This window comes from Polyergus mexicanus, unplaced genomic scaffold (assembly GCF_030449975.1).
Source record: "Polyergus mexicanus isolate NDT 795.1 unplaced genomic scaffold, iyPolMexi1.0 SCAF_20, whole genome shotgun sequence".
In the NCBI taxonomy this organism is placed as follows: Eukaryota; Metazoa; Arthropoda; class Insecta; order Hymenoptera; family Formicidae; genus Polyergus; species Polyergus mexicanus.
The window spans coordinates 3307307-3366362 of NW_027223340.1; the positions used below are offsets into that span (position 1 = coordinate 3307307).

The window sequence follows — 59056 nt, forward strand, 5'->3', positions numbered from 1 at the left end:
TTAGAGATATTGCTCGCGTAAAGGAATAAAGATTGCCCGCGTAATATTAATTAATGATCAAGACTGTCCGCCGTTCGTTAGCGGTGGGCCTTTTTATTAACTCCCTTTGTATACCCGGGAGGGGGTCGTTTAGCGACAAGGCTGTGTGTCGTGTCGCTTGATTTTGGCAATATCCGGATGCAAGTTAAGAAGTTCTAAGTAGAACTTCTTTGCTTGCACTTTCGCAATTTCTTTATTCCTTTTTATTTCGCTTTTAAGTAGGACTTCTACGTTGCATTTTCGCAATGTCCTTCTTCCGCTTGCCCTGATTTCCGCGTTTTCGCAATGAAATGATTGCACCGTCGCTCGGGCTTAGCGCGTGGCTCGCGTTATCAGCGCTTTGTTCGGTCAACGCTCGTAACGTGATCTGTATTCGCGTTACACGTTGGGCAATCATATAAAATAATATGTATTTAGAATAATATATTTAATAATTCGTGTATAGCCTGTTCGGGCTATAACAGTATATGCATTAATGATTTATTTATAATAAATAAATACTATGGATGTGATGTGTACAAAATAATGCAAAGTGATTACCTGATTGAATTATCCAGAAGTATTATCCAGAAGAAAAGTATATAATCAAACTTCTTAATATAAGCAAACTTCCTGCAATTTAAATTACATTAATAATTTTGAACACTATCTACATACGTTTATTAACAAACAATATATATACAGTTCTTGCTGTTTCAATGGACCAAGTTATTTCGTAAAACTACATATATTATATGAGTTATGAGTTATCTTGCATACGTAAGTCTTGCATACGTAAGAGCATAAATTAAAACGTTTATTAAAACTAAGTAAACAATATGTTCCATAAATATATTCTACATATAGTTCTTCCTGTTTCTCAATGAATCAAATTATTTTGTAAAACTGCATATATTACACAAATTATTTTGCAGTGCATGCGTAAGATCATATGCAATAATGATTTATTTATAATAAATAAATACTATGGATGTGATAATATATATGAACATACCTGAAACAATATAACGATTATATTATTACCCTCTTTTTCTTTTTCTCGTTTATACTTTATTTTCTTCTTGCTGTATCTTATCTTATATTTCTTATCTTATTTTTTTATCTTCTTATCTTCTTCTTTTCCTTTCCCTTCCTTCTATCTCGTTATTTTCTCTTGTCTTTTTTTAAATAATCGTAGCTGAAAAAAGTAAATAATTTAACAAATACAATATTATTAATTTTTGCCCTAAGAATATGCATATTATCCAAGAACATTTTTTTACTTTTAAAAAGTTGTACATAGAAAGAATAGTATATTTTCATAGCAATTTATATAATGATATATTAATATAATATTTAAAAAGAAAAGTATGTACAAATATAATTATAATAAAACCGTGTATATAATCTAAGAAGAGTAATCTTTCACAAGCAATATCTTCGCAAAGCATGCCTGAAATTCTAATAATATATATACATTTTTTAAAGTTTTCTTTTTATCCTTTTTCTTTTCTTTTCTTCTTCACTTTAAATAATTTCACTTTATTTTTTATTCACTTTATTTATCACATACATTATACTCTACGTATATAGGTTAATTAAAATAGCGCGAAACTACTGTATCTTAATACAATTGTAACGCGGTCACCTCGCTCGACGCTCGGATCGGCTCGTTGGTGTCCGGGTTCGAGAGGAGGGGAGACTCAAGCTTACGAAAACACAGTGTAGGTAGAAAAGATAGTTTATTTTAGTTAGAAGCAGATATACATAAAGCAGCGTGCAGGGCCAGGCGATGTCGGTCAGCGTGCGGTAGGCAGAAAGCTGGTGTCAGGCGCGGGGCGACGTGCAGAGGACATGCAAAACGGCGGGCGCGAAGCGGTACGCGGCAAGAAACACAAGGCGGCAGCGCAAAGTGAGTAGTGTATCTAGGCCGGTTCTAAGCCATGGTCCTCTGAGGGGGGGTGAGGGGCGAGGGGAAACCGGTGCGGGGGGGTATGACGTCACGGGGGAGGGGGGTGACGTCACGGGGGAGGGGGTGACGTCACGGGGGTGGGGTGACGTCACGGGGGAGGGGGTGACGTCGGGGGGGGTGACGTCGGGGGGGGTGACGTCACGGGGGTGAGTATGACGTCAGGGGGGTATGACGTCAGGGGGGTGCGAATGACGTCATGGGGGTGGGAATGACGTCACGCGGGGGTGACCGCGGCGGAACGGTAGGCGCGGGGTCCGCGGAGAGGGGAAGGGGGACCGCGGCGGAACGGTAGGTGCGGGGTCCGCGGAGAGGGGGAGGGGACCGCGGCGGAACAGTAGGTGCGGGGTCCGCGGAGAGGGGAAGGGGGACCGCGGCGGAACGGTAGGTGCGGGATCCGCGGAGAGGGGAAGGGGGACCGCGGCGGAACGGTTGGTGCGGGGTCCGCGGAGAGGGGGAGGGGACCGCGGCGGAACGGTAGGCGCGGGGTCCGCGATGAGGGGGAGGGGACCGCGGCGGAACGGTAAGTGCGGGGGCCGCGGGGAAGAGGGAACGCGAAGGTACGTTGCCGCGAGTAGGTGTGACAGAGATAGCGCGAGGCATGCATGTAGGAAAAGGCATTGTCTCAAACATTTTAGAGTAGGAGATGTATCACTTACGAAGAACGCTTACTCTCAGCTCTTGATAACAAAACAAATGTTAGCATGTTTCCACGAGCAAATATCTAAAGTCTTTTAAATATGAATAATATATTATTATAATATGTAAACCACTATCGAACGGCAATCGAATGGCTATGAACGGCTATTGAACGGCTATCGAACAGCTTTGAACGACTATCGAACGGCTATTGAACAGCTTTTGAACGGCTTTGAACGGCTATTGAACAGCTTTGAACGACTATCGAACGGCTTTTAACGACTATCGAACAGCTTTTGAACGGCTATCGAACAGCTATTGAACGGCTTTTGAACGACTATCGAGCGGTTTTGAACGACTATCGAACGGCTTTGAACGACTATCGAACAGCTTTTGAACGGCTATCAAACAGCTATCGAACAGCTTTGAACGGTTATCGAACGACAATCGAACAGCTATTGAACGACTATTGAACGGCTAACGAACGACAATTAAACAACAAAACAATTATTTATACACCATTCAAATATTTAAAGTCTATGTGCATGTACTGAAATGTAACATTCATAGCCTGATAAGGTGGCTGACGCTGCTATCTAACGTCACGTACTGAAATTTAATACTCGCATACTGGGATATGAAAGAGGAAAAGGGAAGAATAAAAGAGAATAAAATATATTTTAACAATAGTTTATTCTAAATAATGTTTGGGCGAATCTTTATGATGATTCGTCCACCAATTGAATATTTTAAAGATATTTTGTAAAGCGCAATTTTTCAAATGTTTTTCACAGCGCATAGTATTAGTAACATCTAGCTTATTTAACGAAGTGATATCTTCATAGTCCGCATCCAAGGTCTCAATAATAACGTCGTTTCTCGCATCATCGTCAAGTATATCGACCAGCCATTCTCGTTTTTCGCATCCTTTAACGTACACCATAGGAGATGCTCCATCTTCCTCTTCCGTCGCGCCCATCACAGCTCTCGTAATCAAACGCCTAGCGAAGCTGTATGGAACGTTTCCATCCTCCCATTGAAGTCCATGGTGATGTCCGATTAACCATGAAGCTTGGCTCAGCTTTTGTAAGCGCACGCCATGGTACGGGATTTGCAAAAAAGTAATGAGAGAGAACAGATCCATTTCTCAATATCGCTACTTCCTTCACGACAATGCTTCTCCCGATAATGAATCCCTGCAGATCCACTAACGTTGGCGCGATCATGCTGATAATATTACCGTACAATTGCAAGAACGATGTACGACTGTTGCCGATCGTCAAAATCTCAATCTTTTTATATTTTGACATTGGAGAAGATATTTGCTGATTTAGGTAATTTTACGAACTACGTTGGTCAATGGGCAATATTCGACAACGCGATCGTGCAAGATGAGACAATAGGCGGTAGTATTTGTCGGTATTTCCTCCTTGCACTCAAACTCTAATCTCACGTCCACGGTGGAATTTTTGACAGACTCGTTTTGTCGCGAGCAATCGATAACAGCGAGAGGACCGCAATGCAGAAATTTTGAAATGTTTAATAGCACATCATCATTATCACACCCGTAATAAGATTTACGAAAACGAGAGTACATATCGAACAAGAAGGCGAATCTATTTTTATCGAAATCTAAATTCAAATCATCGTAAGGATAAAATTCCGAGTTTAGATAGAGTTTAACGTTGGTCAATTTGCAGTCGTCTTTGCGGGCTTCCTTCCCCCACGTTTCGCAGGCAGGGAGTGGTCGTGGATAGTTAGTCTTCAATGAGCACGTTCTGTTTACTATGTACAGAAATATATTTTCACGTAATTACAGATGCTAGTATATACAAGTGTTTAATTTTATATTGGTTTGTGTGTGGCCCTGAAAAGGGCCGATTGAACGCGGGTGTAGGCGTTATTGCAGACGTTCTCGCCACTGGATATGTGGCGCCGTCACGGTAGTCCGTGGTGGTCCCCACTTCCGCAGAGCGGGAGGAGTCCCGGGAGGAGTGTAGCTCTTTTTCGGCGAAGTCGGAACGTCTGTCTGCGTGGCCTGGTGTTGCGTCACTTCCTCCCAGTCTGAGAGGTCCGACTGCGTGGCTCTCTCGCAGGTGTTGTTGGAGGCCTGCGTGGCCTTCTCGTCTGTGGAGGAGTGAACCTGCGTGCCGCGATGCACTCTGCTCTCGGGGTGAGTTTGCGTCCCTCGGTCTGTCCGCTCCGAAGGTGATGGTGGTAGCAGAGAGAGTTTGACCGGGTACTTCCACCCGTAGGTCGGCGAGGTATAGCGCCGAACCCGTACATTCCACGTCGAGAGAAATTCTCGTCCAGGGCGTGTGCGATGTACCGGCGACAGCTCGAGTGGCTGCAGCTTCCACTCCCTCAGCGTCCAGCAGACGCGACGTGGGGAGGGTGCTTTCGGTGTCCGTTCCGCTCCTGTCCGCTCGAAGGGCCCCGGTGATGCGGGCGGCGGTAACGGAGGTGGACGTCTCCTTACTCCTCGCTTGTGGTCTCTATCCAAGACTCGAAAGAATATACTGACGGACCCGAGCTACGACAGCCGTCGCTAACTCAGCCTTGCTTCACGAGAGAAGTCCTCTCCAGCAGTGCTGAGCCGCGACTGATTATCTCGCTCCGCTGGCGTTCTTATATACTGCCACTCAACGGATTTCACTTGCTGGTAGCGGCTCTTGGTTCGCGCTGCGTCTCGGTGGGCTCCCGAAGTTCCTGCGGGCTTGCTCGTGCTCGGCGCGTGATAGCAGCCGCACGCTTTCACGTGTTGTGCGCGTGCCGCGCGTGATCGCTGCCGCGCGCTTTCACGTGTCGTGCGCGTGATCGCGACAGGTTGTTCTCAGGAGCGCGTATATCCTTCGCGCGCCTGAGCTTTTGTGGTGGCTATCCGCCACAGTTTAGTCTAAATAATGTTTGGGCGAATCTTTATGATGATTCGTCCACCAATTGAATATTTTAAAGACATTTTGTAAAGCGCAATTTTTCAAATGTTTTTCACAGCGCATAGTATTAGTAACATCTAGCTTATTTAACGAAGTGATATCTTCATAGTCCGCATCCAAGGTCTCAATAATAACGTCGTTTCTCGCATCATCGTCAAGTATATCGACCAGCCATTCTCGTTTTTCGCATCCTTTAACGTACACCATAGGAGATGCTCCATCTTCCTCTTCCGTCGCGCCCATCACAGCTCTCGTAATCAAACGCCTAGCGAAGCTGTATGGAACGTTTCCATCCTCCCATTGAAGTCCATGGTGATGTCCGATTAACCATGAAGCTTGGCATCTCTCAGATTTTGTAAGCGCACGCCATGGTACGGGATTTGCAAAAAAGTAATGAGAGAGAACAGATCCATTTCTCAATATCGCTACTTCCTTCACGACAATGCTTCTCCCGATAATGAATCCCTGCAGATCCACTAACGTTGGCGCGATCATGCTGATAATATTACCGTACAATTGCAAGAACGATGTACGACTGTTGCCGATCGTCAAAATCTCAATCTTTTTATATTTTGACATTGGAGAAGATATTTGCTGATTTAGGTAATTTTACGAACTACGTTGGTCAATGGGCAATATTCGACAACGCGATCGTGCAAGATGAGACAATAGGCGGTAGTATTTGTCGGTATTTCCTCCTTGCACTCAAACTCTAATCTCACGTCCACGGTGGAATTTTTGACAGACTCGTTTTGTCGCGAGCAATCGATAACAGCGAGAGGACCGCAATGCAGAAATTTTGAAATGTTTAATAGCACATCATCATTATCACACCCGTAATAAGATTTACGAAAACGAGAGTACATATCGAACAAGAAGGCGAATCTATTTTTATCGAAATCTAAATTCAAATCATCGTAAGGATAAAATTCCGAGTTTAGATAGAGTTTAACGTTGGTCAATTTGCAGTCGTCGAATGTAGTAATATCTTTTGACACAGCATTTTTTCTGCCAGTCTGCAGCGCAAAGATCAGGTATCGCGGCTTCTCCAGCTGAGAGGCGGCTTTCACGGTCCACGAATGCTTGATCATATTATGCAATAGAGGAAATTCGTATAGATCCCAAGAGCGAAAACTGATATTCAAATATCGCCCGCTTTCCAACCCGCGCAGGAAGGATAGTTTATTGACCTCGCTCAATATTACATGTGGCATACGCCATTGTATCTTGAATAATTCGATATCAGCTTCAGCCGAAGCATGTCCAAATATGCAATTGTTATCGTTGCGCGAACGTATCAGAATTAATTCGTGACGAGCGTTGATCACAATTCGCTTATAATCTTCGCAAAAACCCAATAGTATGTTTAGCGGAACGCAAAAATTGAAGTAAGATTCAACAGCATTATGTGACATATTCACGCAGCATTCCCCAAGATTTTACCTTTCTCGGTTGTTAGAGAGATATAGTTTTTAATCGTGGAAGTTATTCCAACGTTTCTGTTGCGGTCAATCTCCACACCGTCGAGTTCATATCGAAGTTCATCAAACATAAACGCGACACAATTGTTTCCCAATACCACTCTTCCCTCTTCAGCTACTTTACGCACCATCAACTTTCCTTCGACGTATAGAAAACTTTCACATGGTAATGTGTACAAATCTTGATGCTGTATCGGTATACGTACCTCGTCGCTATATCCAAGCGTTGTGTTGGCGTATGGATTGTACGTATGAGTCTCAATCTTGATGATACGGTTGTCAAAGATCGGCTCATCTCCGATATTCAAGATGTCAATCATATTGTTATGTATTTCGTACGACGAATCCCAATGATTTTAAAAACTCGCGATTCAACGCGCTGAGCTTCTTTTTAGCGTAACCAGATATCTGATTATTGTCAAACGATACAGCAGCCACTCGCCTTCTCGCAAAAATATTGTCCCTCGCAAAGATATTGTCTCTCGCGTGCTCCGTGCTTCCGTTCAACACAAGCATTTCATTTGTCAAAGGCTTTATTTTTGCCGCCGCAGTATATGCAATCTTAATTTCCTCTCCTCGAAAATCGAGCAAATGTCCTTCTTGATCAACAATGCGTATCGTTAAATCAGTAATGCTCCGTGCGACGATCGGTAGATAAATGATCTGTGCTAGCGTTTCCGATATTTTATATCCTGGCGGCACGCTCGGTGAAAATTCATGTATCGTGTGTACGCGCTTGTCATTGCTGTACGCGCCAGTGGTTACGCTGCATTCTATACGAATAATATTTACGCTAATAATATTTATTGGTACATCCGATTCATGCCATTTCCGAGGTTGTAATATACGATTCGACGAGAATCCCAACAACGATCCAACGTTGCCCGGTTTACTAAAATTTATTCTATAGACATTTGATTTCACTTTTTAGCGTATTATGATTAGCGCGAAGTGTTATTGGATATTCATCGTGTTCTTCGTCATCAACAATATCGTTGGAAGCAACTACGCGTCGATGTCGTAAAATTGCATGTCGGAGATATTCGTTTATAGCGTGTAATTCGTACGATCCCTCGGGAATCGTAATTTCCTTATCGTCGTTATCAAAATAAAATTTATTATTCCAAGAATTCACGTTCGATATCGTATGATACGTTTCAAAGTCCGTTAAACCAAGCTCGTAATCGCCATCGTCTAAATCTATAGCCGGAAAATAACTTACAGCAAGCGCGCTACTCTTGCCGGTCAACGTAAGTGTAAGTGACATGCTGGAAAACTGTCAAACGAATACTGAGTCGCGATGGTGAATTGTCAGGCTTTAAATTTATATCGATCATCGACCGTTTGAAGAAATCCAAGACACAATTGTCCACAAATACTTTGATTATAATTTTGATAGGCTGTGTGATTGTATTCTATATTTGCAACATTCTGTCCAAAATATCGCACTAATTCCTTGGGCGGTCGCAGATTTCCAAAACTATCGAAATATACTACACGATCTCCCCTCTTTGCATACGCAACCCAATGAGTACCGGAACCATCGACCTCATCCAAATTGACGATACCGCTCTCATTTCGTCGTACACCGTTTATCGGTAAATTATTGCGCATGAAAACACCTCTAAAAAATTGTATACGCATACGTCTTGCAAGCTGTTCCAATTGTACATTGGTTGTTACACCGGCAGGCATTTTTATTTTGACATTTTTTTTTTCTTGGTTGCTGTTGAGAACCCTCGTCCACGCTTGTATGGAGCGAGATAAAGTCCGTGACCTTCCATGGCGCGATTATGACGCTGCATTTCTTCGAGCTGACGTTGCGTCGCCTTGCTATCGTTCACCGCCTTCGCGATTCCCGCTGCTCCGCCAGCCAACGAACCGAGAACTCCCAATAATGGTAAAATTGGTAAGATACCACCGCGCTTCGCTATAGGAAGTATTCGTTTTTTCGCAGTCTTTTTCTTCATCGATGATTTTTTTGTTTTCAGCCCCATACCGAATTTTATCTTTGCCTTCATAGCCGCCCAAACAGCTGTAGCGGCTGCTCTTTCGCCAAGAGTCGAATCTCTCGCGGTAATACGCGTTCGCGCTTTCGTGGCGAGTATATTATCCGCAACGTGTCGTTGACCAAGATCGTTGCTTCGGGAATAAGCTATGTCGTGCTCGCGACACGCGGCATCCAATGGATTGATACCTCGATCGCCTCTAGCCAATCGTGTTTCTAAATGAGTTCCTGGTCCACAAAACTGATAGCCTGGAATATGTAATTCGATAGGAAGTGCGTTTATCGCACGATTTAACAAACCGCTACCTCTTATAATTTTTGCTGACATTTGTCACAATTTTTTATTAACGGTGTTGGACCGTCGAAATGTGTTTGTTGCAACGACAAATTATAATGTCGCATGCATCGACGATACTGTTGAACCTCTGAGTCAGCTTTTATATGTTCGGGAAGCTTGTCCCACAATTGTTCCACGTAGCTACCAAAGTCTCGCAGTAAAACAATCTTGGAGATAATCTGTAACTGCTCGGTGGTAAGCTCGAGAATATCGCTGTCAACCGATAGAAGAAGAAACATTTTTGAGACTGAGCGGTTTCGATTCGGTGCGCCTCTATAAATAGGGCCCCGATGACTCATTTTCCAAAATCTGATTTGAGATTTGCGAGAGCAGACATGCGGTTCGCGCGACAAGCGACGATAATCAAAGTGATAAATTTTGACGATAAAACACGAGTAATGTCCGAGAAAGAAATACGCAAGCATGGAAACATGCTGCCGACTACTATACGCGGTATCATTTGCGGTCCTTCGAATTGCGGTAAGACTAACGTGTTGATAAGTTTGATAGAAAGTCCACACGGTGTACATTTCGAGAATGTGTACGTATATTCGAAATCGCTTCAACAACCAAAATATCGATACTTGGAAAATTTGCTATTATCGATCGATGAAATTGGCTATTTTACATTCTCTAATAATAGTGACGTTATTCCACCGAGCGAGGCGCTTCCGAATTCCATTTTTATCTTTGACGACGTGGCGTGCGATAAGCAAGATACGATAAGAGAGTACTTTGCAATGGGTCGACATTCGAGCGTCGACTGTTTCTATCTTTGTCAAACGTATGCCAAGATACCCAAGCATCTTATACGGGACAATGCAAATTTACTGATTTTATTTAAACAAGATGGTACAAACTTGAAACATGTATACAACGATCATGTAAATACTGACATGTCTTACAGCGATTTTCGCGCATTCTGTCAGAAATGTTGGCAACACAAGTATGGATTTGTAGTGATTGATAAAGACAGTTTACAGACTAATGGAAGATATCGAAAAGGATTTAACGATTTTGCAATACCCTAAAGTGGTTAGTCGCTATCGATACATCGATCGAGCAACGTCTAAAAATTTTCGTCCGAGCGCAACATGACGATGACGATTGACAGTGACGATCGTGAGAAAATTGCGAGAGAGATTGTAAAAACGAGCGAAAAAATCCGCAAAAAATATCGTTCTTTAAAAACCGGTCAAATGGAGGAAGACGTCGCATTGGAGAGGCACTTTAAACCAATTATCGAACCTCTAAAACAACTTGTCGAAAATACAATCAATGTGGAATCTAATGAAGCGAAAATCGAACCATCGAGTATGCTCGAAGACAAGCATCTGAAAAAAGAGTCTGGAACAAAGCGAACAAGGTCAAATATATCATTGAACGATTCGCTAATAACTTCTACTCCAAATCAATCGAAACGTAAGCGAATGAAACAATTATCGAATGTGATTACTTCTACTCCGATAAAAGATGTACAATCGAGTCAAATATTGCACGAAAGATCGTCTCCGTATGTGGAAGAAGTTTTCGAAACCACGCCTGAAACGCTTGTGACATCGGTTCAACATCTGCTACAAACGTCCGAGGGTCAAAATACATTGCGCACACATCTGGGTCCACTAGGGCAAAAATATGTTGGAGCTATTTTGAATCAAGATAAAAATAACAGTATGGATTATGTTTACGGTGTTAAATTTTGCAACGAAGGAATGATGCTTGGTGATCAAATTTTTGATGTGGATAAAGATGACAATATAATTATCGGTGGAATAAGATATGTGGGAACACCAGGTCTCTATGAGTTGATTTTCAAGAGAATACCCGACGGTGACGTATACAATGATGATGATAAAATTAAATACAAAAATATATTACTGGCGACAAATGCACATAGACGTGGCAATGATATGCGTAATCCAGTGTTAAGTAACAAGGGATACAAGTATAAAAATATAATAGCACCATTAATCTCTATTAAAAATATAATAGCGCCTGGAAAAAAAGCTGGAAGAGGTATAAACATACCGCGCGCTATGACGTTAAACGATAATAAGATCGATTACGTGCATTGGAATGATCCCAACGAGTTGGTAGATCGCTTGCGATTGCTGGAAGCTTCGCGTCAAGCCGGCAACAATGCCCACGACAATGAAATATTATCAATTATCGAGGAACTTTGCGAAGCTGGCCTTATTATAAATTAATCTATGCGTCGGCGAAACGAGTCAGTCTGTCATTATTGTTTGTATCGAAATGTCGATTAATAAATTTGGATTATCGTTGGGAACACCCAGCAACTCATACTATCAATGGAATGGATTACTAAGAAATTACGTGCGCGATAACGCTCTGTGTCAGACAGCCTCTGGCTTTGACGCAAGGTCGCGCAAGATACGACGCGTAGCGCAACCGGAAGATGATACTGATGCAGCAAACAAACAGTACGTGGAAATACGTATCAAGCTTTTGGAAGACAGACAGGAAGAACTTGAGAAAAAAATAGTCACGCTCGAGACGAATGTGCAAACGCTGCAAATAATGATGGATGAGATGAAGAAAATGCTTCGGTATGCAACTCACACGCAGATTACATCTAATTCAGCGCAGGAGAAGAAAGATATATAAAGAATATATGTGGAGGAATTATCTCATTATTGCAAATTATGCCTCGATCAAATATGTCGCAAAAGACCTCTGAAAAACAGCTGCTCGTGGAAGAATTGCATGCTCCAGCGAGAAAAAATTTCCCACGTAGACGTGTCATAGTGCGCGGATACGACGATCTGTGGCAGGCGGACGTGGTCGAGATGCGTCCATATGCACGATTCACCAAAGGCTACAACTATATACTCACAGTTATCGATGTGTTGAGCAAGTATGCGTGGGCTGTACCGCTCAAGAGTAAGAGTGGAAACGAGACGGCTGATGCTATCGCAAAGATAATTCGAGACGATGGAAGATGTCCGAAAAATTTTCAAACCGACAGAGGAAAAGAATTTTACAACACAAATGTACAGAAACTCGTGAAGAAACACAGCATTAATCATTATTCGACGTACTCTATCATGAAAGCCTCGGTTGTGGAACGATTTAACCGAACGTTAAAGAGCAATATGTGGAAAATGTTTACGTTTAATGGAAATTACAAGTGGATCGACGCGTTGTCCCGGCTCGTTAGAGAGTACAATGCGCGAAAACATCGCACTATCGGCATGAGACCTATCGATGTTACCCCCGCGATCGCCGATAAACTTTTAAATACGGTATACAACAACGTAAAGATTGCAGCACCGGCAAGATTCAAAGTAAGCGATCCGGTACGCGTGAGTAAATTCAAGACCATTTTTGACAAAGGTTATACGCCAAATTGGTCGACCGAAGTGTTTAAGATCGTTAAAGTGCAGAAAACTAATCCCGTGACCTATGTACTCAAAGATTCGCGCGGAAATTCCGTCGCCGGCGGATTTTACGAATATGAGTTACAACGCGTTGCCAATCCCGACATACATCTCGTGGAAAAGGTAATACGCAAAAAGGGCGATGAGATTTATGTGAAATGGCTGGGATTTGATGCAACGCACAATTCTTGGATACATAAAAATAATATATTATAAATATGTTAACAATAATACATAATATTAAAGATATTTTACAAATATATAAACAAAATTGTACACTTTATAAAATATACATATAATTTACAATAAATATACATATAATTTTAATTTACAATAAATATACAATTTTTATTTACAATAAATATACATGATTTTTATTTACAACGGTATTTTGTAATGTCCCCACGGTAGCGTGTCGGTGGTTTCGGGTACGATATACCGCTTGTCATCGTACGGACTTAGAGCAATTTTTGTCTCGCGAATAGTGTATACTTCGTGTAATTTAGATCTTATACAAGACTGCTGACGCGTCATTTCAATCTCTTCGTTCAAACACCGCGTGTAATCGTTGAACGTTATCGTTCTCGCGACGACGTTACTCTTGACACCTTTTACCTTTTTTGTGTCTTTCTTACCATCTACTCGCAACGCGTACATTTTTGCCCTAAGCCCGACGAATTCGGTCATGATGGCGCCATTATTTTCATCCTTCATTAAACCCGGTATCTTTTTATTCGCGAGCGGTATACCGTACACATTGTCCACCGCATAATCGCTGGCATCGAATCTGTCAACGTTGCACTTTATATTCTCATATACATCTTCACACTCGATGTGATATATGAGACTGTCGGTGTCGGTGTACATGACTTTACATTTCTCTCGATACATAGGTATCATATAATCGTGATGAAACTCGTACAAACATATCTTGGATATGTCGAGTATACACATACCCACGTAGATTGGTTTATTAAATTTCACCTCGAGATTGCGCAATTCAACGGCGATCAGATTCTCCGAAAACACGCTTCTACTATGAAAATTTGGTTTTGCGATCATTGCCTCTGCGCCATATCTTCCACCCCAATGTGTCACGAGCTTAATATTAACGTGATTGCGCACATTTTCCATCGTTTTGCCAAATACCGCATTATTCATTAATTTATATAAATTTTTTTCAAAATCATTTTTCGCGAGTGTTCGGAATTGTGTATTAAGTTCGATATAACTGCGAAGCCATGGAGATTGCGAAAACTGTAATATTCGATGTATTTTTGTAACGCGAAGTCCGTGTCGCGTGCATTGCTGCAGGTTGCGGTAATGTATTACGTAACGTTTCTTATCGTATAAGGTTGCGAGCAGCTTATCCTGCCGCTTACCAGGTGGTTTGTCGCGTGTCGGGCAAAACGGTAGATCAGTGTGCGCATCGTGAACAGGTTGCGGATACTCGAGATCGACTTCAAGGATGTAGCCTATAGGCGAATCGAGCGCGATCGATGATGTATCAAAATCGGATACGTCGTCGACCCATCGAAAATCTGCATAGGGCAAGGGTTGGCACATTGCCCATCCGTACAAATTATTTACATCAAAGTACGTAAGATATGTTGAAGGTTTCGATGGGTCGTACGACTGCATATACTTGTTATTAGCATGTGCGTATCTGTTGGAACATTGACTCAAACCACCGCGTATTCCGCGTTCGATAAATAAAACCATGTCGATATCCGTAAGCAATTCGAATGTAATATTTGTATGCTTCAACATGGCGTCCCACGTATATCCGGGAAGAGTGTAGTAATACGCGGGGTCGAGCCCATAACTTTTAATACAACTCTCGCGGAAATTTTCAAAAATGTCTGCTAATAACAAGACATCAATTTTGAGATACAAGTCGCTATATTCGCCCAGCGTTCGAATGGAGAACCGCTTCCACACGTTCTCGGCGTGCGCGTAATCGCTCTCGGATATCGTGTCACCGGTCAAGGAACTGTAAAATGATTCGCGCGGCGGTAAACACGTATCTTGCAACCTGTCGACGCAGTCAATATATTCGTACGGAAAGACGCCCTTCCGTGTTAATAAATTGAAATTGTCATTCGATAAATTTTGAAATTCAGATTTTAAAATTTTGAGTTTGTCTTTATTCAAGAATGATGCCAATTTATCGAGACTAGCTGTGAGAAATTTATACGAATCGATAAAACGCAATTTAATATGATGTTTTGATTTCTCTTCGGTAAGATTAACATTTTTCGTAAATGATATATATTTTTCCTTTGTTATTGGAAGTAACTCGATTCCCCCTTCGAACGCTGTAGCTATTTCCTTGATAATGAAGTGCGCGTCGTAGCCGGATAAATTATGAAAAACTATTGGAATGCAAAAAGAATCTTTATAATTTAGATTACAATTTGAATGCGTGGGACCTCTGTATCGCCCGGTCAGATGGCAATGATCGCGTACGCGTGTATCGTCTTGTATAAATGGTTTCTCGCAAATGTGGCATTGTGTCGCGCTATGAAAATTTTCCCATTCATCAGATGTTAAATTTACCATGGGGACATTAGCTGATAAAATACTTTTTACACGCAGTGCTAAATTTTTAAGTTCTTCGACGAACCATGATATGCAATCGATATCGCGACGAGAATGATACGCGGATAACGAATCATCGTACAAACAATGTACATAATATGCTAAGCTAAATACTTTGTGATGTTGGTAGTTTCTCTCTTCCTCCGTCTTCTCTAAAACGCACTCCAGATCGGCGTACACGACGAAAGGAAGCCGCTCCTTCCGATTATAGTTGGTGAACGTGAGCCACTTGTCCTTATCGCTCGGTAATCGGATAGCGCACTCGTTCATCTCGCGACAGTCCACCGTATGTGATTGTAACTTGTTGTTCGAGCCAAAGTAGTGCAAACATCTGTAAAAGAAATAATTTTTAATTTTTGTTCAAAGATTTCTTTAATATAATTTATTAAATATATACGTACCGGTCGCAGATATATTTCTTGTGTTCTTTTTTGCTCAATTGCGAGCTCACGAGGCGGGATAGATTCTTGATCCACGCGAAATGTCCAACGTTGTTGTCTTCCACGTACAACAGGTTGACGTGTTTGTCTTTTTTCAGCTCACTCAGACGTATCGGGACAATGTTCTTTTCCTCGATACTATATACATTGATTGAGATATTGTTGGCATGTTCGAATTTTTTAATTTGATTCACATTCACTGGAAACTCAATGTCCTGGAGATTCAGCACTGTCGTGTAATGCGGGTACGAAGATTCCCGATAAACATGATCTTCAGCTGGGTATAGAGCGGCGACCACAGACCACGCGAAACACGCATTGTCATTAGATTGCACGTTGATTACTGCTCTCTTCATCGTTATTTCTCGCGGTAATTTTATGTGACATCCCGCGCGCAATGGATTATATTTATTTATATTTACATTTAAATCGAGTATTCGCGATAATGCCCACCCGCTATCGCGTTCTTGAAATTCTTCGAGCGATGCTAGAGTGGGCTCGACAACGCGCCGCTCGTACCATTCGCGTAAATCGGATGTGCGAAAGAGTTCATAGTTTCTCGTATTGATACTTTTATTTGCGCGTTTATCACCCGTCACAAATTCACCATTGAACACTGTATTAATTTTCACACTAAAGTGTTTTTTCAGCATGGTTTGCACGTGTTCGAGCACAATGTCTTTAGCATCCCCGAAAAATTGACGAGGCTCGATGTGATTATGATTTATAACCGCACCAGTCAATATGCGGCTCTCGAACGCCGTATCGATCTCTCGCCAAATTAATCCGTGTTGCCGCGTGCTGCATCCTGCACCCGCGTGTACAAAACGTGTGCGTAACGAGTTCTTCAATCCCTCGAGTCGCGCAATTCGGGCAATCAGCGATTGTCGAATCCCAATCGATAATCGTGGACGTTTGATTCGACTTTGTCCTTCTAATGATTCGATATATTCGTCGCATCGTTGCTCCCACGCAACGTACTCCTCTATCGAATTCATCCTTGCAGATTGCTCGCGTAGATTTCGTTCGGCATTGTTTTCCGCCATATTTCCAAATTTATACAAAAAATTTTTTGCTTACAAGATGTGCTTATTAACAGCTCTTGTCTCGGAACTCTTGGCGAAAATACTGACAGGGTGTGCCTCTTTACCATGATTTTATATTCTATCTTGATGTTTCTTTCCATCATGTGTGTCTAAATCTTTATTTCGCGATTTGTCACGTACATTTTGGCTAATGTCGATTATTGCATTTTGTCGTCTAGAGCTGATGTCAAATCCCAGATGTATCGCAAAAGTTTCAAATTACATGCAGCTGTCCAATGTTAGTGCAATTTAATCATGAGGATTATCCTTATATTATAGGATTTTGTCATGTTTTGACACGCGCGTTTGAAATCTGATATCTATAGGCGATGTCATCGCGAAGCAGCCGCACATCGGCGCTTGCAAATTTTATATTACGTTGCATTTTTGTGCATTCGGCTAAATCTCACACCTGGTGATGATGTCATCGCGAAGCAGCCGTATATCGGCGCTTGAATGGAAAAATTGAAAAAAATATCGCGTCATCAATAATCCCCCACCACATTGCAATTTTGAAACGCTAGTACATATTTTAAATATGTTCAATACGTTCAGTATTGCATCGACCACTTATGTGAAAGGTTCATATAAAAATGTATCCCATTGAAGGAAGCCGCATGAATTATTACGTTCCGATTCAAGATGCTGATGAAACTTCACCGTGTAAGAAGAAATGTAACAAGTAAGTTTTAATTAACTTGAATATTTTTTATACTTTTTAAATATTTATATAAATAATATTGTTTTTACTCCCTAGCATTTCATCCGAGTCTCGTCGCGCGGTTCGTATACTCGGAAGACGATACGCCTTAACTCCGACGTCGTACAAATATTTGGACATTGGAATAAACGTTGGAGCTGTATCTTGCGTGGAATTGGTTCTCGGCGATAATCGGGGCAATTAAATAATATTGCCCTTTGAAACGTGGAAATCGCTAATGCTGAAACGTGCGGACATTGAACGACTTCTACAAACGACTGAAATCCCATTGCGGATTCGAGATTTGACATTCGAAGTGGTTAAAATATCTGATTCGAATATTATAAAAATTGGATTATCAAATAATTCTTTATATATAAAGCCACCAACTCTATTCTATTTATTCGATTTTGAAAAATGTATAGATCATATGTATTACTGGTTATGCGAAAATACGCATATTGTAAATGAAAAATTCAAACAATTTGTAACTGTTTTACAACAGAATAATATCGTTAATGTATGCGACGCTACAAAAACTATACATGAAAGTGATATGTTTAACAGCGAATCGCTCATAGATTGCGAGTTATTGACATGTGCTGTAAATGATATTCTTCACGAGGCTTGTAATAAATAAGTGATTTTACTAATTATCTGTGAATTTAATTATTTATCCCATCCTTTATGTATGAATAAAACTGTGTAATAGATATGCGCAGTCTGCAAAACTTAAATCTTTCTCTCGACACACTCTGCTAAAGATGTAGAAAAAATGATGAGGTAGATGAGACGTGATACTCCAGTTAGAAGGAGACAAAAGATATGAAACTACAATATATAATTGAGAGGAGTGTGTAACGTTATAATACGCAACCGTCTTCATCCTTACGACGATCTTAACAATATGTGTTATGGCCCCGCGGCCCCCGCACTTACCGTTCCGCCGCGGTCCCCTCCCCCTCATCGCAGACCCCGCGCCAACCGTTCCGCCGCGGTCCCCTCCCCCTCTCCGCGGACCCCGCACCTACCGTTCCGCCGCGGTCCCCCTTCCCCTCTCCGCGGATCCCGCATCTACCGTTCCGCCGCGGTCCCCCTTCCCCTCTCCGCGGACCCCGCACCTACCGTTCCGCCGCGGTCCCCTCCCCCTCTCCGCGGACCCCGCACCTACCGTTCCGCCGCAGTCCCCCTTCCCCTCTCCGCGGACCCCGCGTCTACCGTTCCGCCGCGGTCACCCCCGCGTGACGTCATTCCCACCCCCATGATGTCATTCGCACCCCCCTGACGTCATACCCCCCTGACGTCATACTCACCCCCGTGACATCCCCCCCCCGTGACGTCACCTCCCTCCCCCGTGACGTCACCCCTCCCCCGTGACGTCACCCCCCTCCCCCGTGACGTCATACCCCCCCGTGACGTCACCCCCTCCCCGTGACGTCACCCCCTCCCCGTGACGTCACCCCCCTCCCCCGCCGGTTTCCCCTCGCCCCTCACCCCCCCCTCAGAGGACCATGGCTTAGAACCGGCCTAGATACACTACTAAAGTGGACGCGGCTTAATCTCTACGGCGTTTTTATTTACAGGCGAGCTTAATATTACGGCGCGGTTATAACTAGCAGGCTCTTAGGACTAGCAGGCTTATTTCTAGCGGACTTATCATTAACAGGCTTAACGGGCTTAAGACTACGGCGCGATATCTACAGGCGGCTTATTGACTATCGCGTTTATAGCTATCGGACTTATATCTATCATGCGGCAAATATCTACAGCGCGGTCTGTACATGCACTTATAAGCTACTGTCAGGTTAGGCGGCTAGATATTGCCGGCAGGCTCGAGTGTCACGTCGAGCACTGCCTGAGCAACGAAAGTCGGTTCAGCCCGACAGAGCCAAGTACAGCCTTGGCCGCAGGTAGAGGCAGGAGCCGGTGCAACCCGGCGGGGTCGAGGGCAACCTCGACTCCAGGTACGGTGTAGGCAGGAGCCGGTCCAACCCGACGGGGTCGAGGGCAGTCTCGACTCCAGGTAGAGCGTGTCGGTACAACCCGACGGAACTGAGTTCAGCCTCAGCCCCAAGAGGTAGTCGGTAGAACATTCTGGATAATACTAATGCTGGCGGCACCGTAAATTTTAAACCTCATAACTCAGACAATTCTCAACGAAAATAGGTCATCAAGTAGTGTTTTGGAAACGTCTCGCTGTCATCTTTAATACTGTGTCATAAAAAATGGGATGTTCTATTTAAAAAAATCATGTTGACCTTCACCTCGCCTTGACGCCTCCATTTAAGGTCAAACGGATATGATCATTAAATAGAACTTCTAAAATCCTACAACTTTGGTTTGAAACATTTTTTTCAGAAAGGTTTTGTTTTCGAGATATTTGACCGTTTCCAGACTTTTCTAACATCCTGTATATTATTCATTATTCTTCAATCATATCGATTATACCGATATACTGTCAATGATAAAGATTTATCATCATATTCAAAATTATATGTACTCCACAAAAAAACCTCACAAAGGTAAAAAAAAATACGTCAAGTATATAAAAAAATCCCAACTTGTAAAAAAATTAATATTTAATATTTAATAATTTAATAATTTAATATTTACCCTTAAAAAATAACTTTAAAAAAATTTTTCCTTGAAAAATAATTTTCATAAAAAAGAAAAAAAGAAAAAAATGATTTTCCTTTAAAAAATAAATCTAAAAGATAAAAACCTTTAAAAAATCAAAAATCAAAACTAAATATGAAATCAAGTTAACTAGCCAAGTACATAGAAACAGTTCAGTTTGTAATTTGAAATAATATTTGTTTGATAAAATCAGTTTTGCATTTATAGAAATATAGATTTTCTCGAGAAAATTCAAATACACTTTATTTTTATAGAATTACGTTGTTCTGTCTCCCCCCCCCCCCCAAATAAATATTATGTATAATATATAAAATGGCACAATTATATTGCGGATTTTATTACAAATGGTACATCATAAAACTACTTAACTCTTAATGCAATAACGTCGATCACATCGATCACCAATTTCGAGTTTAAAAGTGCCCCGTGCCAAACTGATCGAGTTGTTTTGAAATTAATCATAAGCTTTACCAGCTAGGCCTGTAACAAAAAAGATTAAAATTAAAGTGACATACAAATGTTTGGCGTGCCCGATCTGAAATAAAGATTTCCAAAAGATTATCAGAAATCATTATCAATATGTTAATTATCAGAAATCATTATCAATATATTAATAAAAATAAATGACTTGTAATGCGACTCGGGCACGCTAAGTTTTTTTATGTCACTTTAATTTTAAACTTTTTCGTTACAGACTTATCTGGTAAAGCTTATGATTAATTTCAAAATAACTCGGTCAGTTTGGCACGGGGCACTTTTAAACTCGAAATTGGTGATCGATGTGATCGACATTATTGCATTAAGACTTAAGTAGTTTTGTAATATACCATTTGTATGTACCATTTGTAATAAAATCCGCAATATAATTGTGCTATTTTATATATTATATATAATATTTATTTGAGGGGGGGGGGCATAACAACGTAATTCTGTAAAAATAAAGTGTATTTTAATTTTCTCGAGAAAATCTATAATATTTCTATAAATGCAAGACTGATTTTTATCAAACAAATATTATTTCAAATTACAAACTGAACTGTTTCTATGTACTTAACTAGTTAACTTGATTTCATATTTAATTTTGATTTTTGATTTTCTAAGGGTTTTTATCTTTTAGAGCTATTTTTTAGAGGAAAATCATTTTTTATTTTTTTATTTTTTATGAAAATTATTTTTCAAGGAAAAATTTTTTTTAAAGTTATTTTTTAAGGGTAAATATTAAACTTTTTTTACGTACAAGTTGACTTTTTTATATACTTGGCGAATTTTTTTTTACCTTTGTGAGGTTTTCTTATGGGATTTAATCTTTTTTAAAATAAGTTTTATATATTCTTGATTTATATTTTATATGTAGAAAATTCAAATATGTATATATTGTGCATATCGAAGGAACAATATTGAGACACAAAGGGGAATATGTAAAAGCTTATGCAATTTCTCTCTGTTTCTCTCTCTTTCCACTGAATCAAAAAATTACATCCAGAAATGAAGATAGAATTAATGACTTTAAAAGATAAAATTGCTAAAGATGCAGGAAAAGAAAATCATCTATTTTTACTTAATTACTTATTTTTATCATTTGCTTTTATTAACATCTATGGTTACTTAATTACTTACTTTTATCATTTATTTTTATATCTTTTGATGGATTTCTAGTATCTTCAACTATACCTAACATTTTGCGATATAGATGCTTATCTTTTTCCACATATTTAGCAATTTTATCGTTTAAGGTCATTAGTTCTGTAGTAAATATCTTCATTTCTGGATGCAATTTTTGAATTCAGTGGAGAGAGGGGAAGAGATTGTATAAGCTTTTGCATATTCCCCTTTGTGTCTCAATATTGTTCCTACGATACGTACAATATATATACACACCTATTTGTATTGTTCCTATGATACGCATAATATATATACACACATATTTGAATTTTCTACATATAAAATATAAATCAAGAATATATAAAACTTATTTAAAAAGATTAAAGATAGTAAATAAAAAGAGGGGCGATGAGTGGCTTAGAGCGTTGAGTCGCGGGCTGACAAGTGCCACGTCCCAGGTTCGATTCCGCTCGGATCTCATCTCTCATCCCACCATATACCTCTTTATAGAAGAGAAGGAGGAATGACAGAGAAGGAAAGAAGGATAAAAAGGAGAGGAATAGGAAGGAGACAAAAAGAGGGTTAGGAATAAGGATGAAGGAGGAAAGGAAGTATGAGGAGCAAAGGGGGGAAGAGCAAGAGAGAGGGAAAAGGAAAGCGGTGTAGTAAAGCGTTGTGTAAAGCGTTAGGTTAGGTGTAGGAGTGTTAGTTGTAAGAGCGGAAATGTAAGAAAATGAAATATATTTGGAAATTTGTAAAGTGTAAGAGTATAAAATTGCAACCCCATTGGGGAGTCAATAAAGACATACATACATACATAGTAAATAAAAAAAAGATTAGGATTTTTGCAATACCTTTTCTAAGTAGTGCTTTAACATTTTGTAGTTGGTACCTTCATGTTTCACATTTTCTAAAACTGCATCGTAAGCTTCTGTTTTAATCAACGCAGCTGCCAAATTATTATAAACTTTTATACGTTCCTATAACAAAATCTGCAATTTAGTATCTTTAATCAATTCTTCCTCCTCATTTTGATTCAAATTTCAATTACTTTTTGTTGATGACAGATATTCTAATGTTCTCTGATAATATTATATTGCAAAAGGCAGCTCTATCCAAATAATCAATTTCCACGTTTTTCATTGTTTTAAAAAATATAAGTTCAACCATTATATCAAAAAAAGTTAAATAGATTAACAATAAGTCTTGTCCCTAGAGAATTTAGTCTAAGAAAATAAATAACCTTTATTATATAATTTATAAACAAAATTATTATCTCATTTCTCTTTGGTTATGCTTAATGACTTATGCTTAACATTTCTATTTCAAGCTCTATGACGCTATAACTGTGACGCTTTCAATTCAACTGTATATAATGTAATATTTTTGATAGAATTCTCAAGATTTGTTTTGTTATATTAACGTAGATATGCAACTCTTTGTTTAGCCATTTGTAAGTAACCTAAAAATATTAATTACGCAATAAATACATTTATATATTGTATAAAATATAAATAAACATTTACATTTTCAGAATCAAAGGTAGCGTAGAAGTAATTCCAGATCCGCAAAATGTTTGTATACACTATAGAAGTGCTTCGATATGATTTTACTATTTTATTATTCTAAAGCTAAATAATAAAAATGTATATTTAATGCTGTGGTTTTTATGATATTTTTGATAGACTTCTCAAGAGTTATATTGCTATATTAATATATTGCTATATTAATATGAACTCATTGCTTTTAGCCATAAGTTAACCTAAAAATTAATTATGCATTAATTACATTTATATATAAAGTATAAATAAACATTATATACATGAATGCGCATTCGCGCGTATAATTACCAGCTTATCGTTATCGAAAACATGGCCAACCAAAATCTCCAAATATTCCTTCTATTCATTCATAATCATTTTCCAATAATGTATTTATTATAAATATGTTATAATTGATAATGCACAGATTCACTCCATTGTAACTATTCGCTCAGTTTTATTAATGTAAAAAAAAAAACTTTTCTCGATATGACATCGATTAAAAAAAATCACTTCTCTTCCTTACATTATTAGTAGTGTATAAATTTAATAATTTCTTTTCACTTTATCACTTATCTTTGTTGTTGCAGTATTCTGCGATACTCTTATCACTTTTCGTTCCATTATTCCGCGATATATACTACAACTCATTTTTTATGTTTTCCGCGCGATATATACTCTCATAACTTTATATTATTATCTTATACATATACACGTACATACACAACATTGTCTCTCAAAGCATATTTGCACACTCAAGCGAATAATCGTACATGAGTGTTGCAAATGCGCCTTGAGGGACAAAATCGCTTTGCGTGTGTGCATATGTACGTGCGAGCATATGTACGTGAGAGTCTGAATTGGAAAAATAAATTCTGATATTTCGCTCGATACGATTATCATACCTTAGGATTGACTGCATCAATCTTATTCAAACTGGTCGCAATCAAAAGCTTGCATCCACATTGTATAAGAAAAGTGCAGTTAGATTTTTGATTACAGTTTTAGTGTTATTGAAGTATTTTAATCGAAAGTTTCTTAAGAGTAAAAACTCCGGATAAGCTACTTGGTAGCGTCGCGGCCCCTGTACATAGGCAAACCGTTGACAAATTAGAACGAATTTTTTAATATACTTGACGCTACCGCGTCGCTTGATTGTAAAATGTTATCTTACATACAAAAAAGAATTTTTAAGAGATTTTTTAGATATTTATTTATAATATTTTTCTAACAGTAATAAATTTAGTTGCGATAAGTTTAAATTATGTAATATTTTACTTGTTTTCTGTTTGTTTTTCAATCATAACACGTAAGGCGGATAAGTAGGATACTGCGGTCTTCAGGATATCTGTAAATGTGGCACGTGTGACATAGAAAAATTTCCCGGCGGTTAGACGTATAGGTATATTCGTTTTTATCATAATAAATGTTAGATCTCTTATGTCGTTAGTCGAAAAATCGCACCAATTGCTGTCGTAAACCGCGAAAGACAGGCCCTCACTTTGATCTCTCAAATTATCGCCTGCATACGAGTATAGAAAGGATTGCAGCAACATGACAATCATTATCACAATGCTCTTCGTCGTCATGATTGTGTCGTGAATATGCAAAGATTCGATGAGTCCAAAACCTTAAAAATCAATAAGTTTTATTTCTGTAATGATTTTTCCCGGACTATAATTTTATTGTAAAATGCTATTCCGGCTAATATATACTACAATCTATAATACATAAATATAAAATTAAGAAGATGAAGAAAAAATTCTGTTTTTTGTAAATTTTCAATAATAATTGGATCAATCTCGTCTAAATTTATTTCTCTTACTAACTAATATATTTGTAGATGGAGTTTATTGCATTTTGTTTTTTCTTTGTATTCGCTTGTATCGCTTAGTAAAGCGATGGAAAGGAAGAAGTGTTTTACTTACAAACATAAAAACTTGGACAAATTTGATTTATACTGCAAATGACTCACTGCAGTATCTTAGTAATATATATGAAATGTTCTTATATAATAAAAAATTTTATAATAAGAAAATGTTATATACAAAAATCTAATTAGTTAACTTAGTTAATTAGGCAACTAAGTAAATTATTTTTAATTAATTTTTTTTTGCAAAATACAATTATATAAATATACACATTGACATAAATTCCAATTATGTATTATCAGTGGCACAATTTTTTTACACAAATTTCTCTTTTTATAATAAAGTAATTATTTATGTAACATCTAATTAGAGATGATTAGATGTAAAATTTCTCAAACATCTTATATATATTTTGCTTTTACATTTTTTATGCATAAAATAATAATTAAAAAAGTCAATTAGAGAATTTTATTATAAAATTTTATATCTTTATGAAAATATATTACAAATTTATTGTCAGATATCAATATATCTTGATATATTAATAAATCTAAATCTAAATCTTCCTCTGTACATGAAATAATCATGGAAATGCCTCACAGACTTACATACCTGTTATGCATATCAAAATAGCGCTGGTGAAGATCTGAGTTAAAATTATAATATTATAAGTATCTTCAATAGTCTCGATGAGCCGTATCAATTGCCGATGTCTGACTACGAGTTCTTCAACAACGCTGCCTCCTTTGCGCTTATGGTTGCACCGACCGATCTGCCGAAAGTCGATCATCAGGAGTTCGAGTTGGCCGCAGAGATGCAGCGTGATACCGATGAACATTCCCTCCGTACAACAGTTTCCGGTATATGTAATGAATAACTGAACTATCTGATAAAACGTAATGAGGACATACTGGATACTGGTGACAGATTCAAAGAGACAGGATGTCGGAAGATAAAATGTTCTCTTATTAGCATTCACAACGGGTAAGAGTCGCAACATGTACAGCATAAAAGCAAAAAATCCGGAATAAAACAGGGACAATGATATTATTTTCGCCATGCGTGCGTGCTGGATCATAATTTCGCGCGATCTCGCATCCTCAACACTGCACCAGTCCTGAATAGCGGAGAATAGATTGATCGACAGCGTGGATCGCTGCAGCCGCAGCAGGATAAGTTTGACAATTACCAGCATCGCACTTGCGGTCACCACATACGTGTCAATCGGATCCCCGGAAGAATTCTCGCAGGCGAAGTAGACGTCCATTAGCAGTGTTATCACTAGCAAGATCTAGAATAACGGATTATTACGGCTAATAAAAGCGTTATGTAAGATCTCTTGTTTTTATTCTTATGTTCGCAAATAAAAAAAAATAATTCTTTTGTTTTAACTAAATTATCATGTTTTTCTAAATTAATTATGTGTTTTACAAAATATTAAAGAGATTATCATATTTGCACAAATTCAGGTGTGTATTGTATTTATGCGGCATAAATATTTTTAAATATTGTATTACTTTAAATTATATTAATTAATATCATATATTTGATTACCTTATTAATTTTAAAACAATACATAAAATAAAAATAAATGTTTTCCTCCCATTACCTCGCTTACGATCGCAAATAACCAACGCAGCTTTGAATAGAGAGTGTCATCCTCAATCGGCCATGCTCCTACGGGCCATGCCAAAGTCTTGTAACTCGATAATGCGTAAACAGCATCTTTGTTCCAATATACCATTCTCGAAACATATGACGAGACGATTCCGGATTGATCTCGTGTATGTACGTGTATGTATGCTTTTATTAGTGCATAGCAATGTAATTAAGCATTAATAAAGAAAGAAAGAGAGAGAGTCCCTTCATTAATCCATTTGCCACGCCGATAGCGCTTATAATACTTGCGCCCATCTCTTCCTCATCCATTCTAGCTGTTCCGTATCCTAAAACTATCGACCTTCGCGAGAACATAGCAGCGTTGAACCACTCGTGCATGTAAAGTATATGCATGTTTTAAGCTGTCGAGCGAGTAGATCGGCAAATTGCTCGATTATTGTATTATTGTCTATATGTCGCTTGAATTGTACGATATGCATAAAAAATACTGACAAGGCAAAATTTGCAATTCATTCAATTTATCAATTTTCCGAGAAACCCATTGCATCGCGTATAGGATATATATATTATATGTACATTCACAATTTCAAAATAATGCGTACTTATATACAAAGAGAGACCGAATTGCAGACTGAGCTGCAGACTACTGAAAGTTTATGTTATAATGAAAAGCTCATACGATAAATGTACTTTAGCTTTCAGTAGAAAGTTTTGATATGTCTATATGAATAGCAATACAACTTAAACACAATTTATATTTCTTTTTATAGACGATAAAGCAATGTGCATCCGTTCTGCATTTTTTTGCAACCTAGTGACATATCTTCGTGAGATCAAAACTAATTTAAGGTGGAAAATGTAAGTATCTTTAAAATAATATTTTATATTCCCTGATTATATGTATAAACTATACAAATAAAGGAATAAATAAATAGGTGTATAATAATTTTAAAATAAAATATATATAAATTTTTTATGTTCTAATATTTACATATACATTATACCAATACATTGAATTCAACAGATACTAATCCATCGCGATGTGTTGCTTTCACCGACAAATAAATAATATAAAAAAAGAACATAAATTAGTATTTTACTTTCTATTATTTTTTTTCTTCTTTATTATTTTTTTGTATATATAATAAATTTTGATATTTTATTATAATAATTATTAATAATAAAATAATAACAAAGTAAAATGATAACAAAAGTGTGTGTGAGTGAAATATAAAATATATAAATAATGTGCGTTACATGTGCTATTATTTAATAAAATATACAATAAAAAATTTTGTCTATAAAAAGACTTAATTTAGTATTTGATAAACCTTCAGTTAAGTATATATATATATATATATATATATATATATATATATATATATATATATATATATTCTGACGTAACGTTTTTGAAACGTCCGTCGCAAAGGCCGAATGGCACGATCAGAAGCGGTTTTTCGGGGGCCTGCGTCTTTCTAATTTAGGGAGAGAGCGGCCCGATCATCAGATCAACGAGATCTGACTTTTGTTTGTAATAATTATCGTAAATGTAAGCTCGATATGAGCCCGCGAGTTAGTTGTCAGTACAAGATAGAGCAGCCGGATCCCAACCGGCGAAAGCAGAGAAAGAGAGAAGAAGGATAGCCGAGAGCGGAAATCCCAGAAAAAAGGAGACGTCAGGTCGTAGTTTTCTAAAATTAAAAACATCTTTGGTGGCTAGTACACATCGTTGCCAGTAATTTTATATTATTATTATTATTTATTTGAGCTTAGTCCTTGCCTTTCGGCTTAGGACGAACTTCCGGTTACACAATTTTCCTCATCCACTCTGCGCTTATATATAAATTTCAATTTAAATTTAAACTTAAATTTAAACTTAAATTTGCCTTCAATAGGGACTCGATTAAATCTAAAATTAAAATTAAAACTAAAATTAAAATTAAAATCAAAATTAAAACCAAAATTAAATTCAAAATTCAAATTCCAATTGACGCTGGAGCTATATAAATAGAATTGGATAAACTTTACAACAAGATAAAATAAAATCAAGAATCAAAAATCAAAAACACAATCAAAATCAAAATAATAAATATACAAATAAAAATAAACGCATCTCTATCCTTCCTCTGCCGCCTTCTTCCTTTCTTCTTCTATTCTCCTTAGTACTATCAGCCCTTGTCCATCCTCCCCCAACACTTTTTCTATCTCCTCTTTCTGTCCCGTCTTTTCACATTCCTTGAGTACATGCCACATGCTTTCTACCTCTTTCTTACATAGCCTGCATACTTTTTCCTCTTCTGCTTTCCAGTATTCTTTTTCTCTTGCTTCATTGCCACACCTGAACCTTGCTATCGTTTTTCTATCTTTTTGCTTCATTCTCTTACTTAGATATTCTGCTCTCTCTTCTTTTATTATCTTCTTGTATTCTCTGTTGTACGTAGACTCTTCTATCTTTTTTCTTCTTTCCGCCTTTTCTTTCTCTCTTATCTTCCCTATTATTTTTTGTACTGTGTTTTCCTCCTCTTCTCTGCTTCCTTCTCTTCTCTCAGTACCATCTCCCTCCTCCTCTAATATTTTCCTCCTTATTCTCGCCCACTTTCCTTCTCTTCCTGCCCCCCACTCTTTCTTCCTCTCTTTCCAGCATTCTTCCACCAGTTTCTTCCTCGTTGTTCCTATTTTCTCTTCGTACTTCAGTGCTCTTTTCAACGCCTTCTCTTTAATTTTCACTAACTTTCCTTCCTCTACTACTATGTAATTCGGCGTTGTCCTTTCCAAACCTAGTATCCATTTTACGTATTTTCTCTGAATTCCGTCCAGTCTTTCCTCTTTTCTCCATCCCCATATTTCTGCTCCAAACAAACTCACACTCTCCACCAATGCTTCAAGCATCTTCATTCTTCTTATGTAGTCCTCCCTAAATAATCTCTCTCCTATGCTCCACGTTTTCTTCATTGCAATCATTGCTTTTCTTCTTCTTTCTAAGATATGTTTCTCCGCTCCTCCATTTTTTTGCATAATGTATCCTAAGTAGCTAAACTCTTTTACTTCCTCCAATTCTTCCTCTCCCCATTTCCATCTCCTCTTCTTTGTTCTTCCTTTCCCCTTTTCGAATACCATCACTTTTGTCTTCTCCGAGCTTAATGTTAGACTTTTTTTTCTCTAAATATTTCTTAAATCTCCTCAGCATTTCCTTCATCTCGCCTTCTCTCTCCGCCAGTAAAACTATGTCGTCCGCATACATTAGCGTCCATATCTTTCTTCTTCCTACCATTACTCCCCCCGTCTGTCCTCTTTCCATTTCTTCTTTCAGATCTGCTACGTAGATGTTGAATAGCGTCGGGCTCATTGGGCAACCTTGTCTAACTCCTTTCCTAGTCCAAAACTCTTCTGTATATTTCTCTCCCACCTTAATTACGTTCTTCGTTTCCTTATACGTCTCCATTATTCTCTTTTTCAGCTTATTCGATACCCCAATTTCCTCCATCCTTTCTCTCAGTATTTTTCTGTCTATTCTATCAAATGCCGCCTTCAAATCAGCGAAACATGCAAAGACCTTGCCTTTCTTTTTTCCTACCTCTCTATCCACTGCGTGATTTAATACATATACAGCATCCATAACCCCTCTTCCTCTTCTGAACCCGAATTGACCTTCTTCTAATTTGCCATCGATCTCTCCCATTAATCTCTCATTTAGAATGCTAGCGTAAATCTTATATGCTGTGTCCATCAGTGTTACACCTCTGTAATTCTTTACCTCCTTCTTTTCTCCTTTTTTGAATATGGGGCATATTACTCCTTTCTTCCAGTCCTCCGGTATTCCTCCTTCCTTCCATATTTTCTTTATCATTTTCCACATTGCTTCTCCTATACTTCTTGGCATGTATCTCCACACTTCATTTTCCAAACCATCCTCTCCTGGCGCTTTTCCTTTCCTCAATCTTTTCAGCTGCTTTATCAATTCCTCTCTTGTTATTTCATCCTCTTCCTCTTCCTCTCCCCTTTCCGCTTCCTTTTCCTCTAATACTGCCAATTGCTCTTCTCCCTCCAGTATCCCCATAAAATGCCTTTTCCATTCTTCCTCGCCTATTTCTTCGTTTATCTCTTCTCTTCTTTTTCTGAATCTGTTTATATATTTCCATGCCTCTTGTTCTGACTTGATCTTCCCTATTTTTTCCTCTTCCTGTTTCTCATATTCTTTTTTCTTTTCTTTGCACCATTCTTTGTACTCTTTTCTCATCTTTATATATTCCTCCGTTTCGCATTCTCCCTTCCTCCATTTTCTCATTCTCCTTCTTAATTCTCTCTTTTTGTTTTTCCATTCCCTGTCATGCCATACTCTATCTCCTATCTTCCATTTATGTCTCCTCTTCTTCTTCTTTGGTATTGCTTCCTCTACTTTCTCTTTTATTTCCTTCCATAATTCTTCAATCCCCTCTTCTTTACTGGTCCACTCCTCACAGCTCCTCAAGTATTCTTCCTTTGTTTCTTCTTTCCATTCTCTTCTTTCTATTTCTTTCTCCTCTTCTATTTCTTTTTCTTCTTCCCTTGTTCCATATAATGTCGCTTCCAACGGTACGTGATCCGAGTCCGTTCTTTCTCCTATTTTCAGACTCTCTACTTCCTCTGTAGCCTCTTGGTTTCCTATTATATAATCGATAACTGATGTTCCGTTTTCTCCTATATATGTCCATTCTCCTTCTTCTCCTTTGCTTCCATTTAAAATCACCCATCCTCTTTCTTCAATTTCACTTATTAGTCTTCTTCCTTCTCCGTTTATTACCTTGTCCTTCGATTTCCTTTCTCTCTCCTTTTTTACCGCTTCGTTTATCCTACCCCCTTCCTCCCCTGTTCTGGCGTTCCAGTCTCCTCCTATTAACAATACGCCTTCCTCGTTCTCTTCCATTCCTTCTGAAATTGTGTGCATTGTTTCTTTTACATTCTGACTGTACACTGTCATCACTCTCCACTCTCTCCCGTCATATCTTATTCTCCTTTCCACTATGTTGTCGCTCCATTCTTTGTATTCCAAGGTCGTTATCCTTTTGCTTATTCCTGTTATAATGCCTCCTTTTGCTCTCCCTTTTTTGTTTTCTCTCTTTGCTGGTCTACACCTCCATTCCAGATTTTTCGGCAGTTTGTCCTTTATTTTATTCCATCCCTCTTCCTCTATCCACGTTTCCATCAACCCTACCATCTCAAATCCGCTTAAGTATTCCCACACCTCTTTATCTTTATTTGTAACTCCTGCTATATTCCAAAAACACATTCTTGCCCCTTTTTCTCCTCTTCTCTCTTTTTTCTCTTTTTCCTATTGCCTTCCTCTTCTTTCTTTCTCTTCCTCTTTCTCTTCATTTAAACAATCTTCCTTTTCGTTCCATTTAAACCATTTTCCATTTACACTTATTTTCTTGTACCCTATTTTCACTTCCTTTCCTTTTTCTTTCTCCTCTCTGGCCCTCCTTCTTAATCTTCCTTGAATCTCTCTTTCCCTCCTGGTTAGGTCATCGTCTATATATATTCCTCTATCCAGGTTCTTTTTCCTCACCATTATGTTTCTTTTCATCTCCCATTCCTCTACTGTCACTACTATCCCTTTCTTTCCTTCTCTCTCCTTTATCTCATATGCTTTCTCTACCTTTATTTCTACTCCCAATTTTTCCTTTACAAATTCTTCTATTCTTTTCTCTATATTTGTTTTTTCAATATTTATTCCTCTTATAACTATGTTCTTCTTCCTTTCTTCTCTTTCCTTCTTTTCTTGTACCATCTCTAAATTTTGTATTCTTTCTAGCATCTCTTTCCTTTCTTCTTTCCACTTCCTTCTTTCCTCTTCTCTCGTCTCTCTTTCTTCTTGCATTTCCTTTAATATATTTCCCATTAGTTTCTCCATTAGTTTCTCACAGTGTTCTCTCATTTCTGACACTGTTTCCTCTTTAAAAATTCTCATTATTCCTTCTATCCTCCTTTCCATTTCCTTCTCCGGATCTCTGCTCATTCCGAAATTTTCTAGTGTTTTTTCTTTTTGTTTATTTTTACTTCCCGTGGGCCTACCTACCTTAGCTGCCATCTATTTCTTCCTCTACGCACTCCGACCTTTTTTTACTGCTCCCGCTTCTCGCACTCACTCCACCTTAATGGTTGCTGTCCTAACCTAAAACCGCCTTCTCTACTTTCCTCTTTTCTTCTCTGCTCTTCTTTCACCTCCTCTTTTCCCTCCACTTCCTTGCTTTCCTTTTGTCACCCTCTCTCTCACTTCACCCTATTCTCCGTTTTTCTCCTCTTCCTTCCACAATTATCACCTCACTTTCCTTCCTTCTATAACTACTCTAACTTTCCTTCGTCACTCTCCAACCGGAAGTCGCCAGTAATTTTATATTTCTTATAGCAAGAAAGAGACGCGGAGGGCCGGAATAATCTGGCCGAAGGGGCGGCCACTCCACCCGCATGAAGCGAGAGAGTCCCAAGGACGGAGCGGCGAGAGGAAGGACCCATGGACTTATTCGATAAAATAGAAAAAGAGCCGATCGGGAAATTCCAGGGCGATGAACCCACCAACACGGCCGTGATGACAACAAGGACTGCGAGGACCGCAGGACGGCCCTGCGTAACACGAAATGCGTCACAGGTAGCACGATAGCGATTTATCGCGCCGGCATGTGTGCTGCAGGACTCTCGCTCGGCAATGTTCGGTGAGCTATCCGGTATGACGCTGGTCTCCTGAAGCGAGCGATATCCAGAGCGAAACTGCGATCGAAAATCCGAGATCTTCCAGCCGGTAGAACGAGTGTCGCCGATTTATCGTGGATAATTAATTCAGATGAGTCGCGCCCTTAATAGTTGTCAAGCTACGCGTTTGGTGAATTAACTTTTGTGGAATTTTTGGTAGATTGCATCGCATGGCTGACGGGCATCCGTCACTCATCCGACAATATGAAATAGCTCTCTCCACTTATTTTGCCGCCGCCGACAGTCATTAGTGTTAGTTTCGTGTTGATAATCATTGTATGTCGTAAATTATCGGGATTTTCACGCTCGCGCGATCGATATTTGGGATCGCGCAAAGTATTGCGTCACGCAACTCGTACATCACAGTCATTCCTCATAGTTTTTGTATTCTTTCTCTGTTTTGTATTCTATAAAACAGATTATTTTAATATTTATCAATTTTAAATAATAGTTTCATCTCTCGCACCATAAGAATCATATTTCAAAGCGTATACAATTTTTACCTGTTTGAGTTGTTCATTAGAATATAAATGATTTATAAGAACTGTCCATGTTACAACCCTATTGATTTTCCTATGAAAAAACGTAATAGTAGATATATATACATATATAACATACACATAAATTTATGAATAATATATTTATGAGAAAATTGTCAAATTACTTTGGTTTTATTTTCTTCAATTTGTTTAATATAAAGTTAAGTACTTTATTTTTCCTCGCATATTTCGCAATAGTAAAAAGAAAACCGTTAATATAATCTTGATCGCGAAAATCTTTTAGCAACATAATCGATGTTTCACTATTATTTCCTATCATATTTAGATAGTCTATTATAATATCTGGATGCTCAGGGCAAATCACAAATTCTAAAACTTTAGTTTTAAATTTTTCCTTTCCCATACGATGTACTGCCCGCCAAGTAGAGTTTTCATAACTCATAATATGAGGATCGGGCATTAATTTTAAACCATTACAATATGTCCATTCTTTCCACCACGGCGATAGTCTACGAGATTAAACAAATAGTAAAATTTTGTTATACATGCTTATCTTGCTTTTATATTTTGGTCAAGTAATGTATTAAACATAGCATAAAATATTTACAAACAAATCGAATTAAAAAAGTCTAAATGTATGAGAAAAAGTACTTGTTTTCTTCGGGATTTGCGAGATGTTGTCTTAAATTATAGTTGGCTACTTCTATGCATATCTGATCATCAAAAAAACACGCCCATTTTGCAGCTTCTTGTCTTAAACGTTTTGTAAAATCGTCTTCACCAAGAATTTCTTCGTATTCGAGTTCTTGAAGCACCTTATATAAAATACTCCGCATTCTTCTCTAAAAAAAGGAACCATAAATGATATAAACTTTATATTTTATAATTAATAAAATATATATTTAAAACGAAATAAAATTAAATAAAATATAAAACATATTTTTGTCACTATAAAAAAAAAATGTATATATTTTGTGTAGGGGTAAAATGATAAAATAGAGATAGCAAATTGCTAATTTTTTATCTAAATGGTGATTATGAGCCAATATGAAACTTATTATTTATCTTTTTCTCTCCTCATAAATTAACAAAAAGTCTATTAATATCTACCGTGATTTTATCAGTTTTTTCTTTTGGAAGTGGAAAGACACTCGACATGTATTCCAGAGCTTTAAACATAGGATACCATGCTACAAAATTTGTTTCTTGTTCTAGATATTCTGTAATATTCCAGAATATAGAAGAATCGAGTTGTTTCGTTATCATAAAGTGAAAAGCGTCATCGATAATTTGAGCACGATTAAGAACGTGTATTTTTATGTAATTCTTAGAGGCTAAGTATCTTGCAATTCTTTTCCAATTCTCTAAATCGTAATTGACTCGATAATACCCTGTAAATAACATATAAATTAAAAATATAATCAGAATTCTCTGTCAATTTTTATTGTATATAGTGTTTTGTGTGTGAAACATAAATATTACTGTAATAACACAAATATTATTGTAGTTTCATTGTAATATAATTAATCGTCATATTGTCGTTAGGTATAATGCATAGAAATGCTGATTTAATTCATATATATGTATATGTGTAGTATAAATTTTCAATTTTACTCTAAGGAATTATATTTTATTTAAAAAAATATTATTTTTTATGTAAAATATCAAGTATAATAGGAAATTGCCTACAATTTAATTTTTTTAAACAAGGTAAATTATCTAGAAAATACAATTTTATTAAGAAATATGAGCGAATATATATGTATATTGATATAAACTTTTTTTCATTTTTGATGTGGAGAGCTCGTCCCCGAAGTTTGTCCCATTATTACTGAGATATAGTTCAACAAATGTTTAATTACAACCCATACATATATATATATATATATATATATATATATATATATATATATATATATATAAAATATATTTTATTATTTATTATTATTTAAATAAGTATTAAAATATATATTTAAACATTTATATTTTATATCAAAATATGTCAGATTAAGATACAAAAAACTCGAAAAACATTTTATTATAATATTTTGAAAAGGTCTCAAAAAGGGCTATAAAAATATGCAATAAAAAATAGGTAGTTTCATTAAAAAAAAAAAAAAAAAAAAAAAAAACGGTGATCTTCATAATTTAAAAAGATTACGAGAAAAAGAAACTTTTATATGCGCTTTATTGCGGACTAAAAACTAATTTCTCTTAATAAACTTTTTTGTAACTTCAATCAGTTGTGAAATATTTGCTCGGACATTTATGGACGAACTGTGCAGAATACACAAAAAATAATAAAAAATAAATCGGTCAATATTTACCAATTTGTTGTATGTTGAATATCACCCAACCAACTTCTTTGAAATTAATATCAATTAAGTGTGGCTCCGTTTTGTTTAGCCAATAACAAGGTAAGGTATCGCGAAAATTGAGATCTCTCTGTATAGTATATGTCAGAGGTATTCAATAATGATGTGATGAATTATAATTTTCTATTGACACATTTATCTTGCTATAAGGATGATTATAATCTTGCTTGACACTTATAGTAGGATTATGCTTTTGCTTTGTCCATGGATCCATTATATGAATTATGTTTAATAATTCTGATTTATTTACTCTTAATACATTAAGATATGTGTCATCCATACTTTTATTCAAAGATTTCATCAAATTTGTGTAATCTAAATTGCTAAATTTACAAAGTTTTTAAATTTTAACATTAATTAATGTGTTTTAAAAAAATTATAATGAGATATTATCAAAATATATAAAATTGCTTTATATCAATTTAAATATACATTTTACATTTCTTGTTTTTATTAATTATTATCATATATCATATAATTATAATATAATTTTAATAAAAATTTAATAATTTCAAAGTAAAATTTGTTTAGAAATAACAAAATCAAATAAACATTGTGGAAGCTAAATGGACGTGTAAGTGATAAATAAAACACAATTATATTCGAAGTAAGCGAAATTGCGTAAGATTTAGATAATATAATATAAAATGAACAGCATAAGTTATAATAACAATAATTGTCCATTGATCAAGCTCTCTAAACAAAGCGAAAAATAAAACAGATATTATCTACAGAATTGTGATAAAATTTGGAATAATAAAAATAAAGGCAATAAGTAAAAAAAAAAAAAATTACATAAAATCATTTCCTTTTGTATGTAAGCGCGAAGATTATCAATTGTCGGAAAAATAGAGAAAGCACAATAAGCACTATAAAACACAATATTTTATGAAACTTATATTTATTATACTTAACATATTTAGTTTTCTATTGCATAGTAACTATTATAATAGAGTATATTACTTACTTGGAAATTATATATCTGTTAATCATACTCTCCACAAATATGGTTTCAGAAAGAATGTTTTGTAACATCCGCAATATAATAGATACTACAATAATTTATATCAAAAAAGTCAGATTAATTATTATATTTATTACATATATATATATTTAATTTATTATATATATTTATAAATTAATTATTGCATTTATTTGTGAACATATCTGATTTGCTAGGAAATTAATTTCATGTATAAAGGGGAATACATATTTGAATACATCCATAATATACATATTTTATAATAAGAATAATGTACGTATGATTAACATTTAATTAGGTTTCTTCGTCAGTAGTTTTTCTTATTTTTTTATAACATTTATGTTCACAAAACGAGCAATTTTCAATTGTTGTCATATACCTTTAATGCAACGGAGAAATTCAAAAGAAGTGTTGAACGAAGACGTATTATAAGAAGTATCAAAATCAAGAAATTCGCGTGATGATATTGTACCACAAACAAATCCATTATGCCGGACTCTGGGAAAACCTATAGAGAATAGTTTTGCAGTAATTATGAAATGCTCACATTAGCACTAGCGCTGCTATTTTCTAAACATTTAAAAAGAGACTATTGCTCTCATATTTATGTTTTTAAAATATATAATAATTATTCATCTTTTTAGAGTAACGTGTAGTAAAATTTTTTCATTAAAGATACTTTTGCAATTATTTTAAAATTATATTACACACATAAATATTAGTATCTACTATAAGGATATATATTAAACATATCATTTTTTTTTTAGTAATAATTTAAATTTGAATTTTATAATAATATTTAAAACTCTCTAATAAGATTTAGCATAAAGTGATTTTAACAAAATAAATAATAATAATATAAGAATTTATTTGATATTTTCTCGACATATATGTCGCATATTTACTTGTAAAATTAATTTTTCTACAAAAAGATTTTTTTTTAAATAAACGTCAAACTTTTATAGGAAAAATTATATATAAAAGTTTGTTTTATATGAAAAGATTAAAGTTATATACTGATTTGCTTGCGAATGAGGGAGAAACAATTAGCGCTAGAAATACTTAAAAATTTAAAATAACCTTGTGAACGGCAAATGTTCCCAAAAATTTAATAAGACATTTGTTAAACCAAAATGATCCCCGTGATGCCCAAACTAAATCATAAACGTTATAAAACCATTCCTGTGATATTTTATATCCTACTACGCGAGCTACATCGATTTTACGCGCAGCGGGATCTAAATTGTCATCGTAGATAATATCTTCCTCTCTGAAAGTGACAAAAAATAATTTTTAGAAATGTTTTTTTATGTTAAAACATTTGTTGTTTAATGATTATATATATTAATATACTAGGTATTAAGTATAAATTCATATACAGATTATTTTATCCAAGATATTAAATTTGTACATCATCAAATTTTGTACAAAGATATTAAAATTTATATTTATAATTAATAATATAATATTAATTATAATTAATAATATTAAACTTTAATTTTGCTCATATAATGACACACTTATTGTTAGTTGCTTAATTGCTTAAATTGTAGAGACGGGAATGTCGTTTTATTATATGACATAAATAAATGATATAATATAAACTAGAATACATAATATAAATATATGTTGTCCTTACAATTCAAAAATATAATGTGTCTTATATATATATATATATATATATATATATATATATCTAATTTCTTATTTGACGAAATTAAATTTCCAAACTTCGCTTCTTGTAATATTCCTCTATTATCAGTTAAAGTGCCTATAAATCTTATATTTAGAATATAATCCTTCTGTAACACTTCCGTGGAATAAAGGTGGACAATATGCGTTTCATTATTATATGAATATTTTGATTTAATAATTTTAATTTTTTCATCATCTTTATCAAATGCTTCTAAAGGATTATCATAAATTGAATCAAATATAAATCATGCAAGATCATTCTGTTTATATTTATTATGTTACTTTAACTAAAGTTATATTAACGTATACACAATGTACACATATTATTGTGATATGCGTTTAAAATCGTCTCTCTGTTAAAATCGTTAAAGTTAACTTGGAAAAAATAAAACTTTGCTTGTGTCGTACTTGTATATTAGAATTATTTAAATTTTTTATTTTATTTTTTTTCATATTTCGTTAATTTAACGACAAACATACATGTATATATGTATGCGTTTTATTTCTATTAACTCACCCTATTAAGATTGTATGCCACAAGTTTTATTACTCAAGTATGCAACTCTTATAAATAAAAATTAACTGTAGTAAATTTGACGATCTATTGTCGCTATTTATGTAATATTCAAAGTATATATAATTACAACACTTTCGAGATCTTATCATTTCGAGAGACCATCAAAGACTAACGATACTCGGTACATGACATTACATTAAGTACGTAATGTTATATCAACACCCTCTCGATCATCGAGAAATATTTCACTTAGTCGATAAATATTAATAAACAATGTTTAATTCATCACTTTTTCTATTTTCGTCATTTTTACCAAATTTATTAAACAATTTGTGTATACTTAAGATAGAATGTGTTCAAGCAAATGATTTTCCTTAATAACAGACATTTCTCCATTAAAATTCTGTATATTTTTATATTAGTATTAACATATAATTAAACATATTTAATGTATAAAATATTAAATAAAAAAGTTTATAGATATGATAGCAGATTTTGACTGTATTATGTTATGTATTCACACTGCTTAAAAAAAGTAATAAAAGAAAGAAAATGTATTATTAAGAAATATATTTTTAGACATCTTAAGAGTAATACATATTTAAGGATGTATTGGAGATGTAATCGTATGGACAAAGATATCTGAAATTCTAAATTTTTAAATATCTATAATAATTTTTTTATCATAAATAAATACTATTTGGATGTAATGAATAAAAAGTAATGTAAACTGATTACCTGATTGAATTATCCAGAAATGCTGTTCAGAAGAAAAGTGTATAATCACATTTCTTTATTAAATATAAGAATAAGACTTTTAATATAAAAATCTATTAAGAATGGGATATAATAGCAATAAGAGCGCAAAATTAAGGGTGCATAAAAGTTTATTGTAAAAACAACTTAATGAAATATAAATTAGGGTAGAGCGGACGTTTCGGCTAATCTTTTAATCATCATCAGCGCAATTAAAATTAAAATTAAACGGAAAATAGATATCGTAAATTTTTACAAGGAAATCTCGCAAACTCAAAAATTCTGTTTTTGATGAAACTTTACAGACATGTAGGGGGTCAATAGATGAATTTAAAAATTTCCAGTTGTTGCCTAAAAACGGTTCTAAGGGGTAAAAGTAAAGCGGCTTTTTGCTTTTCTCGATATATTTCGAAAACTATTTGAGATATCAAAAAATGTTTTACACGAAAGTTTTATGGTAAAAACAATTTTATTTAACCACATCAACAAAAATTTGAAAAAATAATTTAAAACAAAAATTTTTTTAGAAATTTAAAAAAAAAATAATTTTTTCAAATGTTTATTAATGGAGTTAAATAGAGCTGTTTTTACTATACAACTTTTGTATAGAACACTTTTTAATATCTTAAATAGTTTTTGAGATATATGGAGAAAAGCTAAAAGCCGCTCTATATATGAGGGATGCTTTCACCTATTACAATAGCTTTTGGATAGCAACCACAAATTTCTAAATTTATCTATTGACCCCCCTACATGTCTGTAAAGTTTCAGCAAAATCAGAATTTCCGAGTTTGCGAGGTTTCCTTGTTAATCGATTAACCGCAAAAACCGTACAACCAAGATCTCTCAATCGTCATGTGTGATATATTCAACCGCATCACTGCTGTTGATAGAATGGCCAACTCCTACATTACTGGGACGAAAGTTAATGAATATTGATTGGATTTTTTAACGATTTATCTTCCGATTAATATTAATTTTAATCCGTACGCCGATGATAGCTAAAACTTAGCGTACTTATACTCGCACTGATTAGTCAATTTTTTAGAATTAATTTCTCATTAATTATGGCAAAATGATAAAAAACTTCCCTACTCATCCTCAAACCCGCTGTACAGTGGTACCCCTAGTACAGTTATTATTGGACAAACAGCATACTCATATAAACAAATATATATAGATCTAACTTTTATTTTGTCAAATACTTTTACACGTATTCACATTTTTACAAATATTATATATTTTTTTAATAGAAATATATTTGATTATATAATTCTTCCAATAATATTCTTTAAGTGATAATTTAATATTGATACAAAGCTATTTATTTTAGAATTCTTCGTTAATAAATGGTGCCACTTTGTCCATCATTGTAATATGAGAACCTTCTACGTAATGTATTTTTACTGCACCTTCAGTAACCTAAAAATAATTTCTCTTGTAAAAAATATCTTAAAAATGATGGAATGTGTTTGTGTACTCTTTAATCAAAAGTTTACCTTATGTAAACCATAATCCTGTTCAGGAAAAGTGATAGGCGTAAGTGTAGGTTTTAACAATATTATAGATGATTTTAAAGGTGGCAACAAAGATATATCATAATCTTGTGTAGCCAATAGATGATCGTAAACTGTTGTACATAAGAATTTTTGATTTTCAACACTTAATACATTGATCTTCTCCGAAAAAAGAGCAGTAAATAGTTCTAATTTTTCCTCCCATATACTGCACTTATTCAACTCTAACGCAGACTGTAAATAATATAAATATTGTATTTTATATAAATACTAATAAAATGATAATCTACACTTAAAATTGAGACTATATTTTCACATTTCGGACAAAGTACATGTTCATATTCTTATTACTTAATTACTTTTTCTGTATTTTTGAACAACGTAAGTCAAATTATTTTATCTTTTAATTATTAGCCATAATTTGTAGTCAAGGATTATTGTTTCAATTCGATATCCATTTTACACATGTGCTCAAAAAATAAACATTATATTTCAATCACTATAAATATTATATAATTCTTATATACTATCATTATTATCATTCTTTCTTACTCATTGAAAACCATTTAAACGAGTCCTTCAAAGCTTCTATAATTTGTATTATATGTAAATAAGATATTACCTTATATAAGGTAAAAGATATTTTATCATATAAAAGTGCATAAGGCATTCAGAATATTTAAATATTTTAATAAATAATTTTCTATACATTTTCATATATACAGTATTAATCGTATATAAACACGATTACGTAAACCGCTTTTGTAGTAAAAAATCATAATTTGGTCTCAATAATTGACTTACCATTTCATTGTCAGATTCGAGATACATTTTCATGAAATTAAGTAGAATGGCATTTTGTAGTTCTTGTTGTGAAGTATAATTATGCAATTCAATCAAAAATTTTAACCAATCAGGAGCTCCATCTATAAGTAATAACCGTCCAACGAAATTCTTAGCTTCTAATAATCTTGCTAACTCAATAGCAATTAAGGATCCAAATGAATAACCCACTATTAAAAATTCTTTTCGGTCTTCCATTTTCTCCATTATGTACTAAAAAGATAAACATAAGCATATATAAAATAGCATATAAAGAAAGAGAGAGAGCGTGTGTATAATCAAATATTATCATTTAAATACACAGCAATTTAAGTAATGATTTCAAATAGATTATCTTATAATTACATACAGGCAGAAGATATGCTGCTGATTTCATTATTGAAAAAGTAACGTCCGGCATATTAAGTGCACCGTGTTGCAAACATATCGCCAAAGATTTAATTTCCGATTCTATCAATTTATATACGCTTGCAGATCCGTCGAGTCCTGGTATAAGAAATATTATGTTTTCAGCAACTTCCCTTTTTGTATCAAGTTCTACATAAATATCTGGACTGAAATCAGAATCCTTAAGTTTTCGTGTTAATAATTCGAAACTCTCCAAATTATTTGTAGCAGCTTCAGTAGCATCGTACGTCTTGTCTTGCTCGGTTGCATTTGTCATTTTTCTAAGTCCAGCAAAAGTGAGATTTCGAATATCTTGTTCTGTCAATAAAATATCAAATTCTCTCGCCAATGTCTGTTTAATTTCTACCGCCATCATTGAATCCATGCCTAGCTCAGCCAGTATCACGTTTGGCGCAACTATGTTTATATTTGTTAATCCTATTTTAAAAATTATATATTTTGATATAATTTTAATCAAACATTATTTTATCTTAACAACTATTGAAGCCTACATTTCTTGTATATTCTTTAATGCACTTTGTTATATCAATATAATATATTTTTAATAACATTATTGAATAAAAATTTTTTTTCTATACATGTTTCGTCACAAATTTTTTATATTACAGTTGTTTACAAACTCACCCATAATATTTGCAACCGCTTCAAGTGGATTCATTGCTTGGTTAGAATTTTTTTTCTCAGCAATAACTATGCTGCTTACGATTGGCCGATCTTGTAGTAAAAATATTTCTAATGTGTCCAAACATGAGGATATTGTTTGTTGCAATGTACCTCCAATAACAAGTTCTTCGTCATTTTCTTGCATATCTGCGACAAGCCCAACTTCACCAATTGCACCCCACTGTATAGCCAAACTATGTAAACCTTCTTTCATTCTTCTTTCACAAATTCTTTCCATTACGGAATTTGCCATTCCGTAATTTGTTTGGCCTGCGTTGCCTCTTCCGCATGAAACGGAAGAAAAAACGACAAAATGTTGAAGCTGAGTGCATATTGTTCTCGATAATTCGTCCATCTTTTTCGTCGTCCATGCCTTTGACACGAAAGACTCTTCGAATGTTTGCGGGGACTGATTCTTGAATATGCCATCTTTCAACACTACTGCGAGATTGAATATAGCATCCACAGGACCTTGTTCTTCGGCAAATTTTAATATAGATTCGCAGTCTTTATATCTCGAAGTATCAATAGCTGTAACGATTTGTACATTTATACCGTAAGATTGCCATAATGTTACTCTTGATCGCTGATACCCGTTCTTTATTCCAGTTCGCGATGTCACTACAAGATTTTTTGCACCACGTGAAATCAACCAATCAATTAATTCTAGACCAAAACCACCTAGACCACCTAAAACGATATAGCATTTATGTTCCAGGCAGTAGTACCGGGGATGTGCGAGTATAGGTGCATCTAAGAGTTCATCTTCTTTATGAATTTTTATCATTATCTGCAAATAATACTAATTTATTAGGATATTTATCCTTAAATGTATGTTCGTTTTTTTTTGTAAATTCTCAAAAAAGGGTAGACAGTTTTTGTTCTCTGTATGTTGTTTTTCATATTAAATATTAATAAAAACTGTCTTTATTATTTGTTTATGGAATATGTATATATATATATATATATATATATATATATATATATATATATATATATATATATATCATATTTTTTAAGAATTTAATATTTCAATTCTAGTTACTCCTAGATCATACCTTGCCAATATGCTTTCCAGCAGCCATATATCTAAACGCAACTTCTATTTCATCTCTTTCAAAGACTTTTCTGCACAATGGTTTGATAGCTCCTTGCTTTAAACCTTCTACTAGTTTATTCGACAATATCATCTTACTTTCTGGTCCGGCACAAAAAAAATTGTCCAATATTATACTGTGGAAACTAATGCCTTTTGAGAATGCAAATATTTCTAAAGGATTATTGGAAACCATATCAAACTTTCCAATTTCGAGGAAACGACCACCTTTTGCTAAGCAACGGATGGATGCTTGTAGTTTTTCTTCAGCTAAAGAATTCAATACGATATCTACTCCGCGACCCTCCGTCTTCTGGATAATCATTTGTTCAAAACTCGTGTCTCGAGAGTTTCCGATACGATCCTCGGAAATAGAGGGAAATGTTTCTCTTATAAAGTGTCGTTTCTCCATATTCCCAACCGTTGTAAACACTTCGCAACCTTCGTAAAGTGCAAGGTGAATTGCTGCTTGACCAACGCCTCCCGTACCAGAATGAATTAACACTTTGTCGCCTTTCTTCATTTTACCTCTCAAATACAAAGCATAATAGCATGTGCTATATACGCAAGGAACCGTGGCGGCGTCTTCCATCGTCCACTCATCAGGTATGATCCAACTGAGATATTTATCAGCTATACAAATATTTGCCAATCCACTAAAAATAGTCATTTCTATTATTCATTATATTAAAATTACATTTAAAAAATCTTTTTTATCTTAAACATTCTGTATGTATTGTAGTAAAGTAATACAAAGAAACTTGCAAGATATAACAATTTTTTCAATTTTTTTTTACTTCATCAATAGTTTCTTTAATTTAAATAAACAAAAATATGTTAAACAGTTTATTTATAAAAAATATATTAATTGACATCTATGCGTATGACTAACTTACCCATTTGAACACAATCCCATTATTCTTTGTCCATTTTTATTAAAACCAACAAATTCCATTCCGATTAAAATGCTATTATTTCGTTCGAAAGAGGCGACAGAAGTCGAAACGAGCCTACCACTAGCTATCATGATATCTCTAAAATTGATAGACGCATAGACTATTTTTATCAGATTTTCTTCGTCATTGTTGACCAAAGATATTCTGTTTTGCACCCAACAAAAAGTGCTGAGATTACCTCGCACCTAAAATAAATAAATATAACCATTATTTTAATCCTATTAAAATTACATTAAATCATTACTCAATCATTATAAATAAAAATATCACAAAGCATTATTGCAATTTTTCTTATGTACTGAATCTTTCTGACGTACCATTTGAGAAACATAAGCACTCTGTACGAGTTTTGGTTGTAGTAATGGTAATGGAAAATGCCTGTAAGAACCCCAAATGCTACCAAAACGTATAACATTGATGGGTAAATCCAGCTGTAGTTGCCTTATGTACAACGATTCTCGCAATGAAAAAGTAGGCGCATCTCTATCTTGAATGAATACACCTCTAATCATTTTACCGCCCGGTTCTTTTCGCAAACAATTTACAAGACCGATTAGTCCGCATTCGAAGTCCCCTTCTGCGACGACTATAATTCTCGTAGTTTCATTTTCCCTGTCCATGAATGATTTAAGTCTGTCTATCCATGAGAATTCATAATTGTTTACATGCACAATCTGTAGATTCCTCTTATTAATATCGCGTATTTTCCTTAATAATATAATTGTCTTATCGTTGGTGCGTTTCTCCAAAATTACTTTTAACCCATACTTATCAAGACATGAGTAGTCGTAGATAGCATTCAATTCTTCGAATGTTAGAAGAAATCCCCTTGGCATCATGACAGATAATAATTGTTCATATAATATGTTTTTATTTTGTGTTAAAATTCCGAAACCTAGAATCATCAAACAATTTTCATTTTTCGTCAGTTTATCGAATTCTATTGTGGAAATATTATCAGGCAAAGCGATATCTTTGAACCGCTCGTGTGTTGCTACCAGTTTGATATCGGATTGAATTTGCGGTAAATCATCTAGAACTTTATTCACAAATAAACAATTTAAATCCTCCGGCATCACTTGATCGCTGTTCTCCACAAATTCGATGATTTTTACATTTATCATATTGTAACACTCGAGTGCAATATGCACCGACATTCTTGTTATATCCTCTAAAGACATTACATCTAGATCCCGATAAGCAACAAACTTGTATTCTTCAAGAATAGGATGACTCGCTCTTTGTTGGCGAGATATAGCTGTAGCCACGAGGCCGCTTACTTCAATTCCTCCGGATATCAAAGCATCTAAATGCTTATAATTTTGTACAAGGATTTCTGCAATATGACACAATAGCGCGAATTTATACATATATTTTTCGAAAAAATGATATTGGGCTAAATATTGTGCTCATTTATATTACTGTAAACATACGATTTTTTTCATTTGGAAGCTTTTCAATTTTTTTCATATGAGATTCTGGGTCGATTACTACTTTACGAATTCTTGTTGGTACGAAGAGACTTCTCGAATCCAGTCCTAAAATCATCATCTGTAACATGTTGTCAATAAATGTTACCCAGTTGTCAGTCCAGACAATATGACCATTCTTTCCCCTAATTGACGCGCTTTTTAATCCACGAAATTCGCCAGTATATTGATAACCGCGAAGCTTCAATTCTTTATAGATATCTTTCGTACTCATCTTCTCTTCATCATTATCATTTCGATCAATAAATGTAGTACATATTTTCTCGTCTTCGATATTAATTGGAATTCGTACTGTTCCAGTAACGACACCATTGCTTCCTTCGATTATCTCGAATTTGCCACTACCTGTAAAAATATCGATATCAATTTCTTGTAAACGCAGTTAGTACTAATATTGCATTTCCAGTTCAAATATGCGGTCACACTATTGACAGATTGCTCTTATTTATTGGATACAAATCTTATCTCAATTTATATTTTATACAATCTTATCTCTCATTTGTATTTGATGCAAAAACTTTTTATTTCCTTGTATATTTCTTATTTGCAAGATTAATTTAATTGTACAATTTACCTTTCTGGATCATAAGAGTTAAATCGACTGGACTTTGTTTTGATAATATTGTCGAGTGTAGAAAATTGACATCTTCAAATATAATTGGTATATCGAGATAATGTTGTTTCTTTAACCAGCCGATCATTTTCCATATAAGTAAAAGATATCCTGTAGCCGGTAATAAATTTTTTCCATTAATAACATGTCCAGTCATATATATAAAATCTTCCTCTACATTAATAGTAGCAATTACTTCTCCTTTGTCAATTGTTCTTTGTCCGACATAACGGTACGTATACCAATCTTTGGAATGATCCCATCTACAATAATTATCATTAATCAAACAATGTATAAAATATTAGTTCGCGTTTTTTTTACCGTCGTTAAAAATAATATAATTTAATTTTTTGCCTTTTAAAATTTCTCTATTTTTCTATAGCAAATATAACTGAAAAATCTTGTGTTATATTAAGTAGAATTTACCTTATAAGATGTGAAATCATCGGTGTGCCACGACTTACAGGAAACTTAACTTCCGGATATAAATTTGCGATTTGCGGCTGCAATCCTGCATTATAAAGTTTACCAATTCCGTATAAAAATATTTCAATATTTGGTTTGTGAGAGAATTTGTATAAGGCGACATTTGTCACTGTTGTCTCTAAGGAATCATCAAGAATGTATTGCAAAATGTCGTGCGGCGCTATCTCAATCGTCACTGCGTCGTTTGGAATAAAGCGCAGAGTTTCTGAAAATAATACCGGTGCTAGCAAATAGTTTGCATAATATTCGGCTACACTTGACTTTGGAGATGCGCCGAACCATTCATAATACTCATTCAACACACTCAACCACTTTGCGCTTGGAGACGCTTGTTGTGGCAGTATTTGATTCAAGTATTCCAAAAGTTTAACTCTTGCGGGCTCGACATAACGACTATGAAAAGGTATACGTCCGAAAGAAATTTCTTTTACAGGAATATTGTCATTCTGAATAGGAATAAAGTTTATCATTTATTTGATATTAAATATATAATTATAAGCATACACGGAAAATAATTAGTTGCCGCAGCTAAAAACTGCACGTGGTAACTATATTTTAGACGTAATACAATATATGTACAGCGAACATCTTAGCTGTGATACCTATTTATTAGGTACAGTAGCAAATCATTTTGCTAGAGTTTAGAAATTTATTTAGCAAATTAGCTATGGTAGCGAACATTCTTTTTCCGTGTATAGATAGATTATTTAATATTATTTAAGCGTTTTTACAAACCTGTAACATAGCGAGGAATGTTCTTACAGAGGTCGTTGGTCCACTCACGATAAAATTACGTGAATTATTGTAACAAGCTATATCTATATCCGATGGACAGATATTTTTCATAATTTTGAAATCGACATTAATTTCAGCCATTAAGCCATCTATTATTTTTGAGTTAAGAAATGCTAAGCCGATATAATATGCCAACATGATCGTTTCTTCGGCCGTCAAACATCCATCGGCATATCCACAAATCAACTCCCCAATAGAATGACCTATTATAATATCAGGAGTGATACCGATGCTTGTTAAAAGATCAACTATTCCGATCTGCAATACGTATAATTTTTATTACAACTTTCTAATATACTTTTCTGTTGAATAATATTATAAAATATTATAAATTTAGAATTCTGAATATTATTATATACATGTAATAATCTCTCTTTGAGAAATGTCTCTACTTGAGAGATGTCTCTCCTTCAGAGATTCTCTTTCTGATTTTAGTTATATATTTTATAAATACTTTTAGTTTTTTATAAGATCTTAATCTTTAAATATAAAGCACTTTGTAAAAAATTAGAGAATTAGACAATACAAAAAAATGTTGCAGCATATATAGACAATATATTTTATTTATAAATATACGTTTATACCTGTAATCCAATAAGGCCTACAAATAAATTGACGATGTTATCGATAATATTTTTGTCTTTATTTGTTAGAATATCTGTCACCGATATACCGTGAGGTCTCAAAATTCTATCGCAATTCTGGACTGCTTTAATGAATGCTGGAAACTTCATTAAAGCTCGACCTACCAATATTTTTAAAAAATATTCGTATATAATTACATTATTTTATAATGTTGTGTAATACATTGTCTTAAATAATAATTTTATCTAATTGATTTAAACATATATATATAAAATCTCTGGAAAATTGTTTATCTTTATTTTACAAATTTTTCCTACAGTTTTATTACTATTTCAGTTTAGTTTAATCAAAATTTAGTTATCATACTTAATAAATGTAACTTATAAAATTACAAAATTTGCAAACTAGAGAGATATTATATACTTGTTAACTTTGTTTCATGTTTTAACAAATACTTAAGAATGTTAATATATGTGTAAATTAAAAATTGTTAAATGTTCCAAAAATGCGAGCAAACAAATTGCATATTAATAATTGTTGAATATTCCATTGTAATGTGATATTTTTGTGATTTATTTACCCATGTTAAGACACTGAAATCCAATTCCAGAAAATATGAAACAAATCGGTCTTCTCGTACATATGTTGCGTTTCATTTCAATTATTGCGTTATCGGATACGTTAGATCCAGCAATCATATATCCTCTGTAGAAATGTCCTTTTATATTGTCACTATGAATATGATGTAGCAAAGAGATGTATTCTACATCTATTGGCCGGCTCTGTACCTGTAGAGATATCGTTACTAATTGTAAGTATACCATAATTATTTTATATCTTAATCAAGCGACGCGGTAGCGTCGCGACGCCAAGTACATAAAAAATTCTTTCCGGCTTGACATCAGTTTTGCCTATATACAAGGGTCGCGGCGCTATCAAGTAGCTTTCAGATTACTCTTAAAGTTAATTTAAAAAAAGTTTATATATTTATACAGCATGTCTGGTAAAGATTGTGCCAACATTTGTGAGCGGGTAGTAAACTCAGCACTAAGTAAACTAAGCACAGTAAACTAAGCAGAAAAGTCCTGTACCATTTTTTCCTATAACGCTTAATAAAAGAGTTATTATTAAATAAAGCCTGCCTAAAAAATTTTTCACATCCGTGCATTCCGTCAAACTTTGCAATTTTTAGTATGCCAAACATGCCTTCAGATTACAGAAGTAGAGATGCATCGCAAGCAAATAATAGAGATACATTCTTAAAGTAGAAACGTTAAGCTTTATTAAAAAAAAAAATTATTTATTCTGCAGATAATTTTTCGTGAAGTGATTGACAGTGAATGTTGGTCAATTTTCGACAAATATTTTCTATGGCATAATTTTTTTGAGCAGTGTATATTAATCATGATACATATGTATATAATGTGTATATAATATGTATATAATATACGTATATAAATATCTTATTTTCAATTATAAATCTTTGAAATTTGCACACAACTAATATTCTATTTTTAAACTGAATAATGGCTACATTAACTATTAATACGTTTGCTTCAACAGATGCAATATACCTTATATCTGTTAATAATACTCTTCTTTTTTCTCCGCTTTTACCGGTTTAAAATAAACTTGAATTTATCTTTGACTTTTACATTTAAATCCCATTATTAGAATCATAATTTAAAATAATTAATATATTTCAGTTAAATGTAATTTAAGTTATAACAATAATTTTTGTAAATTCTTTATATAAATTTAAGCAGACTTTTTAATCTTTTCTCCCTTTTATTTTATAATAATACATTTTTTATTCCTTACGTTCATTATTCAGTATTTGCATATTTTTTTATAATACTAAATTATTGCTTTTTTAAAGTACTATATATAAGTATTATATCGTGTAGTTTTTCTCTTACTTTTTTTTACTTTAATATATTATCATATATATATTTTATGCATTTAATATATTATCATAAATTTGTTTAATGTATTTGTGTTTTTGTGCGTGCAATACACGTGAAATTATTTCTTTATAATTTTTTGTTAACGAAAAGTTTAATTTTCTAAATAATTTAAAATGACAGTAATAACATACAAGCTAAGCATAAGAAAGATTAGATTATTTGTGAAATAAATTGTAATGTATACTTACGTCTTCTAATATAATTTTAACTGCTTCTTCCGTACATCCAGATATAGCTACTAGTCTAGGTAAATTATCGTCTTCTTCATTATTGACTTTAATTGTTGGATTTGATTTCAGTAATATGTGGCAATTAGCACCGCCAAAACCGAAGGAATTGATACCAATATAACCACCCTTACATTCTATCGGTTCAGTGACTACATTTATTCTTCCTTCAATGATAGCAGCCATATTTTTTCGTGGATGTTTAAAATGTATAGTAGGAGCTATTATACCAGTTTCCATCGCTATTAAAACCTTTATCCAAAAATAACATTTAAATAAAAAAAAAATACTTGCCTAAGTTTACATGTGGCATTATATTATGTAGTTGTATTAACCTTATTTTGCCAAATATAAAAAGTTGATAGATAAAATTAATTAATTTCGCATTTGCAATTTTCTCGCCATTTTTTCGTATTTACTTCGTTTTATGATTTGTTTTTGTGATCTGTACGTATTTCCTCTATAATGGAGAACTTGCCAAAAATTCCAAAACTGATTGATCGGGAAACTTACATTTGAATTTGATTTTAAAGTTTGAATTGAATTTAAAGATTAAGTAAATTTGCCGCATTAATCTTTCTCTTATGGCATATTTACTTTTTGACTTTGTTTATGACCATTTTTATGACCGTTGTTATTGTGATTGTGCCGACCGTACCAACATTCGTCGTCATTATATTGTAAACAATCGATAATATACATATGACATTTGGACGTTGTTCACTAATTTGTACAGATTCTATGCGGGTTTTAGTGAACCTTCCATTCTGGTTATTAATTTTAATTTGGAATTTAACTGCAGCAACAAATGTGAGGTATGTCGGATTATAAAATTCCAATTTATTTTCTACATATTTATATCTATGCTAAAAATGGAGCAAAAACAGTCCGACTGCATTGTTAATGCACATTTGTTAATAAAACTTAACAATAATAAGTTTGCGCACCAATACCCGCGCCTTAGCTCTTATCTGTCAGTATTCCTACTTAATTATTTGTACTCTAAGCCTATTGCTGTTATTATTAACCCTGTTTTGTTGTAAATTCACCTTTGCAATTTGACAATGACCGCTAACTGGCTCTGAATGTCCAATATTTGACTTCACTGAACCCAATAACAGAGGAAGTTGTCTTTTAGCGCATATAGCTTCATCGATGGCTCGAAGTTCCACAGGATCGCCGGCTAGAGTACCAGTTGCATGAGCCTCTATGTAAGATAATTCAAGAGGCGAAATATCACATTCTTCGTAAAATTCTTCCAATAATATTTTTTGCTTATCAAGTGATGGAAAGGTAATTCCTTCTTTTTTAAAGCCATCGCAGTTGGTTTTACCATAGACAAAGGTCGCATAGATTCTTCTTGCATCTTTTGCCTTTTGTAGGTATACTACTACAGCTGCATCACTACGCATGTAACCAGAGCCTTTTTCATCGTAAGGTTTACAGTAACCATCATTAGATAAAACTCCTAAAATAATATTAACAGTTTATGTTTATAGTTCATCAGCTTCATTGATTCAATAGATAGAAAAGATATAATTATGTTTCCAGTTTCTCTAATAATATACCAAGTACTTTAAAAAATTCAATGTGGATATATATAAGCGAATTAATTGTATCATTCGAAAACAAAAACTGCTACATTCAACAAAACATGAATTAACAAACATTATTATTATATAAATATTATTATTTTTATAAATGTATCAATAAATATTTGTTCTATTTAACAACGCAACACACAACTCTGAACACAATAATATTATTTTTCACCCAAACAAAAAAACTGGTAAGTTGTATTAGGATGGGCGCACAAATTGACACTAGCGACAATAGCCGCTTCGCAAATGCCAGATCGAATCATTTTGTAAGCTTCCACCATAGCGAAATGACTCGAGCTACATGCAGTATCGATATTATACGATGGTCCAGTAACGCCGAGCCAATAAGAAATTTTGTTTGCTATCGCGCCTTTATTGCATCCAAGAATGGGTAATCCAGCAATCTATTAACAATTATGTGTGTTATGAAACAATTTTCATATAAATATTTTCCTCATATTTAGCAATAGGTTTGTATACGTATTAATATATTTAGGTATTATATAATACACTTTTAGGAACGCGTTTGTTTTATCAATTTCTGATATTAAGTTATTTAGAGAATAACCAATGAATTTAGAGAATAACCACATACCTGAGGTTTGTCGTATACTAGTTCTGCATATGTATCACAAATATTTATTGCTGTGATAACGCTTGTATTAGTTCCCTGTAATTCTACTGGATTTATACCCCCATCAATAATCGCTTCATAGGTATGCTCAAGTAACATTCTGCATCCAGGATCAATCACATCAGCTTCTTCGAGCGAAATATTAAAAAATTCTGCGTCAAATTTTTGTATATTATTCATTTTTCCTATTCGAGGAGGCATCTCGAAGGTATCTTAAAATTTAAAATAATTTGGATAAATATATTATCATATTGTTAAGTCATGAATAATAAATTATACTAAAATATACTTAATGACATATTTTAAATATGTAATTTTATTTATTTATATAAATTATTTATTTTATATGTGGATTTCCCCAACTAATTTTGAGAAAAAATTTTATTACAGTTGTTCCAACGTTGATGATCGCTCGAACCAAGATCGATTTTATTGAAAAGATTGTCCTGAAATTCTTTTATGTTGTTAGAATTAGGAAATCGTCCGGCAATGCCAGAGATAACTATTTCTTCTTCAGCATCTACGCTGACATATGGATTGAACCGCTTGTTAGTTTCCATTTTCCACGAAGTCAAGTAATACTGAAAAGAGATATCAGAATTTTATTTCAGTGTTACTGTCAAGCGACGCGGTAACGTCGCGACGCCAAGTTCAATATATAAAAAAATTTCTTCCGGCTTATCAATAGTTTTGCCTATGTACAGGGGCCGCGGTTTTATCAAATAGCTTATCCGGAATTTTACGTCTCAGAAACAATCGATTAAAAAAATACGCCAAGTACATAAAAAATATTTCAACTTGCGTACGCAACAAAAAGCTTAAAAAATTATTTACTTCTAAAAAACATATTATAAAAAAAATTTTTTTTTAAATAAAAAATTTGAAAAATAGCTTATAAAAAATTTTCCTCTAAAAAATAAAAAACCTTAAAAATTAAAAAATAGTTCAAAAAATAATTTTGCCTCTAATAAATATAAAACTCCTAAAGATTAAAAAATAAATACTAACACGGAACGAAAAGGATTAAAGTTAAAGTGACATATAGAAACTTGGCGTGCCCAGATCGCATTATAAATCATATATTTTTATTAATATATTGATAATGATTTCTGATAATCTTTTCCAAATTTTTATTACAGATCGGGCACGCCAAGTTTCTGTATGTCACTTTAACTTTAATCCTCTTCGTTCTGGGCCTATCTGATAAAGCTTATGATTAATTTCAAAACAAATCGATCAGATTGGCAAGGGGCATTTTTAAATTTGAAATTGGGCTCGATGTGATCGAAATTATTGCAGTAAGAGTTAAGTAGTTATATGATTTACTATCTGTAATAAAATCTGCAATATATATAATAGTATTATTTTATATATTATTCAAAACATTGATTTGGAAGGGAAACATAGGTAATCATAATAATGTAATTTTTTAATAAAAATATAATGCATTTTAATTTTCTCCAGAGGATTTATAATATTTCTATAAATGCAAAATTGATTTTATGACAAATACTATTTCAATTTACAAATCCACCCAAATTGAATTACTCCTAAGTACTTGGCTAATTAATTATTGATTTTATATTTAGTTTTTATTGTTTATTTTTAGGGGTATACATATACATATGTATTTAGAATGACAGAAAATAAAATTTTAACAACTGTTTTTGAAACAACGGAAAATTTAACATGAAATGTATAGAAAAAGAGAATAGTCGTACAATTTTAAATTGCTTATGATTTTCCAAGTAAATATATATAAAATAATAGTTTTTTAAAGTTTTCTAATCAATGACTTAAAGGTAGTATAACAAGATGGGTTTAATTATTCATAAATTCAACATCATTATTTAGGAATTTGCCGATAAAGAAAAAGTTCTTTCTCTAAAACAAATTATGACTATACAAATGTATCATTATTATGTAAGAATAATTATTAAGAGACATAAAATGTAGCATTATTATCAAGAAACAAGAAAGATTACCAAATTTCAAATTTCAAGATATAGAAAATCAGATTTCAACAAAAAAATTAGCAGAATAAAAACATAGCACAGATATTTAGAATATTTAAAGCAAAAAGAAGATCGTTAAAACTATAAACTTTATTTCAAGTTTGCTCAGATTGTGCGCACTATATTATGTACATAATTCAGTTACATATAGAAATAATGTTTGAGATAATTTACTCAAAAATTAAAAAAATATATTTATGAAAAAAAAAACAAGAAAAGTTTATACTCACCACGTTCAATTTCCAAATAATTTTTTTTTCTTTTTTAACTAACAGTAACTCTATTAAAAACAGAACTTTATAAACTTGGCTAATATAATGACAACTTATACCACAGAGCAAAACATGCCATACTATCTGTAAAATCAGATATGAACTGTGTGATAATTACTCATATAACAGATTTCTTATATAACAGATTCACTTCCGGGGAAAAAAACAGATGGAAATCAGTACAATTATACATTCAACTCACTTTACATATTGTGTTAAAGTTCAGCGGTTACGCAATCACAAAGTAAACGTGCGAGTTAATATATTTTGAAAATTATATTCAAATGCGGGATGCATTGTTTGTTCAAATTTATGCGCAGTTATAAAACACATGCGCAATTATAAAAACATCAAAAAAATATGCAATAAATTTTTTTTTGCGTTGAAAATATCAAATTATTCATTAAATGATATTTTTGGTAACAAATTTTATTGCATTTAAAGCTTTTAATAGTTTTGCACATTTTTCAAAATTATCATATTTTTATTAAATATCTCGTGTTTTAATTATTTTTAAGGAAAAAGATTTAAAAATCATAAAAATGTAAAAATTTAAAAACATATAACGCGTTTAAAGATATATCTATTTATACATACACATGCATAGTGTGCACGCGCGGTAATAATCGTATCAACGTATGCGAATTAAACGCGAGTGGAGATAATTATATGGCCCCGATTAAGAACTGATTAGACAAGCCTTAATTAGTGATCGAATCTTGATGAGAGTACATCCGATCAGGATCTGAGATGTTTGGTAACGCAATGCCCATATCGGGAATTGATCTGACGATCTTACCGGGAATCTAGTTTACCATGGTATATAATCGAGATTCTTATCGGGTGATTATGAGGTATAAGTTTATTCAGTATATAATGCAAGTAAATGTAATACAAATAATTTTGATAAAGTTTATATATACTTATATAATCTAGCAATGCATATTGATTTAACATGTTTCATAAATGTAATAAAACGGAACAAACATAAACAAAGTAATATCTTTTAATACGTACAATCCTTCACATTATTGAACATTATAGAGTTTTGAATATCTCTTTTTGATGGCAAAAAATTATCTTTCTTAAAAGAATGCGAGATAACATCTGAAACACCTCAATGAATTTTTACATTCACATTAAGGCATTCCTGAGAAGGTCCTTATTAAATCCCGATCAAAATGACTTCGTTAGCTGGTAATAAAAAAAAGTTTATTTGGTCCCATTCATGCCCTATTCGGGCCAAACCTACTAGACCCGAAGAAAACCTTATCAAGGTACATCGGGTATACTCCTACTCGGATAGATCGAGCAGGAAAATTCTGTATCATTTTGCGATTTTTGCAATAATTATAGAGACATTAATTTTAAAACAACTACCAATTCGCGCGAGGACAAGCGCATACCGAGAAGAGACATTTTAGGTCCAGTTGCACCGATGTTACTTTGGCTATAAGCAAGCCTTAAAACATTTGGTTTTGGTCTGTCATAATAACCAATATTATTTGGCTTTTGTCTTTAGACTTTAGACTATAATTTAATCATTGATTTTCTTATATTTAATAACATTTTTTTTCCATTACTATAATGTGTACCTAATCACTGATCAAATTTTGTCCCTTATTTTAGCTATCGTGTATATGTGTAGTAAAACTATTAATTTTAAGAATCTTGATTCTTAATTTTTTGCAATAGAAAATGCAATATAAAATAGATTATTCATTCATTTAAATTAGCATGTTACACGTGGTATCAAGGCTTATATCGGATGCACATATTTTTTAAATATTTAAATAAATCAAAGTAAATGTGATTCGAAGTAGAGAATGTAATATAAAATATATTATTCATTCAATTTAAATTAACATGTTACACGTGGCATCACGATTTATAGGATATACGCCTTTTGAATATTTAATTAGATCAAAGGAGATACAATGATGAAAGAGTATATTTCAATGTTGCAACACGCACTTCTATTGTGTTTCAAGAAAATATTTTAGATCATATATCTTGATTAAATTATAATATGTAAAACTATTATAAATTGTAAAGCATCACGAAATTATATTATTATTTATATGTACATATAAAATATATATCTTATTATTGCATTTGCTGATCGAATCGTTTTAAAGAAATATAGCATGTCGTTGAAAAATGGTTAAAATTGTTTTCTTGTAATAAATGTCGGTAAACCTATGGAAAACTCATCCATATGAAATAATGGATAAGAATACCCATTTCTTATGTATTTTTGCCTCCTGAACACGAATATGAAATTTAAAAATGACGATCGGACTCGCAATTCGATGAAAAACGCAAAAATCCAACCAAACGCGAAAATCCAATCTATGTCCGAGGAATGCATTTTTATTGGTAATAATTCATACCTGGAATATAGGTTTGGGTTAGGTTATAGTACTCTGCGTTGATACCACTGCTCTT

General features: G+C 34.1%; 5 protein-coding genes across 6 annotated transcripts; all 5 read right to left on the reverse strand.

The window, feature by feature from the left end:
• Window positions 1-24646: 24646 nt before the first annotated feature.
• Window positions 24647-27181, reverse strand: LOC138941676 (odorant receptor 13a-like). Of its 2 annotated transcripts, XM_070311523.1 has the most exons (4): window positions 26876-27181; window positions 25879-26557; window positions 24860-25025; window positions 24653-24743 (listed from the first exon to the last, which is right to left on the reverse strand). In XM_070311523.1, coding segments are annotated over exons 1-4 (981 nt in total). In that variant the 5' UTR covers window positions 27011-27181; the 3' UTR covers window positions 24653-24742. The 2 variants fall into 2 exon arrangements, with proteins under 2 accessions (XP_070167623.1, XP_070167624.1); XM_070311522.1 differs by having other exon boundaries at window positions 24647-25025.
• A 1823-nt stretch (window positions 27182-29004) lies between these two features.
• On the reverse strand, window positions 29005-29784 carry LOC138941793 (uncharacterized). The gene has a single exon (XM_070311675.1). The coding sequence runs from the start codon at window positions 29782-29784 to the stop codon at window positions 29005-29007; it is 780 nt and encodes a 259-aa protein (XP_070167776.1).
• Window positions 29785-32197: 2413 nt separating this feature from the next.
• Window positions 32198-32956, reverse strand: LOC138941794 (uncharacterized protein PF3D7_1120000-like). Its single transcript, XM_070311677.1, has one exon. It carries the CDS (start codon window positions 32954-32956, stop codon window positions 32198-32200), a length of 759 nt encoding a protein of 252 aa, XP_070167778.1.
• A 1003-nt stretch (window positions 32957-33959) lies between these two features.
• Window positions 33960-38756, reverse strand: LOC138941795 (aminopeptidase N-like; the record flags this gene model as incomplete). Its single annotated transcript, XM_070311678.1, is given in 10 exon segments — window positions 33960-34022; window positions 34119-34188; window positions 34280-34624; window positions 34767-34957; window positions 35226-35506; window positions 36443-36560; window positions 36624-36727; window positions 37852-37933; window positions 37936-37980; window positions 38553-38756. Coding segments are annotated over 10 exon segments (1503 nt in total), but the record flags the coding sequence as incomplete, so codon positions are not given.
• A 2988-nt stretch (window positions 38757-41744) lies between these two features.
• On the reverse strand, window positions 41745-54533 carry LOC138941678 (fatty acid synthase-like). The gene is made up of 18 exons (XM_070311524.1): window positions 54283-54533; window positions 53860-54091; window positions 53136-53554; window positions 52048-52338; window positions 50473-50680; window positions 49892-50052; window positions 49248-49565; window positions 48453-48958; window positions 47988-48289; window positions 47357-47758; window positions 46241-47259; window positions 45864-46108; window positions 44930-45623; window positions 43833-44661; window positions 43150-43625; window positions 42762-43013; window positions 41940-42191; window positions 41745-41862 (listed from the first exon to the last, which is right to left on the reverse strand). The coding sequence occupies exons 1-18, from the start codon at window positions 54520-54522 to the stop codon at window positions 41770-41772; spliced, it is 6939 nt and encodes a 2312-aa protein (XP_070167625.1). The 5' UTR covers window positions 54523-54533; the 3' UTR covers window positions 41745-41769.
• Between the last annotated feature and the right edge of the window lie 4523 nt (window positions 54534-59056).

What these genes read in the sequence shown, in the direction of transcription:
- LOC138941678 (XM_070311524.1), bottom strand. Translation starts at nt 54,522, where the DNA reads ATGCCTCCTCGAATAGGAAAAATGAATAATATACAAAAATTTGACGCA. An exon ending in CTGGAAAGCATATTGGCAAG is followed by an intron (nt 44,662 to 44,929) that starts GTATGATCTAGG and finishes TATTATTTGCAG; the next exon opens with ATAATGATAAAAATTCATAA. An exon ending in TCGAATCTGACAATGAAATG is followed by an intron (nt 42,192 to 42,761) that starts GTAAGTCAATTA and finishes TATTATTTACAG; the next exon opens with TCTGCGTTAGAGTTGAATAA.
- LOC138941794 (XM_070311677.1), bottom strand. Translation starts at nt 32,956, where the DNA reads ATGGCAGCTAAGGTAGGTAGGCCCACGGGAAGTAAAAATAAACAAAAA.
- LOC138941676 (XM_070311522.1), bottom strand. Translation starts at nt 27,010, where the DNA reads ATGGTATATTGGAACAAAGATGCTGTTTACGCATTATCGAGTTACAAG. An exon ending in TATTTGCGATCGTAAGCGAG is followed by an intron (nt 26,558 to 26,875) that starts GTAATGGGAGGA and finishes CCGTTATTCTAG; the next exon opens with ATCTTGCTAGTGATAACACT. An exon ending in TATTTTGATATGCATAACAG is followed by an intron (nt 25,026 to 25,878) that starts GTATGTAAGTCT and finishes TTGATTTTTAAG; the next exon opens with GTTTTGGACTCATCGAATCT.
- LOC138941793 (XM_070311675.1), bottom strand. Translation starts at nt 29,784, where the DNA reads ATGAAGATGCTTGAAGCATTGGTGGAGAGTGTGAGTTTGTTTGGAGCA.